Here is a 67482-nt window from a genome sequence, read left to right on the forward strand (position 1 = left end):
AAAAAGGATGTGAGACTATAAGGCTATAGATGTTAAGGATCTCACAGATGCTGTGGCAGAGGTCATGGATTTAGCAAGGTATATTAGGTTCACACTCAAAAGAGCCACATAGAATCATGCACCTCAATACCAGGAGTATGACCAAACCAGTCACACAACACTAGCAAGTGACAGCCAAGATATAGATATATAAATGTCCCTTGTAGGAACCACCTTGGGAAGAATGAGAAGATGTGACTTGAAGACCACAAAAAAAAAAAAATTAACACTGATAAATTTCAGCTAAATAGTTCATATAACATTCAGATATCCTGTGTTAAGTTCAGAGACTATTTTAACCCAGGAAGATCTGGATAGTCTTTAATAGCAGGTTCTTTTTTCTTTGTCTATAGCAGGAATAGGGGTTCAGAGATAAATAGCTTGCAGATAATACAGTTCTTTGCTAATATAAACAGTATTGTGGAAAACTGAACCCTGATTCATTAGGGATAGTGATTTAATTTTTTTAATTATTAAAAAAATTTAATGTTTTATTTATTTCTGAGAGAGAGAGATAAAGAGTGAGTGAGAGAGAGAGAGAGAGAGGCAGCATGAGCAGGGGTGTGTCAGAGAGAAGGAGACACAGAATCAGAAGCAGGCTCCAGGCTCTGAGCTAGCTGTCAGCACAGAGCCCAACGTGGGGCTCGAACCCACAAGCTGTGAGATCATGACCTGAGCTGAAGTTGGACGCTTAACCGACTGAGCCACCCAAGCACCTCATGATTTAATTTTTTAAACAAGTTTTCACTTTAGATACATATCAAACATAAGGCAAGTAATTTGATCTCTGTTTAACAGATATAGAAGTAAAATAATCTGAATTTTCACACGGCTACTATGCAGCACATGAGACTCATCCCTACCACTCCAAATTCTTAGCTCTTCTAACTTAACAAGAAACAACTTGAAACTCAAAGAGTATATGTGGCCTGAATATGTTCTCAAAATGTCCTTTGACAGAAACTCAGAAGTTCATGTCATATTTATTTTTTATAAAATTTGGGTCTTTCCCATTTTTTTTTTGTTTGTTTATTGTTTTAGAGAGAGAAAGAGGGGGGAGAGAGGTGGAGGGAGAGAGACAGGAGAGGGAGAGAGAGAGAAAACATTAAGCAGGCTACATGCCCAGCATGGAGCCATGCACTGGGCTCCATCTCACGACTATACGATCAGGACCTGAGTGGAAATCAAGAGTCTGACGTTTAAGTGACTGAGCCACCCAGGTACCCTGAAATTCACCTCATATTAATGAAATTCACCTCATATTAATGACACCTCATATGAATTGATGACCTCTTCAGGAAGATAACTTAGCCCTAATTACACATAAGTGTAGATCCAGTACTGGACAGGTTGCAGATGTAGAAATCAACAATCTAGAGAGGAATGTAGGCACTTGCCAGCAAGGATGCCTAGAAGGCCCTGGTATCCTTGAATGGTGAAATTCAGTCTGAATGGTCTGTCAGAGGTGTCAAAGTATATATGGTGTCATGGAAATATATAGCCAGATCAATGATGGGATTCCCCCTGGAGAAGGATAATAGTGAGATAAACATGAGAACAGGGAACAAGGAGAGTAAGATGGGTAGCAAAAGTCTACTCTCAACCTGCAGCAGGATAAGAAGTAGAAGCAACCAAATATAGTTTGAAGTACAACAAGAGATAGAATTGTGTCTTTTGCTGGGAGGCTGCGGGGACAGGTTAAATGAAAAGGAGCAAGGAGATAAAATTCTGAAGGTTTGACATATAATGCCATAAAAATGTAAATTATTATTAAACTCCTTTTATGCAATATTACCAATAATACAATTCACATTCAAGAATACAAAATTAAAATTCAAACACAAAGAAGCATGGAGACACAAGTAATGTTTTGCATTTTAGTAGCTAAGAATTACACTCAAGAACAGACAAAATACAACTTGATTGAAGCATGTCTTAACAATAAAATCATTCAAGGAAGAATATAACCATCATGCAAGCTATTGTAGCTTCCTAAAGTTTGACCAAAAAATGAAAATCTCCAGAAAACAATAAAAGAATGCTAAGCATAGTTGTACTATATTTTCTAATAAACTGTTACATATTTTTTAAGTGGCCCATAAACATTCTGTTTTAACTTTCTTGAATTCTATACCAGAAGTTCCTCCATCACTGTCCTAAGCCTATGTAAATACCCCATACGAAAAATTCAAAAGGATGTCAGTAGTAGAAATGACTGAAAATTGAGTCAGTAATCAGGTATGCCAAACATTCATTTGGGGGTAAACTCCAAGCAGTTTTTATTCATTATCTCATATAAGCTTAACAACAATATTTTTAAAAGGCAGGTCATTGCGACTATATATATGAGAAATGAGTTCAAAGTGTTTAAGGTCCATATTCATAGGTGTCAGAGTTGGCATTTAAACCCAAGTTTGACTACATTGGCTGAGTTTTTTCCTCTATACTTTAATAATCTCTGATAAATTTATTTTAATTCAATAAATTTTATGGGGCACCTGGGTGGCTCAGTTGGTTAAGCATCCAACCTCAGCTTAGGTCATGATCTCACAGTTTGTGAGTTTGAGCCCCACATCAAGCTCTGTGTTGACAGCTCAGAGCCTGGAGTCTGTGTCTCCTCTCTCTCTGCCCCTCCCCTGCTGATGCTTTCTCTATGTTTTTCTCTCACACAAAAATAAAAAATAAACATTAAAAAAATTTAGTAATAATTGAGCTTAATAATAATCTTTATAGGTTTAAAATGGACAAAATAACTTTTATGAATATTGCCAAATGAATCTTTTTTACAACATAATTATTTAAAACCTTTTTAAATTTATCTCAGAAACAAAACCAATATTCCTACTTATATTATTAAAAAATAAATGGTTTAAAATCCTTTTGAGGTAGTTTTTCTGGCTTCTTTACCTGCCCAACTGCTCTGTCTCTTTCCAGAGAGGTCAGCATTTTCTGCTTCAGTAAAGTGTGGTGCTTCTCATGTAACACCCTTATAGTTGGTTCATAAGATGCATAATGTAACTTCAACCTATGAAAAATAAAGGGCATCTTAAAGGGTAATTGAGTAAATCAGTGATTTCCATCTAACATCTAAACCTTTCTCTTTGTCTCTCTTTACAGTAGTATAAAAAATGATGATCGTATAAAGGTCAACACAAGCCAAGAAGTGACAGAAATATTACTTGGTATGCAATTTCCCTTAAACATGGTGGGAATGGGGAAGTCAGATTTCTTTTTAGTTAACTAGTTTTCTATTTCCTACCAGCAGTTTAGCTATATTCTATCATGTACTCAGAAGATTGCTGCTCTTTGTTGATACAAATTTGCAGTTTCTTTAATCAATTCAGAAACAATTGTCAAAAAGATGAAGGCTGCAAACGATGGAATATTAAACAGTATCATTCACATCAAAATAAACTAAAGGGTAGTCTTGAAAACAAGTCTGAGTAACTTCTATTAAGAAAATTACATGCCAGGGGCACCTGGGTGGCTCAGTCGGTTAAGCATCCGACTTCAGCTCAGGTCATGATCTCATGGTTTGTGGGTTTGAGCCCCACGTCTGGTTCTGTGCTGACTTCCAGTTCAAAGCCTGGAGCCTGTTTCAGATTCTGTATCTCCCTCTCTCTCTGACCCTCCCTGCTCACACTCTCTCTCTCTCTCAGAAATAAATAAAACGTTAAAAAAAATTTTTTAATTATATGCCAACAAAATGGATAACCTGGAAGAAATAAATTACTAGATACATATAAACTACCAAAAGTGAAACAAGAAGTAGAAAACTTGAACAGATATTCAGCAAGAAACTAAATCAACAATCAAAAAACTCCAACAAACAAAAGTCCAGGATCAGATGGCTTCACAGGTGAATTCTACCAAACATTTAAAGAAAAATTAACACCTATTCTTCTCAAACTATTCCAAAAAATAGAAATGGAAGGAAAACCTCCAAATTCATTTCAATGTGTTAGAAACTGGCTTCTTTCACTCAGTACAATGTTTTTGTAGATTTTTCCATGTTATTGTGTATATCACTAATTCATTTCTTTTTATTGAGAGTCATATTCCCTTCTATGTATATTCTACTATATGTTATTTCAATATCCCACTGATGAAGAACTGATTTGTTTTTAGTTTAGGGCTATTATGAATAAGGTTATTATGAACAGTTTTATACAAGTCATATAAGATATTTTCTGGTTCCATCTCTTCTCTTCTCTTTGGAAAAATACCTAGAAGTTGAATTGCTGGATTGCAATTTAAATTTTCAACAGCAATACTTGACAGACTTGGTTACTTTACCTCATTACCAACATTTGGTGATTAGTCTATCTACTCTTGTCATTTTTACTATCAATTTTATCAGTTTTATTATATTTTCAAACAACCAATATATGATTTTGTTGATTTTTTCTTATATTTGTCCCTCTGCTAGTTTATTGGTTTCTGATTTTTTAATTTCTGTTTCTTTCTCTGTATTTAACTTTTCTTTTTTGGTCATCTAAGTACAAGATTAGATTATCGATATTAAATTTTCTTCATTGCTATTATAAGCATTTAAAACTATCAATTTTACTTTAAGAGCTGCTTTGGCTGCATCCCACAATTTTTAATATGCTGCCTTTCAATCATTCAGATTGAAATATCTTCTCATTTCCTTCTTTGACTCATGGACTACTTAGAACTATGTTATTTAATTCCCAGATATTTGGGAATATTCCAGAGAGCTTTTTGTCATTGGTTTTAATTTAATTTGATTATGGTCAGAGAACATATTTTGTATGACATCATTTATTTGAAATGTATAAAGACGTGTTTTATGGTTCAGCACATGACCTATTTTGTGCACATAAAAAGTCCAAAGTAGAATTCAAGAAATGTCAATTACACTCAATTAGTTGGTGTCTTATTCTATAGACTTAGAGAAATTGTGCCTACTTTTCTAATAATTGCTAAAAGAAGAGTGTTAAAATCTCTGATTGTAACTATGGATATATCTCTTTTTCCTTTATGTTTTATCAGGTTTTGCTTCATACATCAGACTCATACATCAGAGTCATACATAATATGTCTTCCTGATAAATGGACTGTTTTCAGCTTGTTGAAATGACTTTCTTTTCCCTAATTCTCAGGATGAAAGTGAGGATGCTGTTTCTGTATCCCTTCTCCTTAGGCTCTGTGGGCATGCAAGGGTGGCTCCCCTTCCCTAGAGAGAGCTGGCACTTCTGCTGTGCTGCAAGCTGCCATACAGGCCTCTTCCCCACAAAGTAAAAAATACCCTCCTGGAGTTGGCTCTACTTCCTCCTCTCCTGACTGCCAAGCTAATGGTTTGGTAAGGGAGAAAAGAGACTCCATAACCAAACTAGTGTAAGAATTAATCAGCATATACTAACAGGAACCAAAAAAGCACCCCAGATTGGATTTTGAGATACTATCCCTAAGATTGGATAAACAATCTTTTTGAGACACTGGATTTTAAAAGTACTGAAACAAGCACTCCAATGGCTGCAGTAAAGTTACTCCAGAGGTGGCTCTTTGCAACTTGGAAGAAGTGATGGTTACCACTCAGAAATGTGAAAATGCCTGGGCTGCCTCTCCTGGCAAACAGTAGAGGAGGAGGTCAACACCACAGGAATGATAGACTGTGATGACAACCTCAGTCCTTTCACAAAACTTATAGCCATTTACCCGTGTGACTAAGTACTAGAAAAATATTTCAAGGAGTTGTCATTAATATCCAGAAACCCAGAGTGACATCACAGCCCCTATGTAATAAAGGGGATTTACAGAATCCAGATAATAAATAGGGTCATGGATTAAGTCTGGTCGAAGTGGGCTTATCTGGTCCATGCACCCACCCCATGATTAATCCAAGATTCCTTGCATAAATAATTTTAATTCATTTACAAGGTAGATGGAGTAAGCTATCAGAGTTGAGAAGTCCACTCCAGTGTCCTCTTCTGACTTATGACAGACTACCTGAAATTGCCTCACAGGTACAATTCAGTTTATTTTTTTAGCCTTTTTTCTCTGAGGTTCTGTCAATTCTTTTCAGCTTTATTCCTTAGCAAATTTTTCATTGAAAATACATTTTTCAGACTGAGAACTTCCATTTGGTTCTCTGTTTATAGTTCTCATTTCACTTCTGCAATTTCCCAATTGTTCACTCATTATATTCATTATTTTCTTTACAACTCTAAACATTTCGTAAGAGCTACTAATTCTGTTGTTTCTGTTGTTTCTGAGTCTGTTTCTATTGGTTTCTGGCTATGGGACACATTTTCCTGCTTCCATATATGTTATATGTTTTGTTGCATGTTGGAAAATATTTATCAGACTTTTGTTATCTTCCTTTAAAAGAGTTTTGTTCTGGCAGACAGTTAATTCAATGGTTGGCAGTTTGAGCTTTCCAAAGCTTACTTTTAATCTTTTATCAGGGTAAGTCAAAGTAGTTCCTTCTCCAAGGCTAGAATAGCTCTTCTCCTATGGCATGTCTTATCAAGAGTCTTCCCTGAGTGCTCAGAATGTTCAGGGAGGTGCCTCCATTGAGCTGGTCAGAATTTCTACATCTGTAACCTCTGGAATCTCCATTTAGCTCAGTTTCCCCTGAGCTGTCCTATGGAGGCATCATTCTTTCACTTTCCCATAACTTAGTATTTGGTCAAAGACCAAAGGGAACTACTACAAATGTTTCTTAAATTCCTTTCATGCACTTCCATCCTTTTGTGACCCTATCCTGCAAATTCCAGTCCCCTCAGTAGCCCTGAGCTCAGATCTCTGCCTCATCAGTTAATCAAAGACCACTGCAATCCGTGTTCTCCTTTGTAACACTATTGTCTGAATAGCACTTCTGGGCAAAAATCTGGGGTGATGCTGCTGCTCACTTTGAATGGTTCCTTTTTCTTAAGTATCACAGTCCTACTCTGCCAATTTACCAACATCTGAAAAAAACACTGCCAAAAGTTCTGTTCAGTGTTTTTTAGTTCATTACAGTTGAAGAGCTAATCTATTACCAGTTGGAGAGCTAGTTCATCTCTATTCTAACACGGCCACAAGCACAAGAGCCCCAAAATAATTTTAAATGTTTTTCTATTAAAAAATAAAAGAATAATCCTTGTTTTGTACATTTTCATGAAAGTATTTATAAAAGTCATTGATTTGTAAGTCATGTTTCTTGTAACATAACTTATGATTATATTTCATTGCCAGCAGCAAAAAAATATATAAGCGCTAAAATTAAATTATAAATATATATATATATAAAATGTGTATCAAAATTCAACTATATTCAGCAAAGAAAGAGAAGGTAACAAAATAAAAATATAACTAGTATGTACAACTCTATCCCCCATCCCATTAATGTGCTTAACATATATACACTTTGCTATGTATTACATACTTCCATAAAGATTATGTATTTATAAACACATATTCAGGTACAAAGTTATACATATAAAAAATGTGTGCTGTAATTTGTGGACAACTAAAGGGTTATTATTATTGATGGTACAATTTTTCCTGTATTTACTGACTTCAGCACCTAATTAAGTCATACCTAATTGGGATATGACTTAATAATCCTCTGCCCAAAGAATCAGTATCATGTAGAATATCACTGGAATATAACAAGGAAACATTAAAAAGAAAAAAAACCTGTTTAGTCAATCTGAAAAGAGTATTCCATTAGTACCTCATAATTCCATTAGTACCTCATAATTCCATTAGTATCTCATAATTCATCTGCTTCTACATTCTAACTTTGAGGGGCCCCTCAGTTGGCTCAGTTGGTTAAGCCTCCAACTTCAGCGCAGGTCATGATCTTGCAATTTGTGGGTTTGAGCCCCACGTCAGGCTCTATGCTGACAGTTCAGAGCCTGGAGCCTGCTACCTATTTTAGATTCTGTGTCTCCCTCTCTCTTTGCTTCTCCCCAACTCACACTCTGTGTCTTGATCTCTCTCAAAAATAAGCATTAAAAAAATTTAAGTTCTAACTTTGATATTAATAATTCAAAAAATAAATGAATTCATAATAAGACACTCATGTTAAATGAGAACTACTGTAAAGCTGATAGTAAAATCAACTAATTATCCACTTAGTTAAACAATTTACAGAAAAAAATAAGGGTAACCTTTTGTGGTTTACAATGAAAAAAATATATATGACTGAAATATTTGGGTAAAATATTAACATAGAGAGGTTATACTGTAATTTAGCTTGGCATCAAACACATTCTTCCTTATAGTTGACTTACTATGCATGTCTAGGTTTTTTTTTTTTATGACTCTGATGATATCACTGAATTTTTGTTTTAGGTCCTTAGAAAACACACATTAGTGATTCATCCAAATGGTTAAATGGAGACATCATTCTTAATGATTAAATGTGGAAATAAAGGCTAGGTGAAAATAAAAGTTGTAGTGATATTACAGTGTAATGTGAGTTTCTTCACCAGGGTACCTGAGGATTACAAAAAGTATAATCTGACATTGGGGAATTTTTATAAGAAATGAATTATAATAGTATTCCCTTTAAACATACTAGGAAACTTAAAAAGTATGGTCTATTTTTAAGCATAGGTTAGAGAGTCAAAGAAAAACAACAATTAAAAATTCAATTTACCGGGGCGCCTGGGTAGCTCAGTCGATTAAGCATCCGACTTTGGCTCAGGTCATGATCTCATGGTTCGTGGGTTTGAGCCCCACATCGGGCTCCGTGCTGACAGCTCAGAGCCTGAAGCTTATCTTCAGATTCTGTGTCTCCCTCTCTCTCTGACCCTCCCCTGCTCATGCTGTCTCTATTTCTCTCTCAAAAATAAATAAAAAATTATTTTAAATTTTTTTAAAAATTCAATTTACCAAAGAGCAGAATATCCAAGCAGCAACAGTAAACAGCGTATTTCAGCTGCCACAACTGGATACAAACATGCTCTTAGACTGTCACGTATCCAAGTAACTGAAGTACTGAAACCTGTTTGTAGAAGCATAAAAAGTAAGAAGAGATCTTTCCCATGAAAGAATGTGCTGTGATTCAAACTCACTTGACTGTATGTGTGACTGTGTATGAATGTGCACACACACACACACCACAAACTATTAAAATACCTTTCAGCTTTTAGTCCAGGTAAATGGGTGGTTCACCCTAATGAAGGCACAATTATTTATCTTTGAACAAGAAAAAGTTTAACTACCTTTAAAGGGCATCTACATGACCAGTAGGAGCCACCTGCCCCTATATTGTCCTGAGTAGAGAACAATTCCCAAATTTAAAGAATGTACTTTGAAAAACAAAATACAACATACAGTTCTGAAAAAGACCTGTAAAAAAATGCAAAAGGGAAATTTTTTGGAAGTAAAGAGAAAAAGAGAGGAGGAAAAATAAATCTGAATATATACTATTTCTAAAAACCTCAGCATAAATTCAAGGTCATTCAGTATATGCCCCCTCCGCCTCACCCTTATCAATAAGGTTTTATACTTTGTTGTCTATGTGTACAATATGGTGAACATTCCATGTTCTTTCATGACTTGGTGCCTCTGTACAACATGTAACATCTTCCCAGAACAGCTTGATCCCTCACTCTGTTAACTTACACTTCAGAATTCCTCTAGAAATAGGTCCTTGAATCCTCTCACACCCAGTCTGGTTGGGGTTACCACCATTGGTGGGCATAGAAACAGTGCAGAATATTTCAGCTTAACTCCTTCCTCATCTCATTAGTCTCTGAGGACCATGACAGCAAGGGCTTTAACTTACTCATCTCTGTATTTCAAACACATAGTATAGTGTCTGGCATACAGTAAATACTCAATAAATGTTGAATGATTATTTTACCGAAAAACTTCTAACAAATCCAAGTTACTTAACAGTAATTAAATAACTCCTTAATAAATATACCAGCAAATATTAGCAGCTTACCCTTTGAGGTCATTAATTAATTTGTTTTTTTCTTGGACTATTCGCTTGTGGTGCATTCGATGAAAATCACGTTCTTTTTGAGTTTTCAGCAGATCTTCTCTAGCCTTGCTGAAAAATAATAATTTTAAAAATCACCAATTCTAAAAAACTATTTGACAAAGTATAATATATATTCATGATAAAAAAAAAAACTCCCAACAAAATAGGTTTAGAGGGAACAGAAGTCAAAATAATAAAGGTCATATACGAAAAATCCACAGTTAATATTATCCTCAGTGGGGAAAAATTGAAGGCTTTTCCTCTGTATTCAGGAACCAGACAAGGATGTCCTCTCTCACCATTTTTATTCAACACAGTACTGGAAGTCCTAGCCATAGCAATCAGAAAATAAAACGGAATAAAGGACATTCCAATTGGCAAGGAAGAAGTAAAACTTTCACTATTTGCAGATGACATGATATATAGATAAACCCAAAAGATACTACCAAAAAACTATTAGACTTGATACACAAATACATTAAATTCACAGTAAATTCACAATCTATATGTTGATCCAAAATCAACATATAGAAATCTACTGCATATCTATACACCAATAATGAAGCAGCAGAAAGAGAAAGTAAGGAATCAATCCCATTCATAAGAACACCAAAAACATTAAGATACCTAGTAATAAATTTCACTAAAGAGGTGAAAGACCTGTATTTTGAAAATTATAAAATAATGATGAAAGAAATCGAAGATGGCACAAAGAAATGGGAAGATATTCTGTGCATTCACAGATTAGAAGAACAAATATGTTAAAATGTCTACACTACCCAAAGCAATCTACAGATTTAATGCAATCCCCATCAAAATATCACCAGCATTTTTCACAGAAAAAAAAATCCTAAAATTTGTATAGAACCACAAAAGATTCCAAATAGCCAAAGCAACCTTGAAAAAGAAAAGCAAAGCTGCAGGCATCATAATTCAGGACTTCGAGTTATATTAAAGCTGTAGTGATCAAACAGTATGGTACTGGGTGGCTCAGTCAGTTAAGTGTCCAAATTTTGATTCAGCTTAAGTCATAATCTCACAAAAGAGAGTTCAAGCCCCAAGTGGGACTCTGTGCAGGGCATGCAGCCTGCTGAAGATTCTCTCTGTGTGTGTCTGTCTCTCTCTCAAAAATAAATAAATAAGTAGATAAATAATTTTAAAAATTAAAAGAATAGCTTAAAAAACACTATAGTACTGATACAAAAATAGACACATATGTCAATAGAACAGAATATAAAACCCCGAAATGACCCTACAATTTTATGGTCAATTAATCTCTGACACATCAGGAAAGAATATCCAATGGGAAAGAGACTGTCTCTTTAACAAACAGGGTTGGGAACTAGACAATAATGTACAAAAGAAAATACTGGACCACTTTCTTATGCCATACACAAATATAAATTCAAAGTGGATTGAAGAGCTAAATATGAGGCCAGAAACCATATTATTTCTATAGAGAACACAGGGAGCAACTCTTTGACACTGGCTATAGTAACCTCTTTCAAGGTATCTCCCGAGGAAAGGGAGACAAAAGCAAAAATAAACTATTGGGACTTCGTCAAAGTAAAAAGCTTTTTGTGCACAGCAAAGGAAACAACAAAACTAAAAGGCAACCAACATAATGGGAGAAGATCTTTGCAAATTACATATCTGATAAAGGGCTAGTATTCAAAATATGTAAAAAAACATGTAAAACTCAACATCCAAAAATGTAAATCCAGTTAAAAATGGGCAGAAGACATGAATAGATATTTTTCCAAAGAAGACATCCAGATGGCCAACGGACACATGGAAAGATCCTCAACATCACTGATGATCAAGGAAATACAAATCAAAACTACAATGAGGGGGCACCTCAGTGGCTCAGTTGGTTAAGTGTCCAACTTCAGCTCACATCATGATCTCACAGTTTGTGGCTCAAGCCCCACATGGGATTCTGCACTGATGGCTCAGAGCCTGGAGCCTGCTTCAGATTCTGTGTCTCCCTCTTTCTCTCTACTCCCCCACTTGTGTTCTCTCTCAAAAATAAATAAATACACTTAAAAAAGAAACTGTAAAGAGATATGACCTCACACCTGTCAGAATGGCTAAAATCAACAACATAAGAAATAACAGATGTTGGTGAGGATATGGAGAAAGGGGAACACTCTCACACTGCTGGTGGGAATGCAAACTGATGCAGCCCACTGTGGAAAACAGTATACACGTTTCTCAAAAAGTTAAAAATAGAACTACCTTGTGACCCAGCAATTGTACTACCAGGTATTTACCCAAAGTATACAAAACTACTAATTCAAATGGATAAATGCACCCTGATGTGTATAACAGCATTATCTACAATAGTCAACTTATGGAAACAGCCCAAGCATCCATCAGTTGAAGAAATGCATTGAGAAGATGCTGTATATACATACAATGGAATATTATTCAGCCCTAAAAGTGAATGAAATCTTGCCATTTGCAATAACATGAATGGAGCTAGGTGAAATAAGTCAGTCAGAGAGAGACAAATACCATATGATTTCACTCACGTGGAATTTAAGAAATAAACAAAGGAGTAAAGGTGAAAAATGACAGACATGTATACAGACGTCAAACTGATGGTTACCAGAAGGGAAGTGGGTGGGTGGATGGTTAAATAGTGATATAGATTAAGGAGGGTAGTTGTAATAAATGCCAGATATTATATGGGAGTGTTGAATCTCTATATTATATACCGGAATTTAAATTAAAACTTCTAAAAAAATTACTGCTAATTCCTTTCTGAAAAAAACTATTTAGTAATCAGTTCAAATCCAGTATTGAGCAATTCTAGAGATAATTTTTTTAAATTCCATTATAATTCACATTGAAGGATTCTCACCAACATAGCGTATATAGAGTTGGGAGATGAACAGGCCACCACCTAGAGCTTCAAGAACATTCATATTTCATTTGAGTAAAAGGAAATTAAATGTATGCTGCCAAAATAATTTACAATCCAACTACTTACAAAATGAGTTGTTTATAGAATTGAAATTCATATTTAAAACAGAATAATTCAAGATAATTACAAATAAAAGACAACCAAATTTAATCCCAAATGTCCTTGAATATATGTTTAAAAGACAATGTATTCGGTTACTTAGTTCTGATAATTGTGAAAAAGAAAGCATATATGTTCTGGAAAACAAAGATTTTATTCTGGCAATGCATATGAGACATATATACCACCTGCGTATCATTTTTGTAAAATAATTGGTAACTTGATGAGAAAGGTTCATTAGTATCAGTATTGTAATAAGAAACATTCTTCAACTGGATACACCTTCTGCAAACCTGTGATAGAAACCAAGCAGGACTATTTTTTTCTAAACCTAGGCGGTAGGTAAAAAATTAATAGGAATATTTTACCTACCTCAGTAATACATTAGTTTCAATCTAATAATGTAAAATATAATTATAATGAAAAAGTAGCTATCTAACAGTCTTAAAGTTAACTGACAAAGTGCTACCTCATTGAGACTCCCATGTTCTGAAATATGGGTGGACTGAATTAGGGTGTTTACAATGTACAAGAAGTCAGAATATAATAAATCTACTTCTCTGTTTCACAGAATTTCAAAACTCAGATTCACATAAAATAAATGCACAAAGATTTCTGCATTAAGAGCTATGTCAGAGCAATCACTGAGGAGCAGGTACTGTGATGCTGCCCAAGAAATGGGGTAAGTCTGATAGGGCAAATTATGATTAGTGAGACTTCTCACTGCAAGATCAAGTCATATATGCCATATGGTGAAAGTGTCTCATCCATACTTCCTTCTTTCTTTCGTTCTCCTCAAACCTCTCCCCTTTTTGACCTAATCTTTTTCTTCGCATGTTCTTTATTTTACCATAAATGTTGTAGCTTTTATCTCAAGTAAGAAAACAGTGTGTCACAGCACTCATAGTCTATTCCAACCATCTAACCCTCCATTTCATTTCCATGCGAATAACCTTGAAGTTGATTAAAATATTCAGTCTAAAAAAAATCTGAAAAATATGTCAATTATCAGATTAAAAAAAAACAATTTATTCTGTCCAGATTTTAACCCTTAGTGTGCATGAAGATGGACCAAAAAAGAGAGAATCCGTCTGCCANGTGAATGAAGAGGAGAGAGTTTAAAGTAGAGTGATTAAAAAAGATAAAAGACTAAGTTGATTTTTTTCTTGTGAAAACACAAGAACATCACTGGAATTCTCAATCATTTAGAAGAAAACTATATAAAGTGACTTACATACTATCTTGCACATAAAAATACTCAATAAATTATATTGTTAACACAATTACTAGATATACTCAATTCCTCTAAAAGCTAATTACCTAAAATGGGGGGCATGCCAGTAGGTAAATATCTTCTAATGGACAAAATATCAGGATGCATGATAAATTTAGTAGATAAATCTACTTATCTGTTTCACAGAATTTCAAAACTCAGATTCACATAAAATAAATGCAAAAAGATTTCTCATTAAGAGCTATGTCAGAGCAATCACTGAGGAGCAGTTACTGTGATGCTGCCCAAGAAATGGGATAAGCCTGATAGGGCTTTAGATTTAGATTTAGATACACTGTATATCTTTATAAAATAATTTAAGCTTTTATGAACATCTATTTTGAGTCTACCACAGCTCTCTTATTTTCAACAACTTCATGAATTATATAAAAGAATGAATGTTTTATATCATCTGAAATGTAACCCATAAGAGGTTAAAAAATACTTAGAAAAATAATGCAAAGTTTCTTAAGCTGAACTATAAATGTGCAGCATTGCATCAGCTCCCTTTTTAAATATACATTTGCAGGCCTATTTGTACTTATCCCAGAAAAGAAAGCATAGGAATTGATTGAAGTATTAGACCTTAAAGTTTTTCTGACCATTAAATTGGTTTTCAGGGACTTGCTTTCTATTTGCACAAATGAAGTCTACTCAGTAAAACAATTTAAATTCATTTCATGGTGATGCTTCTGTTATGACCTTCCTACTGCCCATCTGCTTAATAAAAGGAAAAAGTTGGACTGAAAATAAAATTTATAATATTTGTATAAGCAATTAGTATTTTAAACTATATAGTATTTTCTCATTACATTAATACAGCATCATAGTGATTTAAAAACAAATCTTTTACTAAGACAGACACCAGGAATTCTATTTCAAGTACAGTACAGTAAGTTATTCAGTGAAACTTTCTATTTAGATTTGTATCATAAAGAACACACATCTTACATATTTTTCTCTTTAGTTCTATTCTATTTATGTACTTATTCAAATTTTTATTTAAATTCTAGTTAACATATAGTGTAATATTGGTTTTAAAAGCAGAATTTAGTGATTCATCACTTACTAATATAACACTCATTGCTCAACACAAGTGCCCTCCTTAACACCCATCACCCATTTAGCCCTTCCCCCACTTACCATCAACCCTCAGTTTGTTCTCTATAGTTAAGAGTCTCTTATGGTTTGCTTCCCTCTTTTTCTTTTTCCCTTCCCCTATGATCATCTGTTTTGTTTCTTAAATTCCACATATAAGTGAAATCATATGGTATTTGTCTTTCTCTGACAGACTTATTTCACTTAGCATAATACACTCTAGCTCCATCCATATTGTTCCAAATGGCAAGAGTTCATTCTTTTATATGGCTGAGTAATATTCCATTATATGTATATATATCACATATATACGTATATATAATATGTACATATATGTATATGTATATATGTGATATATATACATATAATACGTCTATTTGTTCATTCGTCACTCTATGGACATTTGGGCTCTTTCCATAATTTGCCATTGTTGTAATGCTGATATAAACATCGGAGATGTGTGTCCCTTTAATCCAGTATTTTTGTATCCTTTAGGTAAATACCTAGTAATGCAATTGCTGGGTCTTAGGGTAATTTTATTTTTAATATTTTGAGGAACCCCCATTCCGTTTTCCAGAGTGGCTGCACCAGTTTGCATTCCCACCAGTAGTGTAAGATGGCTCCCCATTCTCCACATCTTCACCAACATCTATTGTTTCCTGTGTTATTAATTTTAGCCATTCTGACAGGTGTGAGGTGATATCTCATCGTAGTTTTGATTTGTATTTCCCTGATGATGTTATTGAACATATTTTCATGTATCTGTTGGCCATCTGGATGTCTTCCTTGGAAAAATACCTATTCATGTCTTCTCCCCATTTCTTAATTAGATTGTTTTTGGGGTTTTGAGTTTGATAAGTTCTTTATATATTTTAGATACTAATTCTTTATCAGTTATGTCATTTGCATGCTTTTTCTTAATAAGATGGCAGAATGACTATATAATTTCCCCATTTCAAGAAACCAGTATTTCAAAATCTATAATTAAAATATAAAATATTAAGATACTCATATTTGCATCATACTATAAAATACTATCCCCAAATCTCCATGTTTCAAATTATAAAGGTGATTTAACAGTGTGCTCTCAAAAATTAGTTTTAAGTGAATGCCCCCAGTAAAATAATTTTATTAACTAGTTTTAACTAAGTATTTGGAGTAACCATTTAATAATATATTTACTGGGTTATTTTGTTATACAATTTGGCAAAAGGAAGCATACAGTTACTTGTTTATCTGCACCAAAGTAGGCCATCTTTGTCATGTATTTTTCTCATGCACAAAAAAAAAATCAAGTTAACTTCTGGTAACAGTATTACATAATTACCGATTATTTCATTATTTTCAACTGGTAATAAATTCATTTGACCCACTAATATTAATATTGTAATAATCGTTGGATAGCCAAAATGGGTTCAACCATATTAGAAGAAAACTTTCATTATATTCTTAACCAAAAAAGAAAGGGTATATCCATGTCCAGAAAAAATACCTTCTTAATTTAACAAGCAATTACCTAAACTCTAAACCATAACATTTTATGGGCTTCATTATTATCTTTATTTCCACAGTGTTTGTTTCTGAATGTCATTAAATTAAATGGGTCTTTAGAAAAGCTGGATACTCTCTGACCTTCTATACAAGTAAATTTTGTAAGATGTTAGGGCTGCTTAATAAAGCATCTAATTTGTCCTCAATATTAACTGCCATTTAATTTTAGTTTTCTTTGTCTATATTTCAGGCAGAAGGTTAAAAACAGTATTTCATTATTTTTAAAATGATACACTTTAATCTTCTAATTAGCAAGCCCTACTCAGTTTTTCTTTTCGGCCAAACCTTTACTACACTCAATAAAACTTTTTTGGTCTGCATTATATGTTTATTATGTAAAGGCCCAGCAAAGGACCACAGTAGTCTAAATGGGACAAGACTTAACTTTATAGTTCACTGTTAAAAAAATTTCCATCATGAAGGAAAAATGATGTCTACTCCAAAGGCAGTAAGGGGCAAAATCACCAATTACTCTAAAAATTATTTTGAAGTTTGTTTGTTTGTTTATTGAGAATGAGCTAGGGAGGGGCAGAGAAAGAAGGGGACAGAAGATCCAAATCAAGCTCTGTCCTGACAGCAGAGAGCCAGATGCAGAGTGTGAACTGTGAGATCATGACCAGAGGTGAAATCAGACGCTTAACCCACTGAGCCACCCAGGCGCCCCATCCTAAAAATTATTAAAAGCTTAACTAAAAAGCCAAAATGTTAACAGCACACATCACTTAAGTCCCTCCTATTTGTCACAGATAGGCCATGGGGTTACACTCCCTATTATATGGAGCTCACAAAATAAAACAAAATATATTACATCAGATAACTAGATGCAAAAGGTATAAATTTAAATCTCTCTCATAAATACACAGTATTAAATTAAGGATAATCTAAATAAACAGAGGGATATACCATATAAATAGAAGACTAAAATTTATGAATGCATCAATCCTTAAAAATATATATGTATTTATAAATATGTGTATGTACACAGACACACACTCACACACATATTCTTCCCAAATCATGTTATAAATTCAACTCAATCACTAACCCTCACCTTTCTATAGAAATTAACAAAGTGACTCTAAAATTTATATGGAAACAGAGAGGACCTAGAATAGCCAAATTATCTTTAAAAAAGAACAAAGCTGGGGCACCTGGGTGGCTCAGTCGGTTAAACATCCGGCTTTGGCTCAGGTCATGATCTCACGGTTCATGGGTTCAAGCCCTGCGTCAGGCTCTGTGCTGACAGCTAGCTCAGAGCCTGGAGCCTGTTTCAGATTCTGTGTCTCCCTCTCTCTCTGACCCTCCTCTACTCATGCTGTCTCTCTCTCTCAGAAATAAATAAAACATTAAAAAAAATTTTTTAAAAAGAATGGTGCAGGAACAACAGGATATTCCTAGAGTAAAGAAAATTAGTCTCAAGCTCCTACTTTACACTATATACAAAAAATGTATGGAACAAGAAAACACCCCAAAAGCCAAAGCAATCTTGAAAATGAAAACCAAAGCAGGAGGCATCACAATACCAGACTTCAAGCTGTAATCATCAAGACAGTATGGTACTGGCACAAGAAAAGACATTCAGATCAATAGAACAGAATAGAGAACCCAGAAATGGACCCACAAATGAAGAAGCCATCAAAATTCTCGCAGAAAAAGCAGGCAAGAACCTCTTTGACCTTAGCCACAGTAACTTCTTACTCAACATGTCTCCAGAGGCAAGGGAAAATAAAAGCAAAAATGAACTATTGGGACCTCATCAAAATAAAAAGCTTCTGCACAGGGAAGGAAACTATCAGCAAAACTAAAAGGCAATTGATGGAATAGGAGAAGATATTTGCAAATGACATATCAGATAAAGGGTTGGTATCTAAAATCTATAAAGAACTTATCAAACTCAACCCAAAAGCAAATAATCCAGTGAAGAAGTGGGCTAAAGACATGAACAGACACTTCTCCAAAGAAAATAGTCAGATGGCCAACAGACACATAAAATGATGCTCAACATCACTCATCATCAAGGAAATACAAATCAAAACCACAATGAGATACCACCTCACACCCATCAAAATGGCTAAAATCAACAAGTCAGGCAACTGACAAGTCAGGTGCTGGCGAGGATACAGAAAAAGAATCTCTTTTGCACTGCTGGTAGGATTGCAAACTGGTACAGCCACTCTGGAAAACTGTATGGAGGTTCCTCATAAATTAAAAACAGAACTGCCCTACAACCCAGCAATTGCACTACTAGGTATTTATCCAAGGGATACAGGTGTGCTGTTTCAAATGGACATATATATAGCAACACTATCAACAATAGCCAAAGTATAGAAAAAGCCCAAATGTCTATCAACAGATGAACGGATAAAGAAGATGTGGTATATATATACACTGAAGTATTACTCAGCAATAAAAAAGAGTGAAATCTTACCATTTGCAACTAGAGAGACAAATATCATATGACTTCACTCATATAAGGACTTTAAGATACAAAACAGATGAACATAAGGGAAGGGAAGCAAAAATAATATAAAAACAGGGAGAGGGACAAAAACATAAGAAACTCTTAAATATGGAGAACAAAAGAGGGTTACTGGAGGGTTCGTGGGAGGGCAGATGGGCTAAATGGGTAAGGGGCATTAAGGGATCTACTCTTTCAATCATCGTTGCACTATATGCTAACTAAGTTGGATGTAAATTTTTAAAAATTAATACAAAAATAAAATGTAAAGGGAGAAAAATAAGTAACTGAATAAATGCTATTCAAAAGTCACTATCATATAATAATCAATGACCTAGAGTTCGCAGTGAGATAGATCACCACCATCACCACATTTGTGACCTTGGACAAGTAATGTTGAGTCTATAAAATGTGGTAATAATGTAAATTATACCACTGTGTTGATAATAAGGATCAAAAAAAATAATACATGTGAAGTATATAGAGTGGTGCCTGACGTGCACTATGGATACAATTAAAAAAAGAATGATAGGTATAAGCTGAAATAAAACTTCTAAACCTTTAAAGGTTTTAGAAGAAAGCATAGAATAGTATCTCTCAGAGCTGGGAGTAGGCAATGGTATCTCAGACAAAATATGAAAAAAAATACAAAAAATTAATTAGACTTCATCAAAATTTAAAACTTCTGCTCACCCAAAGACACCACAAACTGGGACAAAATATTCACAATGTTCTGAAAAAAGATTTGTATGCATAATACATAAAGAACACTTACAAGTCAGCAAGAAGATGAACAATCCAACTAAAAATGGGCAGGACTTACACAGAAAACAGGAGAAATGAACACCCAATAATTACACACACACACACACACACACACACACACGTTCAATATCATTAAGTACTGGGAAGTGCATATCAAAATCATAACAAGCTAGTAAAGTGGCTTAAATGAAAAATATTAACGAAACTTAATATTGATGACAATGTGGAGCAAACAGAACTCTCATACATTGCTATTGAGAATGTAAAACAATCCAACTCAATGTTGGAACATGGACTGTCGATTTCTAATAAATATGAACTTACCCTAGACCAAGTATAGAAATTCCACTCCTAAAATTTTAATCGAAAGAGGACACATTCCCAGAAGAAGACTTATACACAAATCTTCACAGTAATATTATTCATTAGGGACCACAGTTGGAAACGACGCAGTAGGAAAAGAATAAACAAAATGTGGTATACACAATGAAACAGAATACTACATAGCAATAAAAGGGGGAAAAATTACTGATAAGTTTAAAAAACATACATATATTTTACAGAGTTCATGCTGAGTACCAAACACAAAGAAATGTACATTCTATGATTCCATTTATGAAATCCTCAAACAGGCAAACTGATCAACTATCAGAATACTTATATATCAGGACACTGGTTGCCGGTGCAAAGATGCAAGGAACATAGAGAAGGGACACAGAAATCTCTGGATAGATAGGGATGTTCTATAGTAAGATGGGTATATAGGTCACAAAGCTATCTGCCAAAATTATGTAGCTACAGCTTGTACATTTTAATTTATGCAAATTATAATTCAAAAAATGAACTGTAGAGGGGCGCCTGGGTGGCTTAGTCGGTTGAGCGTCCGACTTTCGCTTAGGTCATGATCTCACGGTTCGTGGGTTCGAGCCCCGCGTCGGGCTCTGTGCTGACTGCCAGCTCAGAGCCTGGAGCCTGTTTCAGTCTGTGACTCCCTCTCTCTCTGACCCTCCCCTGCTCACGCTCTCTCTCTTTCTCTCTCTCTCTCTCCCCTAGAAATAAATAAAAAAAAAAAACATTAAAAAATTTAAAAAAAAAAATGAACTGTAGAAAGTAAGATATTAAGTTGGGGTAGGGTAGGGTACGGGTAGGGGTAGAGATGAAATAAGAATGGCAGAAAGATGCTAAGTGTTGAAACTAAGAGGCCTATGAGGTCCATTATTCTATCTTGTTGACTTTCTAAATACTTGATATTCTTTCAGAATTAGAAGTTATTATACGTAAATAAATAAATTGCTGTGTACCAGCCTTCTGGAAGAAATACCACTTTTGGTTGTTTATTAAGTGTTGCTGCTATTGTTAATACGGTTGACAAAGATAATGATGATGATACTATTCTGCCTACTTAATATATATCTTATACCAGGTACTATGTTCATTCTCCTATAAAGGGTAAGTCAAGTACAATTGCTGCCTTCATCAAGTTTATAGGATATAGAGAAGATTAATAAGGAAATATAACATGCAATACAAGTTCAGATAACCATAAACTATAGTGAATGTTATAAAAGAAAAAAAGGGTGCTGTAATACAGAAAACGGGTTTAATCTTTATTGAGCACTGACCATGTAATAGACATTGTGCTAAATAGTTTAAAATGATTCTCCTCAAGGAAAGATAATATCAATCTATTTACATATGAGGAATATGAGTGATAATTATATTTGTATATCTAATAAAGGGTAGAGCATCATGTATTTGTGTTGCTCTATCCACAATACCTGATCTGATATTAATGTCTGTTCTAAACCAAAGTTTGAGTGGGGTTAGTATGCTGAGTTTGACAACACCAGATACTGTACTTTCAAGAACCTAAATGTCCCATAAAATGTTTGTTTGACTTCATTACTATTATGCTGTAGCCAGATAAGTCAACCTACAAAAAGACTATGCAGGGTATAATATATTCCCTATTTCCATCACGCCCCTCCATCCTATTTTTTTGTTTTGTTGTCTATTTCCAACAAAAACAAGCTCACATCATGCTTTTTTAAAAAACTATCCATTGGCCTCACATTTCACTCAGAGGGGAAAAAATCAAACTTCTAACAAAGGCCTCTACCAATTACCCCCTGGTTCTAGGCACTACGGTCTCCTTACCAGCCCCCTAACAAACCAAGCTGTGCCCACCATAGGTTCTTTGTACTTCCCCTTCCCTCTGCCTGGAATTCTTTTTGCCCAAGTTTAGGCATGACCTTCTCGCTCAGTTTCTTCAGCTATCAGGCAGGACTTCCCTCACCACCCTATATAAAACTGCACCCCATTTATCTCTACCAGCTTTACCCATATTACTCTTCTTCATGGAGTTTACCACCACATGTTACATGTGTTACAATCCACATGTAGTTAGTGCCTATCTTATTGTACAGCACAGTCTTAGTGAGTGTTAGCAGTGCAGAGGTAAGAAATGAGGGGTGGGGATGCGGAGGGAGGATGCCTGTCATTGAGTTAGAAGAAAAGGTAGAACGGCATGCTGTCACCAAAACTGAAGGAAAGGAGGAATGAAACAGGATGCACAGTTCAGTAGAAAAGGTGAGGTGGAAGCCAGACTACAGAATATTAAAGTACAAGTACAACGATGCTTTTAGGGGTAAACCATCCAACTAAGAATATTTTCAATGTCTACACTACGAGAGATAACATAAAGCACTGTAGTCAAGATACAAAATAAGATTAAGCAAATGGGTTCTTAATTAATAAAAATCATAATAGCTTTTGTAGAGTGAGACAAATATTGTGGCATATCAACTATCAGATAAAACAAGGTTTATGAAATAGTGTCAGCTGTAAAAGATATGATAATTTCAAGTGATGCTTTCTAGTCTTCATTCAACCAACAACTCCTTAAGTGTGTGGCAAGTTGCTTAAATTCTACCTCTGCATTTAAAATGACAGTTGGGACTACATCAAAATAAACTATTGAAACTACATCAAAATAAAAAGGTTTGCACAGTCAAAGAAACCAGCAAAACAAAAAGGCAATCCACTGAAGTGGAGAAGATATTGGCAAATGATATATCCAATAGGAGGGTAATATCCAAATATATGAAGAACTTATACAACTCAACACCAATTTTAAAATGAGTAGAGAAATTGGCATTTCTCCAAAAAAGACATACAAATGTCCAACGGACATGTGAAAAGATGCTCTACATCACTAATCATCAGGGAAATGCAAATCAAAACTACAATGATATATCTATCACCTCACACCTGTCAGAATGGCTAGTATGAAAAACAAAAGAATAACAAGTGTTGGCAAGAATGTAGAACACAAGAAAACCTCATGCACTGTTGGTGTAAATGTAAATTGGTGCAGCCAATGTGGAAAAGAGTTTGGAGCATTCTCAAAAAATTAAAAATTGAAATACTATATGATCCACTAATTCCACTACTGAGTATTTATGCAAAGAAAATGGAAACACTAATTCAGAAAGATAAAAACACCCCTACATTTGCTGCAGCATTATTTACAATAGCCAAGATATGGAAGCAACCTAAAATGTCCATTGACAGANGCAGTCATAAAAAAAGATAAGATATTACTCTTTGGAACACCATGGATGGACCTAGATGTATTCTGCAAAGTGAAACAAGTCAGAGATATAAGAGAAATACGTCAGAGTTTTTCTTTCAGAGAAATAAAAACAACATATGAATTCACTCATGTGGAATCTACAAAAGCAAAACAAATGAATAAACAAAAAGTATATAGACCTATAAATACACAGAACAAATTGATGGTTGCCAGAGGTTAAGGGAGGTGGAAGTGAGGGAGAAGATGGACAAAACAGATGAAAAAAAGGGGGAGACACAGGGTTCCAGTATGGAACGAATAAGTCACATGAATAAAAGGTACAGCCCAGGGCATACAATCAATGACTGTAAAATAGTGATGCATGGCAACAGATGGTAGCTACATTTGTGGTGAGCATAGCATAACATATAGAGAGGTTGAATATGTTCTCCACACCTGAAAATAATGTGACAGTATGTGTCACAAATAAAAAATATATTAAAAAATTAGCAATCCAGAGTCATGAATTAAAAAGCTCATTTGAGAAAATAAAAACTTTTCTCTATATTCTTGACTCTAAAGACACCTGCAGATTAAAAGTGAAGGGGTGGAGAAACATTTATCACAAATAGATGTCAAAAGAAACCCAGAGTAGCAATACCTAATATCAGACGAACTATACTTATTTGTTCTTGTATTGTCTCTATCCTGCTTTCATATCAGGGTAGTACTGGCCTCACGGAATGATTCTGAATGTGTTCCCTCTATTCCATTATTGTAAGATTTTGATAAAAATTGTCAATTTTTTTTAATACTTGGTAGAATTCACCAATGAAACCAACCATGTGGTCTCACAGTTTTGTTTGCTGGGAGACTTTTGATTCCTAATTCAACTTTCATTCTTGTTATTACTGTAAGAAGATTTCCTATTTCTTGGATCTAAGATCTAAGATCTGGTGGGTTTTTTTTTTATAAGTTATCTGATTTGTTAGTATATAATTGTTTATAGTAATCTTTATCACAAGGCATATTTCTATGAGTAGATGTCATATTGTTTTCTCTTCCACATTTGATTTTGAATTTTGAGTCTTCTCTCTGTTTTTCTTAGTTAATATAGTTAAAGCATTGCCAAGTTTGCTTACTTGTTTTAGAAAAACTTGTCATTACCTTCAATATTGTATTATTGTTTATTCTGGTCTCTATTTTATTTATTTCTGATTTTTGTTATCTCCTCTACTAAATTTAAGCAAAGTTCTTCTTTCTCTAGTTCTTTGTGATATAATGTTTATTTAAACTTTTTTTCTTAATACAAACATTTATAGTATAAATTTCACTCCAACATCTGCCTTTGCTGCATCCCATAGATTTTAGAATATTGTGTTTCCTTTTTCTTTTGTTTTGAGGCATATTTTGATACCCCTTGGTTTTATTTGGCCCATTGCTTGTGTAGTACCATGTTAATATTTACATATTAAATATTAAATGTTTACATTGTAGACTTTCCAGCTTTGTTTTGTTGTTGCACAATTGTGGTTGAAAAATATACTTGGTATGATTTCAGTCTTCCCAAATTTGTGATATTTGTTATGTATCTTTATTATGTGATTTAAGAGGGGATTTTTCTGTGTGTACTTGAAGAAAATGTGTATGTTATTTTTCTTGGAGGGAATGTTTTATATATATATCCTTTAGAACCAGGTATTCTGAAGTATACTTCAAGTAAAAAAATGTTCTTGTTGAAAAATAGTAACAATTGCTTTAAAGGAGGGTACACATTTAAAATAAAGCATATCAGAGGAGAGGTGGGTAGGGGATGGGTGAAAGAGGCAAAGAATACTAAGAGTACACTTATCATTGTAAGCACTGAGTAATGGTGTACAAAATGTCGAATCACTACATTGTACACTTTAACATAACACTGTATATTAACTATACAATAATACTAAAATAATAATATTAGAAAACCATTGGAAAATATCAAAACCAGTAGTAATTCTAAATCTAGGCATTATTGAAGCAGATGTCAAGAGAAAGTGAATCCATGATGTTGAGTGTCAAAATTATGTTTAAGTAAGTGTAATAGTATTAATTTTGTAAGAAATTGCATTTGGATGTTTTTGCCTATTCTTTAATATGTCTGAAGGTGTCACAATAACCAAATACATGTAATTTAGGAAAAAAAACTTTAATGAAAGTTAATTGATTGCATAATCTGTTCAAAGCTACAAAAAAGGATTTTTACATGTTTATATATTATGTTCTAAATTTTAAAATTGAGTATTAAAATATATGCAATAAAAATAAAAATTTTAAAAATGACAAACGGTCTGTATTTTAATATAAAAGCACAGGTATATTCTTTTTCAAGAAAGATTGTCAAACTTCTATCTATATTATTCTTCTCCAGTATCTAGTATATACTTTTACCTTTAAGGTAACACTTTTTAATACTACATTTTTCCCCTTATAAACATCTCTGTATAAAGAAATTTTCCAGTTATTTCTAAAGCTTTTTATATCAGGGTATAATTTATACATAATGTTGTACAAGTTTCAGGTATACAACATAGTGCTTCATATTTGTATATAGTGTAAAACAACCACAATAATTATAGTCAACATTCATCACCATACATACATATATATATATATATATATATATATATATATATACCATATATAAAACTCTTATATACGACAATCCACATTTGTAGAAAGATAGGGAAAACCTCAGTTCTAAAATTGGCATTGCTCACAACAGAGAAAGAGACCATTTTTTTATGTATAGTGATTCAAATGATATCTTAGAGTGAAATATTTCCCTTTTCATGTCTTCCTTTATGCTTCATCATTACTGAATTTCAAAAATATTAATGATGTGATGATTAAAAAAATCCAAGGATGACAGTCTTTAGAGATATTGATAATAATAGCTGACATTTTCAAAGCACTTTGTGATTTACACAGTTCTTTAATATAGATTGTCTCATTTAATTATCACATCACTCCCTAGGAGTTAATAAAATTATGTATAATTACTCCCAGTTTAACAATAAGAAAACTGAGTTAATAAGTAACAGAATAATGGAAGCCAGGTATTTGAATCTTAAGTTCAATATTCTTTCCATGGCAACTCTCTTCTCCAGACAAATATTAACTTTATAGCTATATGATTTCTCTAACTTTTCTAGATACCAGTATAATCAAGACAATGGGTAAAGGCCAACTCTTTTTACATACTAAATATTAATTCTTATTAGAAAAATGTTTAACATCTACACTTACTTTGCCTTAAAAAATAGCTTTAAGGGGCGCCTGTGGCTCAGAAGTTTGAGTGTCTGGCTCTTGATTTTAGCTCAGGTCATGATCTCATAGTTTGTGAGACTGAGTGCTTATGTTGGGCTCTGCACTGTGAGCACAGAGCATGCTTAGGATACTCTCTCTCCTTCTCTCCATCCCTTCCCCTCACTGCCACCAAAAGTAAATAAAAACACTTTAATAAAAACTTTAAAAAATAAATTAAAAGAGAGAAATAGCTTTAATCCTAACCAAGAAAACTTTAGAGTAAATTCTTTTTAAAAAGAACCCTATGTTTATTACTAATTCCTATGGGAAAAATACTTCAAAAGTCAAGTTGAAAAACCCGTATGATAAAGCATTACAATTTGGGGCAAACTTGTAGTGAGACAGTAGTAGCTTGGTAATATTTATAAAATATTTTTAAGAATATATCCAAGAATTAGTTTCCATGAAAGTACAATGTACTTTCATGAGTACATGAAATGTACTCATTTCATGACATAAATATTAGGCATCGACTAAGTCTCAGGCATCTTTCTTCAAATTTTCCATGTCAAGTAGATTAAAGGAAATAAATATTTTTCTTTTCTAATATGTTAAATTATATCAAATAAGATAGATCTGAGAGATAATCAGAAGCCACTGAAACAAAAATACATTTTAATAAATATAGTCAATTTTATATACATTTAGTAAACTGATATTTTAGTAAACACAAACAAGAAATAGATTTCATTTATGTGATATCTGTCTTGATTATGGGCTAACAGTTTGCAAAGGTAATAGTTTATATGGTTTTGATTACAGTTATTATATACAATATTCAATAATAAACCAGTAATCAACAATGAGTAGTTAATGTCACTATGGCAAAACTCACTGAACAAAGCGACTCTATATATTCAAAAGAAAGTTAGCAAACTCAAGCAATAATTCAAAGGAGATCAGGAACTGAAACAGTATGCCAAGCAGCACTCTGAAAAATTTGCTGTGTCAAATTCCCAGTGCATCCATTAGGTGTCAATACAATAACACAGTGAGCATCAGGGCCAATAGTGCAAACCACTTCTGAGAAATGAACTAAGAATAGAGAGAATTCTTGTTCTAGTAACTTATCATTCCATGGATTATCATACACTTCTCTCTAAAACATAAAATATCAAAAAGTACATCCATAGATAGTATTAAATTTGTATAATGTAAGAAAACATTTCTATGAATGTAAACATAAGTGAATAAATGATCATACAAATTATCTATTATTCTTTTATTCACCACTTTTTTTTTAATTTTAAGCTTATTTAATTATTTATTTTGAGAGAGAGAAAGAAAGAACACAAGCAGTGGAGGGGAAGAGGGACAGGGAGAGAATCCCAAGCTGGCTCCACATCCGAGGAAGGGTTTGAACTCACAAATAGTGAGATCATGACCTGAGCCAAGAATAACACACTTAACCAACTGAACCACCCAGGCACCCCTCACCACCACCTTTTTAAAAGTAGGAGCTTATTTTAAAATTTCCCCTCACTTTACAATACAAAGCCTTGTTTCTTTAAACTTTTTTTTACAAATATCTTAAAATATAATGTTCCTATATGGTAGTTCCACTTATCTAATTTTTGGTTTTAATATGATCTTTAACAGAGAAAACTCCTCCTTATGTATGTTTAATTTAAAAGAAAAATGAACAAAGCATGAACTTTCTCTACTCCATATCTAAGCATTGACTTTCCAATTAATATCACCATATTTTTTTACTTTTTTAATTTTTTTAAATTTATTTCTTTATGAGAGAGAGAGACAGCATGAGTGGGGGAGGGGCAGAGAGAGAGAGACAGAATCTGAAGCAGGCTCCAGGCTCCGAACTGTCAGCACAGAGCCCGATAAGGGGCTCAAACCCACAGACTGTGAGATCATGACCTGAGCCAAAGTCTGATGCCCAACCAACTGAGCCACCCAGGTGCCCCCATTTAATATCATCTGAGATGAATAGATTCATCCCTAGTCAACATATTCACATATGTGCCTTTGCCAGAATAATAGTGTTTATTTAAATTTGTTCGGCAAAACTGCATGTCCTCCATTAGTTTCAGAAAGAAAGATTTGATTCTTCTCTATGTATAAATTTATGGTAGGAGATTGTAAAATAATAGTCTCTTTGGGGAAATTTTCAAATACTAAAATTCCTCTAATGAGACATACACTGTCTCCTTTCTTCCTCTCTGCCTTCTATAAATTTGTTATTATTTCAGAGATTATCTTATCCTCATACGGGAAGATTTCACAAACCATGAAAAGATTATCAAAAACATAAGAAAGTGAGTGCCACAGAACAAATAACCACCTCCTATACAACTCCCTGCATTCCACTCTTGCTAGTAGATTGCAATTGTGAGATTTCTGATCATCAATTCAATTAACTTGCTAGTGAGGACTTTCCCATTCATTCCAACTAGAATTTAAACAGAACTCAGTTCAGAATTAAAGCTCTGGTACATTGACCACGTGTTAACCTCATTCAGCTCTTTACTTTTATTTAGTCCAAAAGAAAAAATCATTTAAAAATTAACATACTTAGCTGCCTGTTTGTAGTGTTTCAAATCTTTCTTCAAATTTTTGTTCTCATTTTCTAAAAGCATATTCTGGGTGTAGACATCTGGAACATTCCCAAGATCTTTAAGTTCAGTTAGTCCTTTCTGTATTAACTCATACCTAGGATAAAATCAAACAAAGGACTTTATATTGTTGCTTTTTACTAAACTGGCTTAATTTATGTACAATTCAAAAAGATAAGTCCTAGGAAATATTTATAGAAATGAGTTGTTGCATTAATTTTGTAAATTAAAATGTCAACATTCAAAATATATATTTAAAATAACAATTAATTGCTAGGTACTCATATCATCATACTACATAAAATATAACCAAACATCTTGTATGTTCCAGGTGCTAATCTAGACATTGGTAAAATGAACAAAACAGACCAAGCCCCCATCTATTCTAGTGTGGATGGTGGTATGTTCTAAGAAGTAAAATAAAGCAGGATAAGAATGATAGAGAGACTGAGGTGGAAATTGATGGGGATGTTTGTGCTACTTTACATAGGATGAATCCAGAAAGTATGACTGATAAAGTGAAATTTGAGCAGAGAACTAAAAGATATAAAGGACTAAAGTCATGTAGATATGAAGGGGAAGAGCATTCTTGGCTGACAGAAAAGTAAATGTAAAGACCCTAAGAAAAGGAAATGCTTGACATGTATGATAAAAAGCAAAAAGCCAGTATCTCTGGAGTATCTGGAGCCAGCAGAAGGAAGAGAGTGGTGAAAAATAGGTAAGGAAGAGAGCCGGGAGCCAGAGAGAATATGATTTTACTTGAATCAGACTAAAGCCATTGGAAGGCTTTGAGAAACAAGTGACACTGATCAGATTTATGTTTTAAAAGGATTAGTCTGCCATCTCTTTGAAGAAACTGACTCTATAGGAGCAAGAGTAGAATCAGAGAGGCTAGTTAGGAGGCTGTTGCAATAATTCAAAAAGAGACAATGGTAGCATGAACAAAGTTGGTAGCAGTAGAGATTATGAGAAATAGGTCCCTTCTGGACAGGGTGTAAAAGTGGAGCCAACTTACTGATGAAGCCAAAAAAGATTTTCTTATGAATCAGCTGCCAAGTATTGGTTAAAAAAAAAAAAGTGGTCAAAGATGACTGCAAGGTTTCTGGTGGAACAACAGACAGCAATTTATGAGGATGGAAATGAATGCAGTAGGAAATGGGTGGTTAGAGAAATCAAGGAACTGCTTTCATTCATGTTAATTGCAATGTGAATATATTGCAAGTGAAGCTGAATACTGGGTCTAAATGTCCAGAGTTAAGGGGAAAAGTCAGGACATGGGATTCAAATGTGGGAATTATCAGCAAATAGATACTATTTAAAGTCATAAGACTGGACAAGGCCTAGAGCATGACTGTAAACAGAGAAGTAAAGAAGTGTCTGGACTGTTTCAAGAATTGGGAAGAGAAAGAAATACTACCAAACTAGAGACTAAGACAGACAGGGGGTAGTGAAATACTGAGTGAATATGAGAGCACGGTGGCTCATAAACCAAGTGAATAAAGTGTTCCAAGAAGGAAGAAATAAAAAACAGTGACAAATGCTGAAAACAGACTGAATAAAGAGCAATACTAAGGATCAGTCACTGAATTTGGCAATGTGCAGCATTGAGAAAACTTTCAGCAGAGTCATGGAGATAATAGTGCAACCATAGTAGACTTAAGGATAGAACATGAGGGGGGCGCCTGGGTGGCTCAGTCGGTTAAGCGTCCGACTTCGGCTCAGGTCATAATCTCACGGTTCATGGGTTCTAGCCCCTCATCGGGCTCTGTGCTGACAGCTAGCTCACAGCCTGGAGCTGCTTCAGATTCTGTGTCTCCCTCTCTCTCTGACCCTCCCCTGCTCACGCTGTCTCTCTCTCTCAGAAATAAACATTAAAAAAAATTTTTTTAATAAAATAAAGGAAGGACAGAACATGAGGAACTGGAAATAAACTCTTTCAAGGAGATATACCATAAAGCAGAGCCTAGAAAATCAAGATTATCTTAAAAAAGGATGTGGAGCTCAAGGTGTTTTTTGTCTTCTAGCCTTTTTAAAAATATAAGAAATATTATTATACATCTATATGCTTATGGGAATGATCCAGCAAGAAGGGAAAAAGTTTACAATACAGAGGGGCACCTAGGTGGCTTAGTCGGTTAAGCGTCCGACTTTCGCTTAGGTCATGATCTCGCGGTTCATGGGTTCGAGCCCCGCGTCGGGCTCTGTGCTGACTGCCAGCTCAGAGCCTGGAGCCTGTTTCAGTCTGTGACTCCCTCTCTCTGTGACCCTCCCTGCTCTCACTGTCTCTCTCTCTCTCCTAGAAATAAATAAAACATTAAAAAAAAAAATTTAAAAAAAAAAGTTTACAATACAGAGAACCGAGAGAACAATTGCTGAGGCAATGTCCTTAAGTAGCTGGGCTCCAGTAGACAACTGGAGTGTTGGCCTTAGATGGCAGTGTGTATGGCTCAGCTTCTGTGACAGGTGAGAAGAATGCCTGAGAACAGAGGTGGCACGTTAGTAAGTAGAGAGGGAGGCAGAGATCATAGAATATCTATTTTGTCAGTGAATTGAGGAACATCAGAGAATCATTTACAGATTTTTAAATGATTATAGTTTTAAATTATATGTATACATGTAGCAATTAATAAAGCTAAATAAAAAAACAGTATAAACACAGAAAAACATTTCAGTAATAAAGTAACAAAGAAATACCTACACAGCTTGTTATAGGTAAGTGAAATATTTGTTTAAAAATGTTTAATTATCAGTATTTTCATGTTATAAATCATAATTTTATTAATATGTTATACATTAATAGAAGCCCTGAAGAATACCCAAAGGGTTAAGATTACAGAATCAATATTAAGTAGGGGCACCTGATGGCTCAGTCAGTTAAGTGTCCGACTTTGGCTCAGGCTCAGATGATGATCTCACAACTTGTGAGTTCAAGCCCCACTGTCAGGCTCTGTGCTGACAGCTGTTTTTCTCTCTTAAAAATAAATAAAGATTAATTTTTTTTATAAAAAGAATCATTATTAAGTAATATTTGCCACAATTTATAAAACAAAACAGATAACCATTTAATAATAAATTCACTATTTCATAAATAGAATGTGATTTATATTTATCTCAGAAGAAAAGAATTGATTGAAGTATTAGACCATAAAGTTTTTCTGACCATGAAATTGGTATTCAGCAACGTGCTTAATTTAATACAGGAAAAAACTCACTAAAGAAATTATTTCAATAAGAAAAAAGGAGTATATAGTCCTTTCTACATTAAATGCTATGTAAATAAATTAATATGTGGTAAAATAAACACAAATCAGGCATACTACACTATAACACGTACTATATCATATATATCTTAGGACATTCAAAACTAAGTGTATCATGACAAATTTCTGTAATCAATATAAAAATTCCAAAGATTATTTTAAACTCACTAAAACTGTTCAGATACTATAAGATCACTAGGAATCTTAATCCACAAACTCCAAAAATACATTTCTCAGTAAAACAAGCATTTTCTACATAAGATATTTTGTTTTGGTTTCAGGTAGGGGTGTGTGTGTGTGTGTGTGTGTGTGTGTGTGTGTTAAGGAAATATCCTGGCCTTTTTATTTCTTCCTCTTTATTCACTCACACTTAGAATAAGACTGAAAAGTGTTCAGATGGGGAAAAAATATTGCTATATAACTATGAGTAACTGGGAAAAAAATTAGTTTCAGTACTAATAGAACTGCCAATGACATTACTGCCAGTAAAATTACATTAATGGTCTTCACATTTACCATAAGATCCATAAAATACTTAGACTTATAGAGAAGTGGAGAATGTGCATGTATTTCAGAGAGAAAGTACATAGACTTTCATACGATTTGTCTATATACCAAAAGAGTTTAAGGCCCACTGACACAAATGAGAAATAGTATGACAGAATTTCAGTAAACACATCAATAGTGTCATAAGAGTAAGGGTTATTTTTCCTTCATGATGGCACCCAAGGCATAGGATGTAAAAGACAGGGAACAGTTACCTAGATGATAACAAGCATCAAATGAGAATTTTTTCTCCATGTTTTCAGGGACAGTTACAGAAAATACTTCACCAACAAAGAAAAATTCCATTAGCTACTGCTAACCCACAGTGCAGACATTATTTGTGGTTCATAGAAAAAAACTCCTACTACACACACATACACACACAATCTTTTTGTGTGTGAACAGCCAAAAATAGTTTAGAATTTGAAAAAAAAAAAAAAAAAAGCTTTCTAGGCCGTATGTTCTCCACTGTGCTGTGAGTAACAGTGCTGTTGTAGCATGAATGCAGACACAGACTATACCTAAAAGAAAGGTCATGGCTATGTGCCAACAAAATTTTACTTACAAAAACAGAGGCAGGCCAGATTTGTTTGCTGACCTTGGATTTAAAGAATTTACTGCAATTACTGCTTAAAGATTAAAAGGCCACAAGTCGGGGCGCCTGGGTGGCTCAGTCGGTTGGGCAGCCGACTTCGGCTCAGGTCATGATCTCACAGTTCGTGGGTTCAGGCCCCGCATCGGGCTCTGTGCTGACAGCTAGCTCATAGCCTGGAGCCTGTTTCAGATCCTGTGTCTCCCTCTCTCTCTGACCCTCCCCTGCTTGCGCTCTCTCTCCCTCTCAGAAAATAAAACGTTAGAAAGAAAAAAAAGGCCACATGTCAAATTTTACTGCCCAGGTTTTTTGGTGACTTTAGGGTTTTTTGTTTTACAAACTAACAATGAGGGAACCTTGTTTTATCAACTTTTGTAAGATTAAATAAATTCATAGCAATGAATACTATAAAACATTTTTATCTATAATAAAAACGATAATAAATATACTTAGTATTTCTATAGTCCTACTATGCAGAATAGTTAAAGGTTTCTGATCAAAGTAAAAACTGCTTCATGTGAAGAAAAAGTATCCAATACTGTGTAATCTTATCATAAACAGTTTGTAAATTTATTACAAACTGACATCTAGGGATAAGGATACAATTATTTCAACCATAGTATTACTAAACCATATAATAAAGAGATATTTTATAAGAATCTTACTTTAAGATTGTAGTATTATACTAAATGGCAGGCTTACACAGGGGTTCTATAAGTCCTAATTCTATTGTAGTTTCCTGAAATTTCATCTTAATTCAAATTGCTAAATCTAAAATGAAATCTGGTTCCAGATTTCTCAAAGGGAATCATTTCACACTTTGGACTATACAAACATGCAAGTACTACATGTCCTAACACACATTCTTAGAAGAAAAAAATAAACTGAGCCACATTAATTTTTCATTTCATTAGTACTGAAAATTAATCATCTACCTACTTTTACAGAAATGTATTTTCTACTACATTTGTAATTATTTCATAGGGACATTTTATAAATATTATTTGTGTAATTTCTAAATTTAGTAGGAAGACTATTATTTTTCTACCATCAAACTTATTCTGTTTCCTTAACTGTATTAATGAAAAATGATTCTTTTCATTAAATTTATTAACTTTAGATATGCAATTTAAAATAATAAAACTAATTGCTTCTATCTACTTGGTCTCCATAGATCAGAACCAAAAAAAGCAGCAAATAAAAACTACATCACAGATTAGTAGAAATTACAAATTGCTCCTTATATTTATTTAAAATTAGAATTTAGCCCCCAAATACTATACACATCTTAATATCATAGTATTCCCTTTCCATTATACGCAATGGCTTTTAAAGTTCAAACATACTTTTAAATGCAATTATTTAATGATATTTCATTAAGGAATATTAGGACTCTGAAAATATGCCTGAAGACATTACTGCTTTTTTTTTTTTAATATTTTTATTTATTTCTAGGAGAGAGAGAGACAGCGTGAGCAGGGGAGGGTCAGAGAGAGAGGGAGTCACAGACTCTGAAACAGGCTCCAGGCTCTGAGCTGGCAGTCAGCACAGAGCCCGACGCGGGGCTCGAACCCACGAACCGCGAGATCATGACCTAAGCGAAAGTCGGACGCTTAACCGACTAAGCCACCCAGGCGCCCCGACATTACTGCTTTAGCAAAGGAATAAAGACAGTATGCCTGATGATTTCAATAACCAACAAGTTATTAAAATTTTCCATTATAACAAGAAAATCTGCATTTAGACACCATTTGAAAATAAATGCTGCTTATTACCAAAGGAAGAAATATTTATAGAAAAAGAATAAATCAGTTGTGTGAGTAGCGAAAGGCAGTCCATTAAACTACAAGGAAAACAAGTAAAGTAGTACTGTTGGTAGGATATCTTAATGCAGGAAATAATACCCTTAATAATTATGCTGAACATATTAGAAAACTATTTTATAAAATACCTTGTCTTATACAACCCCAGGAGATATTCCATTTTCTTGATTTTTGAAAATTGCCCAAATATAGGAAAGATGTTTAGTAAAAATTTCTTTTAAATCGATATCCTAATTATGCAAGTGTGAATGTGAGAGTGTGTGTGTGTGTGTGTGTGTGTGTGTGTGTGTCTGTCTTATGGTTTCAGTGGTGAGAATGGGAAAAGTTACCATCCATTTCATCCATTTTGCGTAAGGTGAGCAACTTCAAGTCTTTTAAGACACTTAAAAGTAGACATGTTAGCATTTCTAGAGAACAATTCATCCACATAATTGTTTACCATTCAGACTGAAAGCAATCAAGAGTTCTGGTCATTCCCATTTTGATTAGGAAATTGCAGAGAAAATCTTCTATTACTTCAGGTTGCTTTGAAGGAAAAACTGTTTTCTGCTCCTGAAATTTAAACATACAATTATTTATTTTGAAAACATAAAATCATCACTAAGCTTCTGTTAAGTTTATTTATTTTCTTTTTTTTAATGTTTATTTATTTTTAAGAGAGAGACAGAGTGCAAGTGGTAGGAGGGGCAAAGAGAGAGGGAGACAGAATCCAAAGCAGGCTCTAGGCTCAGGGCTGTCTGCACAGAGCCAGATAAGGGGCTCAAACCCACAAACCATGAGATCATGACCTGAGCTGAAGTTGGATAATTAACCAACTGAGCCACCCAGGCACCCTGTTTATTTTGAGAGAGAGAGAGAGAGAGAGTGAGAGAGCGTGTGCCCATAGGTGCAAGCAGGGGAGGGGCAGAGAGAGAGGGAGAGAGAAAATCTCAACCAGGCTCCACACTCAGCGCAGAGCCCAACATGAGACTAGATCCTACAACCCTGGGATCATGACCTGAGGAAAAATCAAGAGTCAGATGGTTGACTGTGCTACCTAGGCACCCCTTTAAATAAGCTTTGATTACTGATACCAAAAGGCTGTTTACTTATTTTTCACCTGCTCATTTTTTCATCTATTTTTTGTTGAGTGTTATATTCCAGGGACTATTTTAATCACTAGGAATAAAGCAGTATTGAACCTAGGCAAGATTCAGTGTTCATACCTAATGCACAAATAGGTGGAGACAGAAAATGAACTAAATTAAAAATATATAATATGGAAGATGGCAAGGAAAAAAGCAGATGATTGAAGGGCAGAGGACCAAATGCAGTGCAGATATGTATGTGGAGCTGGGCTGTTACGTATGTTCATTGATGGAGGAAGATTTCACTGCTAAGATAGAATTTAAGCATAAATCTAAAGAAAGATAGAGTCATATTCCAGTTAAAGCATCAGCAAATAAAAGACACTGAGGCAAGAGTGTGACTGAATTATCTAAAGAACAATAAGGAGGTCAGCTTGCCCATTCAGTAACATAAAACACATTTAAAAAAGAAAAAAATGTATGAACCTTTTAATTCGTTCAATTATTATTATTAAAAGAAATATAGGGGTGTCTGGGTGGCTCAGTCAGTTAAGCATCCGACTTCAACTCAGGTCATGATATGGTTCGTGAGTTCGAGCCCCACATCAGGCTAACTGCTGTCAGCACAGAGCCCATTTCAGATCTTCTGTCCCTTTCTCTCTCTGCCCTTCCCCTGCTCACACTCTCTCCCTCTCTCAAAAATAAACAGGGGAGAGGCATGAGCAGCCGTGGAGCGCATGCAGGGCCAGCCACCATGAGCATGGTGGAGAGCATGGGCCATGGAGCAGTGGTGTAACTCCTTCCCGCGACCGTCCTCTCAGCCCCTAGCAAGGGCACTGTGCAGCAGCGGCAGCAGCACTAGAGCTCGCGAGCCCAAGCAGGCAGAGGTGCCCGGACACGGTGGTCCAGGGCAATGTGGAAGGCTACCTCAGGAAACAAGCCAAAGTACACATGGTGGAGTGTCCCAAATACCACTACCATTAGGGAAACAAAATAACCAAACTCTCAACAAGAGAAACCAAGAGACACCATTCAAAGAACACTTCATGAACGGACAGGCCGTGGACAGTCAAAGAGCCTTCTTTACTACAACATCACCCACAGGGGCAGAGTGCATAACAAGCCTTTAAAATTAACAAGGGATAGAAAGCTAATCAAATGATGAAACGGAAGAACTCTCCTCCAGGGAAATTCCAGGAAGAAATGACAGCTAAAGAACTGCTCAAAACAGATATAAGCAACATAACTGAACAAGAATTTAGAACAACAGTCATAAAATTCATCACTGGGCTTGAAAAAGGCATGGAAGACATCAGAGAAACTATTGCTACAAACACTATGGAGCTTAACAATAGTTGTGATGAATTTAAAAATGCTATAAATGAGTTACATAATAAAATGGAGGGATCCAATGCATGGATTGAAGAGGCAGAAAGGAGAATAAGTGATTTAGAAGACACAATTATAGAAAAAGTGAAAGCTGAGGAAAAGAGAGATAAACTGATTGAGGAACACAAAAGGAGAGTTTGAGAGCTCAGCGATACAATCAAACGGAACAATATCTGTATCATAGGAATTCCAGAAGAGGAAGAGAGAGAGAAAGGTGCTGAAGGAGTCCTTGAAAAAATTATAGCAGAGAACTTCCGCAATCTGGGGAGGGAAGTAGACGTTGAAATTCAAGAGGAACAGCGAACTCCCCTAAACGTAACTTGAATCGATCTTCTGCACAACATATCATAGTGACTGGCAAAATATAAGGACAAAGAGAGAATTCTGAAGGCAGCAACAGATAAAAGATGCCCGAACATACAAAGAGAAACTTATCAGAGTGGTGATAGACCTATCTACTGAAACTTGGCAGGCCAGAAAGGAATGGCAGGAGATATTCAATGTGATGAACAGAAAAAATATGCAGCCAAGAATCCTCAATCCATCAAGCCTGTCATTCAGAATAGAAGGAGAGATAAAAGTCTTTCCAAATGAACAAAATTGAAAGAATTTGTCACCACTAAGCCAGCCCTACAAGAAATCCTGAGGGGGACTCTCTGAGGGAAATGTTGCAAGGAATGCAAAATACCAGAGACACCACCACAAGCATGAACCCCACAAAGGACACAATGACTCTAAACCCACATATTTCAATAATAACACTGAATGTAAATGGGCTGAATGCTCCAATCAAAAGATATAGGGTAGTAGAATGGATAAAAAAAACAAAACCCATCTATTTGCTGCCTACAAGAAACTCATCTTATACTGGAGGACACCTTCAGATTGAAAGTAAGGGGGTGGAGAAATATATATCATGCTACTGGAAGTCAAAAGAAAGCTGGAGTAATTATACTTATATCGGACAAACTGGACTTTAAATTAAAGACAGTAAAAAGGGATGAAGAAGGGCATTATATAAATAATTATAAGGTCTACCCATCAGGAAGCACTAACAATTATAAATGTCTACACACCGAATATGGGAGCATCTAAATATATAAAACAATTAATCACAAACACAATCTTATGGATAAGAATGTGCCAATAGCAGGGGACTTTAATACTCCACCTACAGCAATGGATAGATTAACTAGAGAGAGAATAACTAAAAAAAACAATGGACTTGAATGACACATTGTACCAGATGGATTTGACAGATATATTTAAAACTCTACNTTATACTTATATCGGACAAACTGGACTTTAAATTAAAGACAGTAAAAAGGGATGAAGAAGGGCATTATATAAATAATTATAAGGTCTACCCATCAGGAAGCACTAACAATTATAAATGTCTACACACCGAATATGGGAGCATCTAAATATATAAAACAATTAATCACAAACACAATCTTATGGATAAGAATGTGCCAATAGCAGGGGACTTTAATACTCCACCTACAGCAATGGATAGATTAACTAGAGAGAGAATAACTAAAAAAAACAATGGACTTGAATGACACATTGTACCAGATGGATTTGACAGATATATTTAAAACTCTACATCCTGAGGCCATGGAATTCACTTTCTTCTCAAGTGCACATGGCACATTCTCCAAGATAGATCACATACTGGGACATAAAGCAGCCCTCAATAAATATGAAAGAATTGAGATCATACCATGTACACTTTCAGATCACAATGCTATAAAACTTGAAATCAATCACAGGAAGAAGTCTGGAAAACCTCCAAAAACATGGAGGTTAAAGAACACACATCTAAAGTATGAATGGGCCAATTAGGCAGTTATGAAGAAATTAAAAAGTATATGGAAACAAATGAAAAGAAAATACAAAAATCCAAACTCCATGGGATGTGGCAAAGGTAGTCCTAAAGGAAAGTACGTTGCACTCCAGGCTTCTTTCAAGAAATTAGAAAGCGCAAGTACAAAATCTAACAGCACACCTAAAGGAACTAGAGGGAGAGCAACAGGAGCACCCCAAACCCAGTAGGAGAAGAGAAATAATAAANGATTCCCAAGCCAGACAGAGACCCAGCAAAAAAAGAGAACTATAGGCCTATATACTTGATGAATACGGATACAAAAATCCTCAACAAGATACTTGCAAATCGAATCCAACAGCACATAAAAAGAATTATCCACCAAGATCAAGTGGGATTCATTCCTGGGTTACAGGGCTGGTTCAATATTCGCAAATCGATCAATGTGATACATCACATTAACAAAAGAAAAGATAAAAACCATATGATCCTGTCGATAGATGCAGAAAAAGCATTTGACAAGATATAGCATCGCTTCTCAATAAAGACCCTTGAGAAAATCGAGATAGAAGGAACTTACCTAAACATCATTGAAGCCATCTATAAGAAGCTCTCAGCTAACATCATCCTCAATGGGGAAAACTGAGAGCTTTCCCCCTGAGATCAGGAACACGACACAGATCCACTCTCACCACTGTTGTTTAACATAGTGCTGAAGTCCTAGCATCAGCCGTCAGACAACAAAAGGAAATCAAAGGCATTAGAATCGGTAAAGAAGAAGTCAAACTTTCACTTTTCGCAGACAACATAATACTCTACATAGAAAACCTGACAGACTCCACCAGAAGCCTACTAGAACTGATCCATGAATTCAGCAATGTTGCAGGATACAAAATCAACGTACAGAAATCGGTTGCATTTTTATACACCAATAATAAAGCAACAGAAAGAGAAATCAAGAAACAGATCCCATTCACAATCGCACAGAAACCATAAAATACCTAGGAATCAACCTAACCAAAGATATAGGAGATCTGTATGATGAAAACTATAGAAAACTTATGAAGGAAATTGAAGAAGACACAAAGAAATGGAAAAACATTCCATGCTCACGGGTCAGAAGAATAAATATTGTTAAAATGTCATTACTACCCAAAGCAATCTACACATTCAATGCAATTCCAATCAAAATTGCACCAGCATACTTCTCAAAACTAGAACAAACTATCCAAAAATTTGTATGGAACCACAAAAGACCCCGAATAGCCAAAGTAATATTGAAGAAAAAAACCAAAATGGGAGGCATCACCACCTGAGACTTTAGCCTATACTACAAAGCTGTAATGATCAAGACAGTATGGTATTGGCACAAAGCAGACACAACGACCAATGTAATAGAATAGAGAACTCAGAATTGGACACACAAATGTATGGCCAACTAATCTTTGACAAAGTGGGAAAGAGGATCCAATGGAAAAAAGACAACCTCTTTAACAGATGGTCCTGGGAGAACTGGACAGCAACATGCAGAAGCATGAAACAAGATGATTTTCTCACACCATACACAAAAATAAATTCAAAATGGATAAAGGACCTGAATGTGAGACAGGAAACCATCAAAACCCTAGAAGAGAAAGCAGGAAACAACCTCCTTGACCTCCACCGCAGCAATTTCTTACTTGACACATCCCCAAAGGCAAGGGAATCAAGAGCAAAAATGAACTACTGGGACCTTATCAAGATAAAACGCTTCTGCATGGCAAAGGAAACAATCAATAAAATAATAGGCACCTGACGGAATGGGAAAAGATAGTTGCAAATGACATCTCAGATAAAGGGCTAGTATCCAAAATCTATAAGGAACTCATCAAACTCCACACCCAAAAATCAAATAATCCAGTGAAGAAATGGGCAGATGACATGAACACTTCTCCAAAGAGGACATCCAGATGGCCAACAGACAGATGAAGCTATGCTCAGCGTCCCTCCTCATCAGGGAAATACAAATCAAACCCACACTGAGAACCATCTCACGCCGGTTAGAGTGGCTAAAATGTACAAATCAGGAGACAATAGATGCTGGCAAGGATGTGGAGAAACGAGCACCCTCCTACACTGCTGGTGGGAATGTAAGCTGCTGCAACCCCTCTGGAAAACAGTGTGGAGGTTCCTCCAAAAATTAACAATAGAATGCCCCTATGACCCAGCAATAGCACTGCTAGGAATTTACCCAAGGGATACAGGAGTGCTGATGTCTAGGGGCACATGTACCTCAGTGTTCATAGTAGCACCCTCAACAATAGCCAAAACATGGAAAGAACCTAAGTGTCCATCAACGGATGAATGGATCAAGAAGATGTGGTATATTTATACAATGGAATACTACATGGCAATGAGAAAGAATGAAATCTGGCCATGTGTAGCAACATGGATTGAACTAGAGGGTGTTATGCTGAGGGAAATAAGTCAGGCAGAGAAGCACAAATACCATATGTTTGCACATTATAGGTGGATTAGGAGGAAGTTAACAGAGGATGAAGCAGGAGAAGAAAGGGAAAAGTAGTTGGGGAGAGGGGAGAAAGCAAACCATGAGAGATTCTTGAATGCTGAGAACAAACTGAGGGCTGAGGGGGGGTGGGTGAGAGGAGAAGGGGGTGATGGGCATGGAGGAGGGCACTTGTTGGGATAAGCACTGGGTATTACATGGAAACCAACTTGACAATAAACTATTTAAGGAAAAAGAAAAATAAATAAATAAATAAGCACTTTTTAAAATTAAAAATAAATAAATCATGAAAACAATAAAAAGAAATATAATGAATTTTGGCTCCTTGATCTTTAGAAACACTGACATAGAAAAAAATATGTGTGATAGAATGGCTTATACTACCATTTAATAACAGAATTAGATAAGCCTATTGTCTACATCAGGGCTCAGCTAACTATTTTAATAAATAAATTGTATCAAAACACAGCCATGCCCATTTTTGTACATACTGTCTATGACTGCTTTCATACTACATGAGAGAGGTGAATTGCAACAGAGATCTTATGGCTATCAAAATGTAAAATATTTACTATATAATCCCAGGGAACATGTTTGCAGACCCCTAACCTAGAAAAGTGGATATACTTCAGCAAGTGAAATATGAAATTAGAATAGCCATAAAAACTACAAAATCACATAAGCCCATGTATAAAATAAGTCAAATAATGGGTAAATTCTTAAAAATATCAACGGTATGGTTACTCCCAGAGTGCATTCATTTTCTTCTCATTGGCAAGAACTTACCAATCTAACTGCCAATAATTTAGACAGACAGATCTATTTTAACATACAGAAACTCAGACGTAGACTTTCCTTCTTCCCTGTCCTTCTTAACTTGGTCTTGGTCACATACCAGGTAAATATTACATACCTAGTAATACTTACATAGAAATTCAGTAAGGAATGAATCTCTGTTGCCCTAAAAATTTCTTTTCTTTTTAAAAAATTTTTTAAGTTTATTTATTTATTTTGAGACAGAGAGGGAGAGCGAGAGCGAGAGAGAGAGAGAGAGAGAGCGCGAACGAGCACAAGCAGGGGAGGGGCAGAAACAGAGGGACAGAGGGAGAGAGAAAATCCCAGGCAGGATCTTCATTGTCAGCACAGAGCCCAATGCAGGGCTTGACCTCAGAAACCATGAGATCATGACCTGAACTAAGTCAAGAGTCAGGTACTTAACCAACCGAGCCTCCTAGGTGCCCCTAAAAAGTGCTTTTCAAAAGTGCTATATACATAATTTAATGCTGATCTTAATTACTAGTAGTTGCTACAACATTCAAAACAGTGATTAGCTGAAGCAAATTTGGCAGGCTACAGAAATTTCCTGACAAATAACTAAGGTTTTAAAATGAATTTTTTTAAAGCTCAAGCAGAATAATTTGGATTATCTTTCCTAAGGTCATTTTAAAAGGTATTATATAACAGTGTTGATTACATGCAGGACCCTATATCAAACATGGAAGATGCCAAAGTAGCAGAATATAGCATCCCTTCAAGTCTTTGCATTATGGTGGAAATTTACATATAACTGCTAAGTAAGGGATTAACATTGTTGGAAGTAAACATTCATTTGACAATAACAAATGTTATCTTGGCATTTTTGGTCAATAAATTTGAAAATGATATTTAGAATGAGATGGAGGATAGTTGAAGGAATTGGGAACATGGGAGGCAAAGGACAGAGAGACTGTACCTAGTTTCTAAAAATGTCTGTGAGCTGATGTTTGTACGTCCATTTGTATGTATGTTGCAACATACCTAGTAGATTTCTGCCTTCTCAAATAGCGTTTTCTATTTCCTGAATATATCTGATACATATACTTTGAAAAATCTAAAGCAGAAATTCAACTACCTTAAAATTCCATGTTTCTTATACATGGAGACTCAGAATCCTATGAATGTATTATATACAACACACATGAATATACATACATGTTCTAAGCTATAAAGTGATCATAAATGTTCCTTTTAACTTTACATATAATATTCACTCAACATATCTTTGTTGAACATCTCCCACATGTCAGGCACCATGAAAGGTGCTAGGTATTAAATTTGAATGAGATACTTCCCTATTTCAAGGAATGAAAAACTAGTTGAATAAAAACAACATATCCCAGGAGCACCTGGGCAGCTCAGTACATTAAGTATCTGACTCTTAACTTCAGCTTAGGTCATGATCTCACAGTTTGTGAGTCGAGCGCCACATCAGGCTCTGCGCTGACACATGGAGCCTGTTTGGGATTCTCTCTCTTTCTCTCCCTGCCCCCACCCCCGCTCCATTTACATCTCTCTCTCTCTCTCCCTGTCTCTCTGTCTTTCTCTCTCTCAAAATAACTTTTAAAAAATCCCCTACCACATTCTTTAGTAAAATAGCTCATAAGAAAAAAAAAGTTGTAACATATTAAGCATCCCTATCATATAAATACTTCCATGAAAAAAAAAAAACCCACATAGAATGTTTACAAAATACATTTTAGTATCTGTATACAATATCAAATTCTGTACATTAATGTTGAAAATCCTTGGTTTAATATCTGGTGAGATTAAACAGAGTTCTGAGGAAGGTGTCATTTGTCATGAAGTTATTTATGCAAGAGTAACCATGATGTGGAAAATGACAATCCAAAAAGGAAGAAAAAAGACTACTTAAAGTTAAGGTGTGATGATAAAAACACAGAAGAGAAAAAGGCACAATGAGTGATAGGATTGCACTTAGTAAGTAACATACTTAAAGTTTAAATGACTTTCTGGGGCCCCTGGGTGGCTCAGTCGGTTAAACATTCGACTTCAGCTTAGGTCATGATATCATGGTCTGTGGGTTTGAGCCCCGCATCGGGCTCTGTGCTGACAGCTCAGAGCCTGGAGCCTGTTTCAGATTCTGTGTCTCCCTCTCCCTCCCCAGCTCGCGCTCTCTCTCTGTCTCAAAAATAAATAAATGTTAAAAAAAAAAGTTTTTTTAAAGTTTAAATGATTTTCAAAACATCACATAAGTCTCACTGCTAAACTATAGGCTGTGTTCAAACTACACAAACTATAGGTTGTGTTCAAAATTCTCACCAAAATCTGAGTATCTGTATCCTTTTCTTGCACCATCTGAATTGCTTTTGCCAGATCTTCTTCACCTTCTGGAATGCTAAAATTGTCATCTGGTATCTAAATCAAAGAGAAAGAGTATAGAAAGAGTAAGCATGGAATATAAAAGTACCTTACTTCATTTCAGAAATAATTTTTCCTCATAAAATAAAAGATCCCAAAAATATACACCTTATGTAAGATACCTGGTCATTCTGAAGTTCTCTGACAAACGTATAACCAAGCAGGAAGCTTTCTGACTTCCTCGTAAACATCATCAATGTCACTTCTGATAAATTCGAGATCAGTTTAGGGGCATCTGCTCTTATCTATAATGACAAATGTAGTCTAACAACTCTACTGAGAAAAAATGTAAGGCCATTTCTTTTTCATAACTATCAGTAACTGCAAATCTCTAGTTTATTAAAAAATAAATAAATAAAATTCACTGCCGGAGTGTTAAGCTCTTGGAAAAATGCAATTGACTCTAATTATAATAATAAAGATGGTTAACACTCACCACCTGCTTGTTACATGCTGATGAGTTTTATGTATCTTATATTAACTCCTTCAGTAATTTCATATGGCACATATTCATAATATCTCTATTTTACTAGTATAATAAAAAGTTTATCTGTTTGTTCATTTACTTGCTCAGGCCACAAATTGCTGCGCTTGTTTCCACAGTCTCACTTGCAGTGCCTGTCATTTAGGAATGACTCTATGTGCCAAGTCTCAGAAGGAGCGAGAGGTCCTATCCAAACAGTGAATGAAAGGAAAGATTTGAGGCAGTAACTACATTACCCACAGAATTAGAATTAAGCTGAAAGGAAGCATGGGATCTGAGCTACAGCCAGTAATGGGAATCTGGAAAACCTATCCAAGAGCAGAATGGATGTTTGGGAAGGAAAGCCTGCTGGATGGGCAGTCTGGAGTTAGGATCCACAAGAGAGGGGATAAGGAGGTAATTCTGAAGCACAATTAACAGGAAAACCAAAAGAGCCAGATGGATTAAACAATCTAAACTTTCAAACAGAACTTTCACACTTCACTTTTAACCAGCTGATATTAGCTAAATTCAGTTGAAAAACTAACATGTCTTAAGGAAAACAAAATATATATATAAAATAAAATGAATATTTCATTAGAATGATAATGAATTTACAGAGTAAATATTTAAAATGAAATAATTACCTCTTCATATTCATAATCATCTTCAGATGCCTCAGTTATGGTGACCTCTGAAATCATGTCAAGTTTCAATCTCAAAATATACGGAATAAAATGATTTATTTAAAATTGATTTGACATTAAAATTCAGTATTAGATCCATTTATTTTACCAAGTTGGTAAATGTAATTTAAGCTGTTTTTAAAATTGATCTTCCCCATACAACCTACAAATATAGATTTTTTAAAAATATTTTTTAATTTATTTCTAGGAGAGAGAGAGAGAGAGACAGCATGAGCAGGGGAGGGTCAGAGAGAGAGGGAGATACAGACTCTGAAACAGGCTCCAGGCTCCAAGCTGGCAGTCAGCACAGAGCCTGACGCGGGGCTCGAACCCACGAACCGAGAGATCATGACCTAAGCAAAAGTCGGACGCTTAACTGACTAAGCCACCCAGGTGCCCCTTCAAATACAGATATTTTAAAACAAAACATTTTATTATTAAACTATTGCTCTACACAACCCAAACCTATGAAAAACTACATTCCCACACATCTATTTACTATCTAATGAGTTCCAACTTGGTTCTAAGGCCTACAAAAATGTACATGATATATATGAGATAGTGTCGATTAGAAAGGAAAAAGAAAAATTATGCACAAGAAAGCTATGACAGTAAATTTTTTTAATTTATCTTAAACTAACTTAATTTCTCAGAGCTCCAGAGTTATTTATAGTGCACTGTGACTTCTTAAAGTATTAACGAATTTCTAAAAAGCACATCAATATTCACATATAAGTAAAAAAACAGATTTCACTGTTTTCATAGTAAAAATTACTTAAATCTCTATTTATTTATTATATATTCCAATTTTAAAATTAAACTCATTCTGAGGAAAGGCAGCCTAATTTTTAAGCAAAGTAAACTATACAGTAATCATAATTCAGTGCTTCTTAAAGTATCAAGAAATAAGCATTAAAATACCAATGGAAATGACTAATAAAAAATTCTAACAGCGGTGCCTGGGTGGCTCAGTCAGTTAAGCATCTGACTTCGGCTCAGGTCATGATCTCACGGTTCCTGGGTTTGAGCCCTGTGTTGGGCTCTGTGCTGACAGCCAGCTCAGAGCCTGGAGCCTGTTTCAGATTCTGTGCCTCCCCCCTCTCTGACCCTCCCCTGCTCATGCTCACTCTCTCTCTCTCTCTCTTGCTCTCTCGCTCTCTCAGAAGTAAATAAAACATTTAAAAATTAAAAAAAAAAATTCTAACAGCATTGCTGTAAGACTTTCAAAAATTGTAAGTGAATTTAATTACAAATAAAAACTTCAAGATAACATTTAATTTTGAAAGCAATCACAACATATACCATTAACATTTTATTAGTTGGTGGGTTTACATTTCTCTCCACATGTACAGGTGTGATTATGATTATGCTAAGCTCAAAATGTATAAAATTAAACACTTTAAGGCATAGTAAAGGTTACCAAAATCAAAGATGAGATTAGCCTAGCTTTCATTTTGCTGCTGGTTAAGAGAAATTATCTTCTAAGAGTTAGCTAAAAGTGTATATAACAACTTACACTATTTATAATAAGAACTGATATCACTTATGCAGTATTTAATAGAAGCCAGACACTGTCCTTCATCCTCATCATATCTACAAGCTCTTATCATCATCTCCACTTTACAAATCAGGACTCACAAGCACAAGGCCACACAGGTAGGAGCTAACACAGTTGGTGATCAGCCCCAGAAGTTCAGGTTTAACTATGCTATACTTAAGCCTCTCTTGTTATTCCATATTCATTTTCTATGCTATGTAAACACTTGAAGTGTTTGCCAGTTATCAGTTCTAAACCTCTAAATGATAGGTTATCCAGCTTTGTTACTCAACTCCATCATAACCAGTAACTCTTCACTGTTTACTCGATCCACTTGAAGAGACATTTAAGCCTATTTCAGTTATGAACCATTCATAGGGACCAGATACCATCAAAAGGCCAGTATTTTCATTGCCAAACAAGAATTTATCTCCCAGTAACATGGTGAAAAGTAATACTGGTTCAAAAATAACTAATTAATTTAACTGATTAAATAACTAATTAAAAACTAATGTGGTAGATTAAACTACTACAGAAAAAAAAAAGATACATACTTGCAGCTGATCCTAGAATACCCATGTTGGGCACAAGGAGTGAAGTACCTACCTAAGTTAGTTAATCTAATACTATGGAACAGTTTCCAATAGCACTTGCCTCACCTTCCTTTCTTTAGTCCCTTGCCAGAAGCCTTCTTAAAAGACCACCAGGCTTCCACTAATAGTCTGTTCAAGGTATTTAGCTTTCATTAACATCCTACTTAAAGAACTTCTAACATTTGTCCTATTTCAGTTCCAGAGCCATTCTAAATACTCTGAAGTATTTCTTATGTTAGAACCCCACTTTCAGGCACCAAAATCTGTACTTTTTATTATTGGTGCTTAACAAACTCTCCAAACCTTAAGGCTTAACAGTTTATCTCACAGTTTCTGTGCTCAAGAATTCAGCAGGCTTAGCTTCTGGATTTTGATTTGGGGCCTCTGATGAGACCTCAGTCAAGATAGCATAGCAGCTTGTGCTGCAGTCTTCTGAAGGCTCAGTGGAGGCAACAGGATCCATTTCAAAGATGGCTCTGACATTGCTGGCTAAAGGTTTCAATTCCTCTCCATGTGGGTCTCTCCACATGCTTCTTCAGCATTCTCAAGATATAGTGGCTAGCTACCTCCAGAATAAGCAATATAAGAAAACAAAGTGGAGACACAATGTCTTTTATGACCAAGCCTCAGAAGTCACACATCATCATCATTTATTCATTATCCTATTGGTTACATATATCAACCCTATTCAGTACACAAGAAAACTAAATAAGAGCATGACGACAAGAATGTGAGGATTGCTATGAAAGCTGCCTACCACAGATACCTTAAGGGGTTTCAAGAGTATTAAAAGAGTTAATGAATATAATTCATTTAGAATGGTGCCTAGCTTAGCGTAAATGCTATGCAAGTATTTGTTATTATTTTCCTTGTTCTAGAAAGAGACGAGTACCAGTGGAGAAGTCTCATAAGTCTCTCATGGCCCTGTTCTCCCAGGCTTTAAAATGAATAGATTAATAAAATTCACTCTCAATCTTCCTCCTTTCTAAGTTTAGATTTTTCTGATACATTTTCACTCAATTAGATAAAATTTCCTCAAGTTCAGCTACAGAAAATCAGTCTCTTTTTTATGGAAAAGTATGCCCTCTTCTTCATGACAGTTACCAAAACTTGACTTTGTATGAAGTCATTTGTCTTTAAGTCTCCAGAAAAGCAATGCCATCCTTCATCACTGCTCATACCATAATAAATTTCACAAAGAAGTAAATATTCTAAAATTATTTAGAGTTTAAAATTGCAAATTAGTCAACTGATAAGATTAATGTGAAAAAAAAACCATCAAAGTATAGGTTGTTAAACATAGCAATATGCAGAGGAAAACAATTTGTCCTCAAAGATTTGGAAATATCAAACACTTGTCATACTGCTACCCAGAAAATATGTGAGGAAACAGTGTTCAAACCCTAATAATATATTGTTTCCCCCAAATCAAAACAGTAAGTGAAAAAGTAACTACCATTTTATAAAGCTTAAAAAGTTTTGCCATATGGATCATTCTCATATTTATTCTCACAACAATCCTCTGACATTGAATAACACAGATATAATCATTTCTAAATAAAAAATAAAAGAAACTTAAGGAGGTTAAGATATTTGCCCAAAATCATGTACCTATAAGTGACAAAGACAAGTTTCTTCAATAAAAATATCAGGAATTTTCTACAATATCATATTGTGTCTACAGGGACACAAGAATGTAAAATTTTTACCAAAATCCTAGGTAATGAATCCTCACCTATTTTCCAAACCTTCAAGTGCTATATTACCAACAGCTAAATCAAATCATTTAAATAGCTCAATTTGAAGGACCTAAAGGAAAGAGAAGTATAAAAGAGGGCTACAAACCCAAAGATTAAATTAGCCAAGGGCAAGAGATCAATGAGACTAAAGGTCAGGAACAGGACAAACATCCAAAATAGGAACCACTATTCTCCTTGATTGGTTATTTTCAGTATCTGCAAAAATGATTCGCACATAAAATCTTCCCAAGAGCAACTGAGTTGAAATGTGATGTTGCAGTGTTACTGAAGAAATAAATGTACTTTGGCACGTGTGTTTGTATGCATTTGTCTATCTGGCTTAGCTGGCTAGCAACACATGGACAAATGCACAAATGAATCCCCAAATGATTGTGTGGCAGTTTACAAATATGCATATAGTACAAAATATAAAAATAAGTAAATATGGAAATTTAAAGTGAAAGAACAGAAATAAGATAAAGGTTAAGATACAGCACATGCCATAAAGTCTCATGAACTTTGCCAAACATAAGCCACAGGTTTGACCCAAAGCTTCCCAGCAGTCAGGGTAAAGAGGGGAATGTAATCAGATACCAATTCAGTATCTATCCAATGAAAACAGATGAGTTTCTCAGCAGATGTACAGCAATTTCTGGTTGTGAAGCCTGTGAGAAATTACACTATCCCCTTCTCATAAAGAGAACACTGTGCATTGTACTGATATTGATTCCCTTGGCCATTGGGGCAGCCAGAAAGACTGAGTAAAGCAGGAATTGATGGAACACCATGTGTAAAAAAAAGGTTGGAAAACTGCTTTAGAAGCAATGTTGCCAGAACAGGAATAAGCAATTGACCAAGAATTGCCTGAATGATAAAAACCTTTTACTCTCATTCTACTTTTACTGGACAACTTTCTCATGTGTAATTTAATCTCTAAGGTGATCCTATTCTGCAGGAAATGTCCATACAATTAAGCTGGTCACAGTTCTCAGGCAAAGTGATTTTTTTTTCCATTGCAGAATAAGCCAGAATTCTGACTTAAAATCAGTTTCTTAATGCCAAGAAAAACTCCCTTCTTATTATCTGTCTAGTATTCCTTCAAAGACCATTGTTAAACTCCATTTTCAAAATTCATTTTTCCCTCCTTTCTGTTCTCTTTAGAACTAGTTATTGCCTTTCTGCTTGCTTAAGGTTAAGTTGACATTTAATGTTGTGCCTAGTTTTCTAGTCTCCTCTTGCCCAGAGTACTATAGTTTGTGATTCTGCTTCCTCCCTGACTGCAGCCACAGCCCATAACATCACCCTATTCTAGGCGAGGTTCGGTATCCCAGAGTCAGAGCCTACACTCAGACTAGGGTCCCACTCCACATCTCCACTTGCTCTGGAATAAATTTAGTAACGCCTGTGATTTTGCATAGTATAAATCAGTTCCTTGAGAATACTTGATTACCATGGATGAACTAACTGGCAATTTCTGCACTGGAGGAATTTGTACCAGATCCTGACCTTGTAGATCCTATTAGAAAATAGGCCAATAGACACCCACACAGAAACCACCAGGAAACCCTCAATCCATCACAGTTTTACAGAAGACACAACGGCAAGAAGCCTCAGAGAAGCATTTCAGCTGGCATAATGGAGTCGAGCGTGAGGTGACAGTTGATATGATGGGGTCACAAACAAGGCTCTGCAAAGGAACCACAGCCAGAAAACCATGAACGATTTTTAGAATGTGAACACCATACAAAGTTTTCCTCACACTCTGGTCTCCTCCCGCTGCTGCACTGGAGGTAGTGATCACTTCCAGCAGCAGCATCTTTATAAAGAACTAGAATGAAACATACAGCTAATTGTACTTTACATGATTTCCCAAAGCTACTATAGACAGAAACTGCTTTGTAATCTTTGCCATCACTGCAAAGCCAATGTACATAGAGGCAATCTAAAATCTAGCCTGGATCATCCATGATCAACATTTTACTTACCGAACTGAAATAAAAGTACTGTAAATAGCAAACATCATAGCCATGGTTCCCTTTCCTAGGAAAGCCAGTTTAAATAATGTAAGTTAACTGAATAACATATACAAAGATAGCAAATAACTGGCTACCACTTTCCCCACTGTTATTTGTTTTCTTCAGTCTTTCCCACCAAGTCTTCAGGTGGTCTCAGAATCTTATTAACATCACATACCAGGAAGCCACTACCAATTCAACAGACACGGCAAGAAGGAAATTTACTAGCTACCCCTGCCCCAGACACCACGGCACATCTTCTGCCTCAGAAACTGGAAAATAACTTTCTTTTCAAAATAGAAGTCTCATTGTTCCGATAATGGATAGTGGTTTAAGTTTTTCCAACTTCTAAGCCAGGAGATCCAAAGATATGGGCTCTATAGCTAAAAATATAGATACACCTCTATCTGAAAATATAATGGCTAGTAGTTAAGAAATTTGTTAACAACCTTATTACTCCAAGTATATTCTTTAGACCAGCAACACCTAGGAGCTTGTTAGTAATGCAAAATTTCAGCCCTCACTAGAACTTGTTGAATTAGAGCCTTCATTTAAAGATCCATATCTTTGATTCATATGCACATTAAAGTTTGCCCAGATTAGAAGACACACAACAAAATACTTTTTTTTTCTTTCCAAATAGCCTATAACTTTCATGCATGTAAAATTTGGCACTCCAGATTTAGTAACATGCCTTTTGGTCTAGTTTCTACATTCAGACTGTCTGTCCTTGTATTTGAATATATGTAGGATGCAACTAAGATTCCATGGGCAAATTCATTTTTCCAATGATAATAAGAAATAGATGACTTAAGTACATAATGATTATTAAGGACTTTACAAATATCTACTCACTCAATACTACAAACATCCCAGAGAAGTTAACATAAAAGATGGGAAAAATCACTAAATGTTAAAAATAAAAAAAAGAATGTTAAATGATAAAAATTCAATTTTAATTATAGTTATCACTGAACATTACTACTGCAATGAGAGTGTCTAGGGATATAATTTAAGAAAACAAGCATGCATCTTAGATGGGGTATCTAAGTGTGATCACCATATTTCAATTGACTAGTTTAATGGAATCTTTAATTTTGTATTTTCAGAAATAGTTGACTTTGGGACTGAATCCAGAGTTGATCAGCTTCAAAGCACTGGCTTAAATTCACTCAACTCTCAGAAATTGCTGGTGGGGCCAGAGCAGACCTCTTCAGTGGTCAGCAAACTTATTTCCATGATCTAAGAAGCCAAATTCTTAGTGTTGGAATGCCTTGAAAGATAAAATAATCAATATCCAGCTAGGGGTGCAGAGAATCAGTCCAAAAGGAGGGAGATAACAAAAATAATACTTTGGAGGCTTCATTTTCCTAGAGTCCATGTATTCCATTATTCTTCCTTGAACAATTCTTTTGACATGTAACAATAAAACCAATTAAACATTAGTTTTCTTCATACAATTCATTCTGGCCTGCATCTCCCTATTGGACTGGGCATTCCCATCTGTCCACAGCCATACATCCACTGTAGTTCCTACTCCAACTGAAAACCTTACCCAAGCAGTACTGATTTCTAATAGAGAATTCATTCACAAAAGAACAATCAACTTTCTTTATAAACACTTGACCCTTTACAAAACACATAGTTAAAATCTAGCCTTATGTTTTACAGTGTTGCAAATATCTTTCCAATGAGGAGTTCTCCAGAGAATTCATGTACTCCATAAACAGATTTCTTCAAAGCTATGGCTACAGTTAAGAAAGGAACAATGTACATGTGTGTTTGTATTTTATCTTATGTAAGTTTAAAACATAAAGCAATAATATCCTGAACTGCTGCAGAAGAGAAAGAGATAACATCTAACTTTACAGGTAGTAGGTTACAAAGAAGAGGTGTGGCAGGGGTAAGAATTCTTTTTCCTGAATATGTTCTCTAAACTTATAAAGAAAATGGGGCCTTTACTAATGAAATCATTCCCTTCATGGTGGATCCTGGCTGTTTCTGGTTTGGGCCCTATTAAGGAATACATGTTCTTTATGTTTAAATGCTTAACACCAAAGAAAAGGAGGACTTCCTGGGGAATTACAGTCAACCTCTTTTAAAAACTTAATATTAATATCTTGTTGTCTAGTATTCTAAGGAGCATCTGTTCAGTCATAAATAAGGGAAGCCCAAGACCAAATGCAGTAGATTAGAAGTGATTAAGTATATGTGCAAAGTAGAGAACATCAGATTTCTGATTCATTTGTGCATATTATAAATTTTATTTACCCACTGCAATGGCTCAATTAAATTACCTGAAAGCTAAAGACTTTAAACCCAAGAAAGTCTCACTTCAGCAACTATCATAATTGCCTTAAGAAACAATGTCAAATAACATTATACAGTCAACTCTTAATTATGCATGCTAAGAGAGCCCAGGGATACAGGGGTAATTGGCATTCAAAAGTAATCCTCAAACTTCATTTTAACTAAGAGTTAAAGCCTCAGTTATGACTAAACTTCTTACCTAAACACTGAATGTAGGAAAATTGGCTATGTGTGTAGTTTTGCTATCTCTTGACTACCCTTTGGTTGAAACCCAAAATAATAGTCAACCAGAGAGAGATGGAAGAAAAGACCAGAGAATTTACAAACCAGATAATAAAATCCTAAAAAGTTAGAGTTGCTTCTATTTACAATTATGATTACTTGGAGAAGTCTTTGTAAGACAGGGTTTTTTTTGCAAACTGTTATATGTTCGCAATCGTGACCCAGTGATCTCCCTGAAAATTAAGTAAACCTAAAAGCTGTACAATATTGGAGTCCCACTATTTATTTCACAAGGATGTTTGCAAAAATGTTAACCCATTGTGTTTGCCTCATGTTAACAAACTGTGTTACAGAAATCGTCTTACTGTAGACAAAAGTAAGATGCTGGTTACCATTCACTACCAGGGACACTGAATAACTTTATACTTGATGCAGTTAGGTTCTGAAAGAATTGTTGACTTGTTTTTGCATTTAAAAAGTAATCTTACCGGAAAAGGTAGTTATTTAGAGCTATGAAAATAGTACAATGCCTCATTTAAGACACTAAGGCACCTACAGATCTCATTTAAATTGATTTTGAACTATTGAAACTTATATTCCTATAAAAATCATGTTTGCATTGAATAAAATATCACATATTTTCTTTGATCTTTTCAACTATGTTCTTCAAAGCTCCCTGAAGCACTGATGTGTACAGAGCCTGAGTCAGGACAGGTGAAGCAGTTTGCCAAAGCCCACAAAACGAATCATTGCTGAATCTCTTAAGTCTTGAATTAAAGCTGGGGGATTCACAGTTGGACTAAAAATAATAACAATAAAGCAGATTTTAGAGTTTCTTTGATATCTTTAAGAATAAAACACATAACCCTCCTTCTCCTACCTGCCTGAAATAAGTAGATGCCTTCTTCTCATGAACTCTCCTATCTCTCCAGTAAAATTACTCTATATGCCTACAGGAGGTGAGCTCAAAAGCCTTACCAAGAAATAGTGAACCTGATTATTCACATATGGCTATTCCATTTTTCTGATACTTCCATTGATAATTGCTCATCACTGGTTTCTTCCTAACACCTCTGAGACTTTTGAGCTCACCAGGTCATCATTTAGTTGCTTTAAAAAAAAGGTAAAAAAAAATTTTTTTAATGTAATGATTATTATTAAGTAGCCAAATTTGAAACTACCTAGGAAGTTGATGCTACAACAACAAATCATCTAAGCATTGGACAAATGAGCCATCTACAGAGTCACAGGTTGAATATTCTGAGCTTCAGCTCGTTAAAACCCAAAGGCAGAAAGAAGTCTTTCCCTGTCTCCTTACTTTCCCGACTGAATTGGCTCCCACGGGATTCCGAAGGTTTAGGGCTTATTTAGGAAAACCACTGAGCGAAAAGAGGGGTTGAATCAATCTGTTGCACCACCTTAACATAAAACTTCCATCCAAAGTTTGCAGAGTGGTGACTAAGTACGAGATTCCTGAAGGTTCTTCCAACAGGAACGCGGCCGCCTAACACTCCTGAAAGACGAAACTTTTACTGGGTAGCTATCAGGGGAACACGGTGGCGGAGACGCCACCATGAGGTCCGCAAGGCGTCTTGGCCGGCCACAGCCTGCGAGGGCGCCCCCAGTGGGAAGCCCGCGCCCTCGCCCCCAAACCCGTTACCATGGGCAGCGCCTGGAGGCCGCGCCTACACTTAAGGATACGCTCCAGGTAGTAGGCGCCCTCCGCGGCCACCGCCTCCGCGGTGTCCCCAGCAGCCGTCAAGCCCATGCCCAACGCTTCTTCCAAGACCCGCAGGGCCGAGGTGGAAATCGCTTGTTTAGCGGCCATCTGAGGCGAGTCGGCCCGGCGCCTCCCTAAGAGCAACTGCGAAGACGCCTGCCCGAGACTCACGCAGTTCTCGCGAGAGTCTGACATCCTCACCGCTACCACTGAGCCAGTTGCGCGCACCTAAGGGTTGCGCCAGCCTTAAGCCTTAGGGCCCTGAGCTTCCCAGGTTACCACGGCAACGTCGTTGCCTAGTTACCCTAGGACGCCGCTCCTGGCCTGGATGAGATAAAATGCAAGAAAATAGTAGGCTTGGATTATATACATTTTGTTGCCGAGCCATTTTGGAATTTGGTTTGGTTTGGTTTGCATTTTAACCCTAGTATTTCTTTCTCACTTCATTTTCTTCCTAAGTTGCCTTTCTGCCAGTTCTTAGATGCCCCTCATCAGAATCCTAATTTTAGATGTGTGGAGAGCCCCAATTGTCCACTGGGAAAACTCCTGGAAAAGAGGAAGAACCTCAGTCCCAAGAGGAAAAAAAAAAAAAAAAGTTGTAGACATCATAACTGAGAGATTGACTCAGGAGAACTACCAACCTCAGACGCTTAGCAATAAAAAACTAGGGTAGTCAACTTAGTCAATTTCCTTCTAGGGTTCTTTTAAAACGTTTACCTGGACATTTATTTTAACTTCAGTTTCATACACTGGGATTGGAAGATTTGTAGCATTGACTCTTGCCAAGAGAGAGATACTTTCATAAGAACTCTGAGGTCCAAACGGTCCAAACATAATGTATGATAAATGATATTTGTTCAATCATGTGCACTCCTTTTGCAAGACAGAATCTTCCTCAGGTTTGTATTGTGTACGTATCAGAAGCATGGACTGAGCCTTTTTCTTTGCAGATTCTTTTTCATTCTGTTTTTTTATGAAAACTGAATGCCAAACAGAAATTCATTATAAAAGCTCCCATTTATTACAACACACACACACACACACACACACACACACACACACACACACACAATGGTGGTAAGCCTACTAATGAGGTGATTGAGAGCCTTGGTGTTGGAACCAGAGAGGCTGCATGCAGAGCCTGTCTCCACCACTTACTAGCTATGAAACCTTGGGCAAACCACTTAAACCAGGCCTCATTTGTAAAATGAAGATAATATTACCTAAAACAAAACATTGTTGCAAGGGGTAAAAATATAAAGTATTAAGAACTTACAAGACACAAAGTAGACACTAAGAAATAGGTGTCGTTTCTACTGAAGTTAACTGCTTAGTTTCGTTATGTTTATCAGAATAATCAAAAGTCACAATTAGACATAATACTCCCTCATTTCTCATATCTATTTTTTAATAACTTATATTTTGGGAGAGCCTGGGTAGCTCTTGATTTTGGCTCATGTCCTGATCTCACAGTTTGTGAGACTGAGCCCCATATCAGGCTCTGTGCTGGCAGCACAAATGTCTTCTCTCACTCCTCACACTGCCTTTTAATTTTGTTGATTGTTTCCTTTGCTGTGCAGAAGATTTCTATTTTGATGAAGTTCAAATAGTTTGTTTTTGTTTCCCTTGCCTCAGGAGACATATCTAAAAAGAAGTTGCTATGGCCAATGTCAAAGAAGTTACTGCCTGTGTTCTCCTCTAGGATTTTTATGGGTTTATGTCTCACATTTAGGTTTTTAATCCACTTTGAATTTATTTTTGTGTTTAGTATAAGAAAGTGGTCTGAACTCATTCTCTTGCATGTTGCTGTCCAGTTTTCCCAACACCATTTGTTAAAGAGACGATCATTTTCCCATTGGATATCCTTTCCTGCATTGTGGAAGATTAGTTGACCATATAATTGTGGGTTTGTTTCTGGGTTTTCTATTCTGATGTATTCAAAAAAGTTTAAGTTTCTCTAAAAAGGTAACAATAGAATAACCCTATGATCCAGCAGTTGCACTACTAGGTATTTACCCAAAGAATACAAAACTACTAATCAAAGGGATACATGTACCCCAATGTTTATAGTAGCATTGTCTACAATAACCAAATTATTAAAACAGCCCAAGCATCCATGATTGATGAATGGATAAAGAAGATGTGATTGATAGATATATATATTACTCAGCCATAAAAAAAGAATGAAATCTTGCCATTTGCAACAACCATAGATGGAGCTAGAGAGTCTTATGCTAGACAAAATAAGTCAGAAGTCATAGAAAGTAATAATTATACACCTTCACTCATATGTGGAATTTAAGAAACAAAACAAACAAGCAAAGGGAAGAAAATAAAGAGGGAGGCAAACCAAGAAACACATTTTTAATTATAGAGAATAAACGGATGGTTACCAGAGGGGAGATGGGTGGAGTATGGGTGAAATACTTTTCATGATGAGCACTAAGTAATATATAGAATTGTTGAGTCACTATTTTTTACACTTGAAACTAATATTACACTGTATGTGAACTAACTGAAATTTAAATAAAAACATTAAAAAATAGTAAATTAAAGGAATATATAAAAAGCACTTATATACTATGTCTAGTATATAAGAACATATATGAGAACATTTTTAAGAGAAAACTTAAATGTGTTTATTTTTTTAATTTTTTAATATTTATTATTTTGAGAGATGGAGAGACAGAATGCAAGTGGGGGAGGGGCAGAGAGAGAGGAAGACAGAATCCAAAGTAGGGTTTAGGCTCTGAGATGTCAGCACAGAGCCCAATGTCGGGCTCAAACCCGTAAAACTTTGAGATCATGACCAAAGTGGAAATGGAACACTTAACCGACTGAGCCACCCAGGTGCTCCTAAATATTTTTAGAAGCATGAAGCACTCAGGGCACCTGGATGGTTCAGTCGGTTAAGCATACGACTTCCTCTCAAGTCATGATCTCATGGTTTTATGGGTTCCAGCCCTGCATCAGGGTCTTTGCTGACAGCTCAGCACCTGGAGCCTGCTTCAGATTCTGTGTCTCTCTCTCTCTTTGTCCCTCCCCTGCTCATACTCTGTCTCTGAAAAATAAATAATAAAAATAAGTTTTAAAAAGTTATTTTAAAAAAAGTAACATGCAGTACTCAAAAGAGAGTAAAGTCTTAACAGAGTCATTAGAAAATAAATTACAGCCAATATTCGCTACTTCAAGTGGAGGGGAACTGGAAATGATTCTTGTCAAAAAACTTAAAACAAAAAAAAGTCCTGTAACTGGAAGTATAATTACTGCACTCCTCATAAAAAAATTATACTTTTTAAATTTTTTAGTGCTTTTTTTTCTTTTTTTGGAGAGAGAGAGAGAGGGACAGAGCTTAAGTGGGGGAGGGACAGAGAGAGAGGGAGACACAGAATCCAAAGCCAGCTTCAGGCTTTGAGCTGTCAATACGGGGCTTGAACTCACAGACTTTGAGATCATGACCTGAGTGGAAGTTGGGTATTTAATGGACCGAGCCACCCAGGTGCCCCGAAAAAAACAAATTATTTTTTAACATGGAGGTCTAATTCTTTAAAAATTCCACATAACCAAAGTTTTGCTTCAGAGTTCCCAAACTGCTTATGTCAATTTCATGGGTTTTAAATTTCAAAATCACCTAAGATATTTTTGGTTCAACTATAATTTGAACACATTTCACTGTGACTTAAGCTACAGTATATTTAAAAGTTCAACTTAGAGGCATCTTTAATATTTTATGTTATTTACCTTTGGATCTCTACAATAAATGTGTAATGTGCTAAACCAATGAAATAAAACAAAAATAGTCTTAAATATAAACAGAATGAAAAATTGCCTTCAGATAAAAAACAGGATGCAAACTTTTGTGGTGACTGCTAATATCTTAAAACTAATATGTCTTTGTAAGGGATGACTTTTAAAATAATATATTTACATTGAAATTCTTGTTCTGTTAGTTACTACTTTAATTTAAAAGGGATGTAGAAGCCCTACTAAGAAAAACAAAATACTTCAGACCACAGTAATGGTTTCAGTTATAATGCTATTCTACAGTCTTCCTATCATGCAGTCCTTCTATTCTATGGTCTTTCCTTTTTAAAGTGTTTTACAAGCTTCCTTAAAATAGAAAAAAGAAAAGAAAAGAAAAGAAAGTACCTGAACAGAGCGATGAATGAATAGCAAGCACTCTAATTTTCTCTTGAATATGTTTCTGAAAGAAATAAATAAAGAACTAATGGAGACAGTCAATATGAAGCAACAACTGCAAAGGATAACAGATTTTATTTGATCCCAGCCTAAATTCTCCATTTTTGTAAAAGTGAAATTATTTTCAAAAGCAAAGCCAGGAATAAATTTGATAATGGATATATTCTCCTTATTTGTAGTTTCAAAGCATAAAATATTCATATGCAAAAATATAGTAAAAAACTATTCAATTTTCACAAGTTATAAGTGTTAATTTTCTTCCAGTAGAGCCCAAGCCATTTACTGATACATCTTCCTATAAAAGTAACTATCTTATTTTCTTTCAAAATTTTACAGTAAGCAGTAACCAGTTTTAGAATTTTGGAATTCATAAAAGTAGTGGCTATTGACTGTGGTGAAAATTATTTTTCAGCTATACAGTTGTATTTTCCCTTTTTATACTGTCAACCATTTGAAAATCCATGTCTCCTGTACTCATAGTTCAAGTAAGTCAAATAGGATCAATCCTCTGACTCTGAGGATCACATGACCCTAGCCTAACCTAATAAAAATAGTTCATTCTACTTGGCTACAGTGATCAGTTCCTGAGTTGGCATGCAACCTAAAAGAAGCCCATGAGACTTGGTGGAAATTTGGAGGGAAATCTAATAAAGAGACTCTTACTCTGTTCTTTGGGACTTCAGGTCTAGAGTTGTCATGGTTACCTTGCAAGTATGAAGACAACTTCTGCCCAGGAATTGCAATGACAAGTAGACATTGAAAAACAGAGAAAACCCAAGTCCAGATAAAACCACTTGAACCTCTAGTATACTCATATATATTTCCTTGTTCTGTCTGCTGAGGACCTAGAAGCAACAATACCCCTATTGCCTTGAGAACATCTATATAATATCTTGGTTTCTAATACCATTTTCCAATAAAAAAGATGGCCACTGGAGAAATGGCCAAATCTAGGGCTGACCTAAATGTATGTGATGAGCCTGGATAATCTTATAGTGCCAGAAAATAAAAAAGTAGCCCCATCACTAAAACAATGGGGCATATTAAAGAGATGCATAAGCCAATTGAAAGAGTTTCACCAAAATATGCAAAGCTAGAAGAATTTGAGCAACAAAATAAAGTAGTATTTTTTAAAAATATTTTTTCTTGGGGTGCCTGAGTGGCTTAGTCGGTTAAGCGTCCGACTTTCGCTTAGGTCATGATCTCGCGGTTTGTGGGTTCGAGCCCCGTGTCGTGCTCTGTGCTGACTGCCAGCTCAGAGCCTGGAGCCTATTTTAGAGTCTGTATCTCCCTCTCTCTCTGACCCTCCCCTGCTCACGTTCTCTCTCTCTCTCCTAGAAATAAATAAAAATATTTTAAAAAAATATTTTTTCTTTTCTTTTTAACTTTTTTTTGTTTTATTTATTTTTGAGACAGAGAGAGACAGAGCACAAGTGAGGGAAGGGAAGAGAGAGAGGGAGACATAGAATCTGAAACAGGCTCCAGGCTCTGAGCTGTCAGCACAGAACCCGACGTGGGACTCAAACCCATGAACTGTGAGATCATGACCTGAGCTGAAGTCAGATGCTCAACTGACTGAGCCACCCAGGTGCCCCTGGATTATACTTTAATACTACTTTATTTTGGGGGCAAATGGGTGGCTCAGTCAGTTAAGCGTCTGACATTGGCTCAGGTCATGATCTCACGGTTGGTGGGTTCAAGCCCGGTGTCGGGCTCTGTGCTGACAGCTAGCTCAGAGTCTGGAGCCTGCTTCAGATTCTCTATCTCCCTCTCTCTTTGACCCTGCTCTGCTCATGCTCTCTCTCTGTCTCTCTCAGAAATAAACAAAACATTTAAAAATTTTAAAAAAGTATAATCCAAAGTATAAAATAAATATTATGAGTCTATTTGATATAAATGATTACATATGTAAATAAACACAGGAGAATGGACACATGTCCTTTCAAGAAGAATTCCAATTAATGTATGTAGATATGCCACATTATAGGAGTGAACGGCTGCTAGAGACCAGCTCCAGTAGGTCCAGGGGCCCCAGTAAAAACTTTCCAGAACATTGATATGCATAGGTGTATGGATAACAGCCCAGAAGTGGCATTCTGATGATAAATTCCTTAATCAGTAAAAATTCTCCAGAACATTGATATGCATAACGTTATTATTATGATTTAGATAAGGGTACTCATGCTCATCATATGAGGAAGGAAGGTATCTTTAGCACTGAAATACAAACAGGATAATGTTTTTAGCATAGTAAAGGCAAAAGTTAGTTCTTTGTGAGCAAGGGTCAATAGCCTGTTTATCGCTTAATGGGAAGTATTAAGAAAAACAGGGTTTTCAGTAAATGCAATGTTTGCTCCCATAACCACAAAAGAAAACATCTAAACATCAGCCATAGGGCTTATAGTTCCTATAACATCATCCATGCCCAGGGATAGTACATCAGTCTGTATCAAAATTATTATTTTATTAATGTAAACCCGAAGGCAATAGCTGTCCTTTTGTGTCATTGATTACTCAGTCCTGATCTCTATTTCCAGATTATTAAGCATCAACGTTTTTCCAAGCTACAACAATTTCCTTCAATAGGTACAATCATCATACCAGGGCTAGAATAAGTCACTCACAGATCCCAATCAACAAGGTGCTTTGGAGGTTAATGCTCAAGCAGAAACAATTTAGTGGGGATAGGTATTGATTATCATCTGACAGCAAGAGACCATGCAAACTTGCCTTAACCTCACAAGGAGTTTTCTCAACTAGTGAGTTCAGAATGGGTCCCAACAGACCACAATTCCCCACCCCTTAAGTGTGTACTGCACATGGTGACTTTCTTCCAAAGAATACAATATGGAAAAGGAAGAAGGAGGAAAGAGTAAGTTTACAGTGGAGAAACTGGCAAATACTGCCTCAAAACCCATGACCCCAGACTAACAATGAGAAAAACAAAAGACAAATTTCAGTTGAAGGACATTCTACAAAATACCTTATCAGTACTCCTTAAAACAGTCAATACCATTAAAAGCAAAGAAAATGTGAAAAACCATCACAGGAATGATGATTAACTGTAATGTAGGATCCTGTACAGAAAATGGACCTTAAGTAAATATTAAAGACATCTGAAAAAAGTATGGACTTCAGGTAACAATAATGTATCAATATTGGTTCATTATATGTGATAATTGTACATATTCATGTAGGATGGTAATAACAGGGAAACTTAGGTATGGCTGTATAGGGACTTTCTATATTCACAACTTCCTGATAAACCTAAAACTATTTTTAAATTTAAGGTTTATTTTAAAAAATTACTTTAAAAATCTTGATTCTAGCAATGCCCTAAACAAAATTCACCCTTTGACCTTTCTGTTATTTGAAACAATAAATTACTTGTGCTTAAGCAAGTTTCTGTTCGGCTTTCTGCACTTGCCATTCAACAAGACCCAGTTGATACATTGACTCTATAGAGAATCTTTGTTACTTTCATACTATTTAGAGATATACTTTACTGCTATTTTTTTTCTTAAAGTGTCTGATATAACATATCTATATGCATTTAGACACACAGATGGAAGAAATAGTTTCCTCTCACACATTATTGAAAACTAATTGGGGTATTTTAGAAGTTCAGGGCACCCTCTTCTATCTTGTCTACTGGTCAGGCACTCCTCATCTACAGACTGAACATAGAAGATGAAAGAAGTCGCAAAGTTAAAGGCGGCAACAATGACAGTGATTGGAAGAAGAGAGAAATAGTGCAGAGGAAAGGAAAGGAGGAAAAAGGAAAGGAAAGGAAAGGAAAGGAAAAGTATGGTAAAGAATGGAAGGAAAACAAAAGCTTTCTCTTAGACATATATGTGCAATACTCAATTCTTTGAGGAAGATGGGAAACATAGTTTGCATTTTTTCTTTCTTTAAAGATAACTCTTTTGTTGTTCATTCATTGGGAGAGTAGGCTGGCAGTGGATAAGCCAGTTAGCACATTGTATTCAGAATGGTCAGTTTCTGGGAATGTTGGAATAGAGAGTTACGTCTCAAAGGATTTATCTAAGTTATATGTTTACATGTCTGAGTATAAACTGAGTGTTAAGGGACAAAGCATAGAGTCAAGCAAATCACAGATCCCATCATATTGAGAGTAATGAATTAACTTAGGTAACAGACAAAAATCCAAGATACATATGTCAATTCTAAAAGAGTCAGGTTTTAACTATTGTAATGAAAATGTTGTATATATTATGGTAAATTAATTCTTCAGTTCAATATTTATACTTGCTTTAAACCCTACTTTTCCCCCCTCATTCTGTCATTTTGGTAAATATTGCAAGTATTATTGCAAATAAGAATATTATTTCATACAATTATAAGAATTTAGAAGAGATTAATATGTATAAGGCATTTAGCACAATGCCTGGCATGCTGTAAATATACAGGGGAAGATCACAAATCCTAACTGGATCAGTTGCATTTTACTCATTGAACACACCTATATTAGAGAATTATTTTGTGCCAGGCACAAAACTAAGCTTAAGAGAAAATATAAAAATATACATATTTATTCTATGCAGCAGAAATATTGGCATTGCACATATCTATTTTTTAATCTAGATTTGTGTGTTAGGAAATTGACCTAAGTTCCAGGCATACCTTCCCCCAACATCACACAGATACACTGTGATTTTGAGCACTTACATATTTTATTTTTCTTATCAGTAATTTTATAAATTAATTGGATACAGGAGGAGCTTCCAAAGATTTAGTAAAATCTGCAGGAGAAAAATAATCTCTTTTATAAAAATATCAGAAGGACTTGAATAACAACAGTTGCTGATGACAAAGGAAAGTAGGAGAAAGGGAATCTAAGCAAGGATAGCAACAAATAAGCTGACAATTATGAAGACTCTACTTTTCCCTACTTTAAGCAGAAATCTATAGAAACTGACATCCTGCCAATATTCCTTAACATTTCTGTTGTGTTTACAGAATATTATTTTTTAATTCTTTAATAACTCCAATATTCAGGAAAAGCTTACTTATGTAAATCTACTCATTCATTACCATTTTTTTCATATTTATATGCTTTAAATAGTCAGTGCCTTGGAATATTTTTTTTACATAGAACATTTGAAATGTTAAAACAAATAGAATATAAAATATTCATATGACTGAACTTAGCAGCAAGAGAACATTGAGTAGGGACCATTGTTTCCAGATGGGAATTATTGCTAGATGATCAAAAAACTTTAATAAACATAGCAAAGTGTCCAGTGGCTACTGGACTGTATATTAATAGGAGGTAAATAATTTATTTTCTAAGAAAGTTCCAGTCATGAAAAAAATATTTTCAATAATATCATTCACAATTTTGGCTTCTGAGAACAGAAAGTCATCTGGAAAATATTTCTGAAAATCCCTCGTTCTATATGGTTTTATGACTGTGAAGACCATTGAGCTAACCACCATCCCAAACACTCTCAATCATTAATTTTCATTCCCTGGCAAACATAGTGTATTTTATGCCTGTCATTTCAACTTGTGATATTCTAAAATGTCACTTACCATTATTCTCTTTTCTATATTTTTTGTCAATTTGTGAGAGCCATGTATAAATTATTGAAATTAGGTCTTAGTCTATAAATTCTATTATAAGTATTTGCACACATGTATCATCTTGTTATGACTCTATAATATATTTTGAAATGAAAAACTTTCAATTTTTCTGTAATTATGGTTATATTTTATTTTATGTCTTCTGGGTTTGTAGTCTCAATTAAGAATATCTTGCCAGGATGCCTAGTGGCTCAGTCAGTTGAGCATCTGACTCCAGATTTTGGCTCGTGTCATTACTCATGGTTTGTGAGATGGAGGCCCACATCAAGCTCCATGCTGACAGCACAGAGCCTGCTTGGGATTCTCTCTCTGCGCCCCCCCCCCTGCCCCTCCCCTGTTTGCACTCTCTCTCTCCCTCAAAATAAATAATTTTTTTTTAAAAAAAGAATATCTTGTCAAATCTTAGGTATTATAAACACTCTCCTGAATACTAAAAACTCTCAACATTCTTATTTTTTATTTTCCACATTTGTCTTATTCATCTGTATGTGGTTTATTTTTGTGTAAGAGACAAAATAGATTCCTACCCAGTGG

General features: G+C 35.3%; 1 protein-coding gene across 1 annotated transcript; it reads right to left on the reverse strand.

The window, feature by feature from the left end:
• Positions 1-29593: 29593 nt before the first annotated feature.
• LOC144237284 (sperm-associated antigen 16 protein-like) lies at positions 29594-57249 on the reverse strand. Its single transcript, XM_077770962.1, has 5 exons — positions 57123-57249; positions 46967-47013; positions 45758-45853; positions 36311-36423; positions 29594-29747 (listed from the first exon to the last, which is right to left on the reverse strand). The coding sequence occupies exons 1-5, from the start codon at positions 57247-57249 to the stop codon at positions 29594-29596; spliced, it is 537 nt and encodes a 178-aa protein (XP_077627088.1).
• Between the last annotated feature and the right edge of the window lie 10233 nt (positions 57250-67482).

This window comes from Crocuta crocuta, unplaced genomic scaffold, assembly GCF_008692635.1.
Source record: "Crocuta crocuta isolate KB4526 unplaced genomic scaffold, BGI_CrCroc_1.0 scaffold160, whole genome shotgun sequence".
Taxonomy (NCBI): domain Eukaryota; kingdom Metazoa; phylum Chordata; class Mammalia; order Carnivora; family Hyaenidae; genus Crocuta; species Crocuta crocuta.

What these genes read in the sequence shown, in the direction of transcription:
- LOC144237284 (XM_077770962.1), bottom strand. Translation starts at nt 57,249, where the DNA reads ATGGCCGCTAAACAAGCGATTTCCACCTCGGCCCTGCGGGTCTTGGAA. An exon ending in ATACAGATACTCAGATTTTG is followed by an intron (nt 36,424 to 45,757) that starts GTGAGAATTTTG and finishes TTTAAATTTCAG; the next exon opens with GAGCAGAAAACAGTTTTTCC. An exon ending in GATTGCTTTCAGTCTGAATG is followed by an intron (nt 29,748 to 36,310) that starts GTAAACAATTAT and finishes ATTTTATCCTAG; the next exon opens with GTATGAGTTAATACAGAAAG.